This window comes from Cyprinus carpio, chromosome A10, assembly GCF_018340385.1.
Source record: "Cyprinus carpio isolate SPL01 chromosome A10, ASM1834038v1, whole genome shotgun sequence".
Taxonomy (NCBI): Eukaryota; Metazoa; Chordata; class Actinopteri; order Cypriniformes; family Cyprinidae; genus Cyprinus; species Cyprinus carpio.
The window spans coordinates 5,551,186-5,623,274 of record NC_056581.1 but is presented as its reverse complement, the minus strand read 5'-3'; the positions used below and the strand labels follow the sequence as shown (position 1 = coordinate 5,623,274).

Here is a 72,089-nt window from a genome sequence, read left to right as displayed (position 1 = left end):
GTCCCGAAACCCATTCCCTATAATTAACATGTGCTTTGTCTTGGTTAGCAACTGTGGTTCACAAAGAGTAGATTGTATTAAAGAAACCGGTTTAAGGTAACACATATCACATATAAACTGCACATAACTGCAAGGAGTGATGAAAGAATTATTCAGTAGGTGTGGTATCATACTGATAAAATCTGCCGAAAAACAGAAGCAATAATAAATGATTACACAGGGGATTACACATTGGAGGTCTTTATTCTCATTGGGTTAAAGCAGGGTGCCATAATGGATAATAGGTTAGAACAATTCCCAGGGCCATGATCAGAGAGTGGGACTTGTTGGGGCCCCCCGAAATATGATTTTGAAAGGGGGCTGAGGTAATAAAGAACCACAGCGGTTCAACTGGGCTAAAGGGATAGTTCACCCAAAAATAAAAATTCTGTCATCATTTACTTACCCTTGTGTCACCCTTTCATTCTTCTGCTTAACATAAGAGAAGATATTTTGACCAAAGTTTTTGAAGAACCATTTTTATCCATGCATTGAAAGTCAAGGGACTCCAATGTTGTTTTAAACCTTTTTCAAAAACCTGGGACACATCTGCTTTCATTGTATGAAAAAGAGCAGCATGAACATTTGGTGAAACCTCTTCAGTTGCACTCCACGGAAGAAAGTCAGTCATACTGTACAAGCATATGTACACAAAGATTTGTAGATTTTATTTGATGTTTACATTTCCCAAGAAAACCCTGGAGCCGAGTTCTTTCAGACATAAGAAGGAGGAGCTACAAATTTCAGTCTTTTTCTCAAAGGAAAATGGCTTGTGTGATTGGAAAGAAAACTCATCTCGGCTCACCAACAGCCCTATGGTGGAAGGTTAGGTCTCAGGCAAAGCAATCCCAAAGACTGCTTTTGGCTCATCATCCTCGAAACACAATCCTCAAATAAGCAAGGTTCCACCGCCATTGCAGTTCATCTCAGCAATGACTAAAGTCATCATGATGGGGGCAAGGGGGGAAGAAAAAAAAACCATTTTATGAATCCAGTTACTCAAAGAATACTTTCTTTCAAGAGGTGAAGGGTTGCAAAAGTGGCTTGTGGCAGAATCAAAGTGGACGATATTCATTCCAAGAGCAATTGCAATTTTCAAGTCAATAGATCCGCACCAAAGACTGCTGTTTGCTAGGGTGACAATCATTGGCATGCTTGTCCTGTGACTGATAGCTATAAATATCGTCTTCAGCCTTTGGATTGTCAGTGCATTTATCATACATAATGTCCACACCTAATTAGCCTGGGCTGCTATGCAGCAAAATAAGTCATAGCAAATTTATACAACACAAACCATTGAAAATATACAGTTTGGTTTAAAAACGTTACATAAAATTGCAAAACAGGGAAAAGTACATAATTGAAAAGGTTCACAAGGTACCTGGACTTTCTTTGTGTCTTGAATGGCTGATAGCTCACAAAAGAGCTCTCTTACAGGAATAACAGCAAGTAGAGCACTTTCTTTTCCTTCTCTTAATTCTATATACTTTGACTCGCCTTTGAAGTCGGAGTGTTTCGATGTTACTTTGACGCATGATCAGGTGTGCTGCCTGTAACCTCTGTGATTGCCTGGCTACAGTCGTGATTGGCATGTTAAGGACAACATGCCTCCTGTTGTTAGCTACATAGATCAGGTCTGGTTAACTTTGACAGGTTGCCAATTTTCAATATAAGTCTTAGGACTTATTTAAATTAGCTGCCAGACAAACCAGTTTCAGACTGAGCAGTAATCCATTTTTTTTCTTGGTTGTTAAAGTCTAAGGGGTTTTGTTGCTGTTGCTGCTGCTGTATGTATTATATGTGCAAGTTTACAAATAACCAAACTAAAACGATATGAAACAAAGGCATTTATGAATGGCACTCAGAACCCCTTAAAGAAGCTTTTTTAGGTTCATGTCACTCTAAATTTGTTCTAAAAATTATTGTGATTGGTTTCAAATGTTTGTGATCTGCCAGCAGGCCACACATTTTAAAGACATCGCATGCACTCCTGATATAAAATCTAAAATCTGGCATCTTGAGTGTTGCCGAATTTGAAGACAGTATCGCTTATGTCCAGCTCAGTGAAAAAAAAAAAATCCCAAGATTGCGGAAATGTTGTGATTATAAATACCTTTTGGCGTGACTTGACCAAACATGCATATTGTTCATACAATACTGAAAAGTATTGATAATTTATGGATATTTTACCCCAAATATGTATGTGCTATTTATATTTATACTAATAAAAGTTTAATTTTGCGTCACATTTAGAAGCTCCTGGCAACATGCAACAAGGGATAATATTAACTTCATGAGCAGTTGTCATATATTCATATCATACTCATATCATATGTCATATTTCTTTATTTACAAGCAAACCATTTTCTTTGAAAAACTTACAGGTCCTCTGGCATGGACTCTGTTTTGGTCTTTAGCAAGAGCCCCTTGTGAAGCTCCTTTAGGAGACTCTTAATAGAGCAACAGCTGTGCTGTAGCAGTTTCTCATTTAGATCACTTAGGGCCTGTTTCCTCTCTTGGCCCTTGAGTACCGCACAGCATAGCTGTTCTCTCACTGTCTCCTGCCCCCTGACCTGATTGCCAAAACTTTTTGTAAATAGTAGGAAGCAGATAAATATTCTTCTTCATTTGTCACATTCCTGCAGTAACGAGGACACCATCTAATACAATCCCAGATAAGGGCTGGTCAGGCCTATCTAATGTGAGTAATTCAGTTCTACTGTAGCTACTCTACTGGTTCATATGTTTTGTTTTGTGAAATGGTACACATCTAAAGGGCCAAGCCCATTTGTAGGCCCCAGAAAACATACAAGGGGCCACAAGATGACTTAAAAGAAGCAAAAAAAAAAATAAATAAATAAATAAATAAATAAATATAAAAATACTACCTTAATTCAACTGGGAATGGGGCTCTTCAGACCATTTAAATCATTTTCACAGCAACATAAAGGTCTGTGCAAAAGGTCACTGTGTTTTTTTGTTTGTTTGTTTGTTTGTTTGGCTGCTGTGAGCCTCATTCCACACCTGCCCATTCCTACAGAGTGGTACACACGGTCCCTGTCCACAAGGAACCTGCTTATTTTTGGTCCCTTTATTGCAATCCTGCATTTTCTTTATTTCTTTTTTTCTCTGTCTTTCTTTTTATTTTTTATTATTTATTTATGGATTAACCAAATAAAAAGTGTACACTAAGCCTTTTCTTCTTTTCAATATAAAGTCAATATAAAGCTGTCACTAGGGCAGTAGGCTACTATATTTATCCCTAAAGTGTGCACATTAGTATCTTAAATGTATGTATTAGTACTTCAGTGGTACATCTTAGTATCTAAATGTTGCAATGTAGTACCTTTTGAAAGGGTTACCACTTCAGTGACAGCTTTTATACCTTTTTTCTGAGAGTGTAGGTACTTACAGTAATCTGTATGGAAACTAACTACATAATTTATAGTAATGTATAGATTAAATTACTAAATGAAATCTAAAAACTGCATTACATGATAAAACATGAAATGTTTAAAATATTTCAAATAAATGGCAGAATTGCAGACATAAGATAACATGGGTCTAGTTATGTTTTTGTAGGGGGCTTGGGCCCCCAAAAAGAATTATTTATTTTTTTATTATCATTATTATTTTTTTTTTTTTTATCTTGGCAATGATGTATTTTTAAAATGATGTGTGACCGGCTACATGTCTGGTCCCTTTTAAAAAACATCAGGGGAAAAAAAAAAATTAAAAACACCACTTACCGCACAGTGCACAAAGGATGTCATTACAGAAGCCTCTTTCAAGTATTGTTGAAAGCCATTTTAAGGGATTGCGCACTCAGTGAAAATGAATTGTGTCCTAGAGCCAGTGGATAAACTTGTCTGAGCAGGCTCCCTGTGCTATACTGTGCCTCCACTCTCACTTCTGCAGCTGTCTGTTCTTCCCATGAGAAAAGTCTTCTCACCTGCTAGAAGGTCAGAAAGTGAAGGAGGAATGAATGTTAACGTGAATGTTAGCAGTTTAAGTATGAACCAACCAAGTGAGCAACGACTATATTGTTTTGTTAAAAATAATTAATCAATCAACACTTTATTATGATTTTATTTTTAAAATATCATTTATGTTAAAATTGGTTTATTGAAAAACTAGAGCGTAGCTAGTACAATAAACACGCTTACTCATTAATTTGTTTGTTTGTTGTTTGTTTGTTTTTTGTTTTGAATAGAATTTGGTGTGTTGGGTGTGGGGGGGGGTACACAGGTTTTTTTCTATAACTTGGTTGGAGACTTCTACCTCAGTTCTTTTTAAACCTGAATATTACACAAAACTCGTTGTGGGGACCTCATAAGTTGAGATCCCAATGGGTACAGAAGCTTATAAATCATACAGAATTAGTTTTTTTTTTTTTTTTTTTGTTGATGCATTGTAAAAATTTCAGAAAGTTTCTGTGAGGGGTAGGTTTAGGTGTAGCGTTGGTGTTAGGGGCGATAGAAAATTACAGTTTTGTTCTAAGTATAAAAACCATTAAGCCTTTATGGGGAGTACCCTACAAGGATAAATATACACTAAATGCTGTTTTATATTAACCTAACTTAATTTAAATGTGACCTCTGTATTTATCTCTTGACTTGAAATCAAGGCTGACTAAGTGTATTGTAATTTACTGCATGGGAGTAGCGTGATTGGAACATATCTGACTTGAGAGACTCTAACCCCATATTTTGTTCATACCCCATATACTGTTTAAGAAGTCTTGCTTTTTAGCAAATTGTTGCTAATGAGTCACTGAAATGGAGATGATAATCTAATGTGTTTAAGAGAACATGACAGCACAGATGAACAGAACAACCATTTAATGCCAACATGAAGGGAAATAAGACAAAAAGCGCTTAGCAATGATTGATGATCAAAATGAAGTCTTTTTACAGAAAGAATAAAAATCCAAGTCACAAATCCATTTTCTTCTGCACAATCCTCTGCACTCAAGCCTTTTCAGCCTCAATATGAGTGCGGGGAGATTCACGGGGACCCCCTACTGAGGGGTTCACCTGGACCTTTAGTCAGAAACTCTCAAGCCGCGCGGTTCATTCACAGCCCTTTGAACAACAACAACCATCAGTTAGCACTCAATGACAAGGTAACTCATTCAGACACAAGGGAAAGTAGTGCTATAGAAAGAGCTTTCACTCTTTCCTCAAGTAAATGGAAAGAGAACTTCGTGTTGCTTCTTGACTTTTCCTTCGCTTCCGTTTTAACCTCGAGTCCATTGAGTGTCTCAGAATCCATTGTTAAACACCAGACTCACAGCAGGAAGCTGCCCAATGTGCACAAATCCAAATATCATAACCATCTGCCAAAGTCCGATTAGCACATTGTCTCACTTTCATCAGCAGCCAATATGTTCTTATGTAATTATTACACTTTATGTATATTATCAGTCCAATAATGTTATAATGAAAATTTGCAAGTAGAGGCTTTGCACACGGGGAAGCAGCTCAACCCACACCAACCCCTGAATGGTTCCTATTGAATTTCAGTTCCCAATAAAAAACACCCCTCTCCTTTTTCAAGCAATTAAATGGCTCATCGTTTAAAAACCAACAGAATGCAATTTCACTGATGTATCATTTAAAAATCAAGATGAAATTTCTGCTTCCCTTCCTTCTTTTGAGATTCGTTTTGAGATAATTCTCATTAACTGTCATTTAAACCTTTGAAAAACTCTGTTTGAAAGCAAAAAAAAACTGAAAGATGTACCTCAGAGGATGAAGCAAAACCAGGCTCTGTTGAGTCTGGAAGATGCCAGGCAGTATAGCTGAAAACATACAGTGGTCTTCACATCCGAGCGCTATTTGCTGAGGCGACTTACAGTCGCACTTATATACAAGGATCATTCCCTTCAGAGCAGTCTTGAGGTTGGTCTAAGTGCCCTGCTCGAGGAGTTCAGTGATTCATAGATCTACACTTGCAGCATCTGAATCTGCAGCTCTTCTTTTAGATCATTAACCACTACGGAATTTGCTAATTTTCATTTGACTTGTCACTTGTTGGCTTTCCTGTGCTGCTAATATTGCACAAAAGGAGACCAGTCGCGGTGATGTAAGATTTCCCTTCAAACAGAAGTGCTCAATCAGCTGCCAACGTATTACATACAAAGAGATGTGCGCAAAAAATGAGCTGTGATTTCCCAGAGTGCTCCGCTAACATGGGTAATGAAGGGCAAATTCCATACGACATTTATTTTTTCATGCTTTGAAAGCACTGTGGTTTTCAAACTCAAGGGAGCAAACAATGGAAGCATTTATCAGAGGGCCCTTCGACACAGGCCATACAGACATAATTGTTTTAAAGACATTTTTAAAAGAAACCAGGAAGTTGGGGAGGTGTGACTTATTGAAGGCTGATTTTTTTTTTTTGTTTGTTTGTTTGTTTTTTAAATAGCCAGTAGATGGATCACAACAGTGAATCATATTTTTGCTACTTGCAGTTTATTAGTAAGAAAGCCTGGTATTAGTGGGGGGGGACATCATCATTGAAGTCATTTGATAGGACAAAAATGTGGACACGCCCACAAGTGCACGCATGACTATATCAATATTTTTTTTTTACTCTGTTTCCAGGAAGAGAAAGACATTTTTTTTTAAATGCATAAATCTTAAAAGTTAATTTGGTCAACATTTCAGTTTGCACTAGCACTAAAACACAAAGATTAATTTAGCATGCTGTTGGTAAATGTATTATTTCAGAATAAAAAAATGGCAGAAATATATAGACATATACAAATTGGAGTTGGGTGTATCAAATGTGGCATTGAGTAGGAAATAACTGCTTGAAAAAAAGCACACGTCTCATCTTAAGGAAACAATCAGTCTAGAAGTGACTACAGCCCACAGCTGTGACCAAGGGAGGCATGGGATTTTGTTTTTTAGCATTTCATCAGGTTCAAATGTACCATGGATGGCTCCAGAAATTTTAATGCCAAACTTAAGTTAGGTTAAAAAAAAAATCTGCTTTAAAACAGCATCTTTTTTAGACACTTTCAGTGTGTCAAGTTCATTATGGTATGTGAACTCACTTGGGAAAATGCCAGGCATCTGTTTGTAAATGGCTTCTTATTTTAATCCAATATATTATGAAAATCTGATTCCAAAGCATAATACTGTTCAGCTGAGGATAATAATCAGGGAATTAAATACAACATAAGCTAACCGCCATGAGGTGTTAAATAAGAAAACGGTGCTAGCTGTAGCTTCCAAGACAGTTAGCAATAATGTCACATTCTTCAGGTTCTATCACATAGCGCTTATAATATCACATCTGTGAAAACATCTAAATTCAGCTCATGATGTTTCTGCGAAAATACACATCTGTGCTTGAACCCACAAGATTTGATTTCCACTTTTCACACAGGGAGCTGCCCAATCATCCAAACTCATCCATCAGATCTTTCTCTAAAAAATAGATTGTTGTAAACAGTTTTTTTCTTCTTTGTGAGGCACTGTTTGAATGCCCAGTTTTTTACAAGCCAGAAAAGAAGCGTAAAGCAAGCATATTTAAGTGTTGATTAAGATTCATGTAGTTTAAACGCAGTTGATATTGTGCTTCATGTACTGCACTGCAGGTTGAAATAGGAGCCTGCACACTTAGACATTTATATGGTGCTGGTGCTTTGCTGCCATCATGTGGTTACACGTTTTATTGTGTTGGTTGTGAAAACATTTTTTTTTCGGTTCAACAGTGCATTGAAGGTGTTGATGTGCCCTTTTGTTTAGATTTCTTTCTCAAAGTATCTGAGGACCCGAAAACCCCCCATAAGAACAAAAGAGACAGTAAAACTTAATGAAACTATCCCAAATCTGACCCAAAAAATCGAGAAATTTGCAAGTGAACTGACATCCCACGTAACAAACTAGTTGTCGCTATGATGCAAACAATAATGTGTTTTTTTTTTTTTTTTTTTATTTAGCATTAATTGTTTTATCAATGTTTTATCTTTTGAAAATTAAACAATTTACCATGGTTTCAGCTTTGACAAACACAACAACTTGAAACGGATTCAACTTTGATATTAGCTGGTTCAGTTGTATTTGATCAGGGCTAGGAGTCTAACACTTTGAAGGGAGATACCTGTAGTTTTTTTCCATTTGTGATCCAAAATTAATAAATGTTCTTTCTCATGTAGCCATAAATCTGGTTTTTGGGCACATGTGGCATGTATAACCGAAAAAAGCTTGTTCTACGACTTCTGATTCATTGATTAGTTTAGCAAAATTAATCATTTTTTGGGCATAGCCCACATTAAACTAAGTGGCCTGTATTTATTTCTGACGATCAATTTTGCAGAAATCAATCTTTGAAAAAATCAAAGACATTTTTGAGGGCACACAACACATTTTGTTGTGTGGCCTAAACTTTACAGATCTTTAATTTTTGAGACTTTTTAAATTCCCCAACACCACCACACTAGATGGCAACTGCTGAAAAATCTAGAAACTGTGTACTTTTTCTCATCTTGTTATTTTTCTAGTGCACTCAGACCCCTGGTGAGTGATATTATGGGTGTTGCTAATAAAAAAGAAAGAAAGAAAAGAAAAAAAAAAAGTTACACATAATCTGACCTACACCGCCTTCCTAGACAACCTGTTCTACATAATCATCCACATTCCAGATTCAGGAGTGATAAACGAACAACTAGTTTTTCAGTTATATAAAATTAAGCTGTCATAAAAAGTCTTGTTATAGGAAATACTGACATACATCAAAAAAAGTTTATAAAAAAGTAGTTTCAGAAGATGAAAGTTTTTGCAGTGCAGGACATTATGACACAATACTAATGTGACACTAATATATCTGGTTATTTTCAGTGGCCCACATGAAACACAAGGGGAAAGCATTAACCTTCCCATGTTCTTTCTCCAGTCTAACTGGGAGACTGAAACCGATCAAAGTTGTGCACAAAGGTCCAAGCATCTGCACAGATCAATGCAGAGATTAGTAGCAGAATTGGAGAGCAGAGATGGTGACATTCTGCTTTGTTTTGCCTGTGCTGCCTTTCCAATAAATGAGAATTCCCAGATAACAGTTTGCCTGTTGAGGAGAATTCGTTAATCAGCGCGCATGCAGGGGTTTTACAGAATAATTGTTCAATAAGTGTGCATGCAGTGGTTTGGTTTACAGACTAAGGTGTGAGATAGTATTCAGTGAAGTCCACACAGCCATTTACACTTCGTTTGATGTGTGTGTGTGTGTGATGGTGGTGTGTGTGTGCCTCTCGTGTTTTTTTAACACCTGTGTGTGTGTGTGGTGTGTGTGTGTGTGTGTGTGTGTGTGTGTGTTCGTAGTGTGTGGGGGTGTGGTTTTGTGTGTGCTATATGCAGGAAAGCATACAGATGCCGACCTGATATGAAAATATTTTTTTGTGAAATGTAGGATTTACACTCACTTGCTCACCAGGCTCTATGATCCTCTGCAGTGAATGGGGTGCCGCTCAGAAAGTCCCAAACAGCTGATAAAAACGTCACAAACAAGACTCCAGTTCATCAGTAAAACATTCTAGGTGAAAAGTCAAGTGATTATAAAAAAAGAGTCCATAATCCATAATGATGTTTCTTCCAGTGAAAAGTGAAAAAGTCAACCCCGCTGTTTTTCCTCTCATATCAAATATCTACAGACATATTTGCTTATAAACTATTCAGACTGCTATTCACTTGTAAATGCTGCTTGATCTACAATGCAAAAGGGGGGGGGGGATAACTTTAGACGTTTTTGCTTCATTAGATATTAATTGATGTACTGGAGTGACTGTGGATTAATTTTGGATTATTGTGATGTTTTACTATCAGCTGTTTGGGCTTCTCATTCTGACGGCACCCATTCACTGCAGAGGATCCCATTTATGAGCAAGATCATGCAATGCTAAACTTCTTCAAATCTTTATAAGAGAAGTACATTTTTAGCAAATTTAAATTTTTGGGTTTACTATTCATTTAAACCACACTTAACAATGTATCAAGGTCATGGAGCACAAAATATTAAACCAAGTAGCATCCAGATCTTATGGCAACATAAATGTCAGGTTTGGAATTTGAAAGTAATCGTGCATTCCAAAAGGGTTACAAATTTTTTCATTTTTCCTGTGTGGTAAATTGAAATTCATAAGGTTCCAGTGACTGAAACTTGTTGGATTGAGACTTTGGAGCTCTTGGTTGCACAACCGTATACAAGATCCACATTAAACTAACTGCTTCACCTGTATTGTGATACTATGAAACAAGAATGTACACACCCCTACTAAACGTTGGCTGTTTGTTTTGTTGTGAAGGCTTGACCTCAAGACAAGTTAACCAGGCCCATATCAAAGTGTGTGTGCATGTGAAAAACTTTAAAATATTTTAATTTAAAATCAATGGTATGCAGTTGTGCAAAACGTTTCTTGAAACTACAGTTGTTCAGTTCTTTATTTTTACAGGACCAGTTTTCACATAAGAACCAACCCCTTTGGAACTTTTAATACTAAAAATAAACCAATTACAGCCACAAAAGGACTTTTACAGCATTAATGCAAAGAAAAATAATTATTAACCTTGTTTGGGGGGAAATTTGTAAGAATGAAGCATGAATTATTTGTAGAATTTAGTTTTATATGTGACAGTGCATCTTGTTTTGTCCTCAGTACAGTTAATGCACTGTTCAAAAGGTTTTAAATAAAATTCAGACAAGGATGCCATTGATCAGCAAGGGACAGAAAAAGTTGAAACTTTAATATTCATCGATGAATTCATTATGTGACCTATGCTATGCTGCCAGTAGTACAGTAAGAAAATAGTAGTAGTACAGAGTAGTAGTAAAAGTAAAAAAGGTAACTATATCGAAGATAGAGTAGTGAAAGTCTTTATATGTTAATCCACACACATGGGTAGTAAGATAACCAACCGAGGAAAGTGAAAGTCTTATTAAGCCAAACCACAGGACAACAAAGGAAGACGAAGACACACGTACTGACTGTGTAGACCCAACAAAAGTGAACTGAAAGGACTAGGGTTATATAGGCAAGGATAATAGGGAAACACAGGTGTATGGAAATGATCAAATTAACGGGAAAAGGAACACACCTGAATCAAATTAACAAACCACGGGTGACAGAAACTGGGTCATAGGGCAAAACATAGAGCAGAGACAGGTCCATAATACTGAACACATTGATATAAATGGCTGACATTTTATAATTGCTGTTAGCACCAAGGGCATCAGAAATTCATGAAGGTTGGCATGTTTACTTGTTGGATGAGTACACTTCGAAGGCAGAATTATGTAGGCTACAGCAAAAAATACTTTTTCATTTTAACTGATGGACAGCAATACAATAGTCCATGTCATGCAGCTTGACAAAATGTTTTTAGTATTAAAAGTTGGATAAATTTAAAATGAAAAATTAACATTTAATTATATTTTAAGTGTTTTGGAGATCAAATATTCTTTACAAAATGGTGTATTTAAAAGTTTATTCACCCATATCAAACTATAATGATTTTTATTTTTATTTTATTTATTTTTTTTGCATCTTGTTTATAAATCATTATTCTGAACCATTTACACTTATTTAAATTTATGAGCATTCTTGTGTCATTCACATTGATATTAACAGTTTGATCCCTGAGAAATTGCTGAAACCCTCAAAAAATCTGCATACATTGTCAGTTTTTCTGATACCTTCTGGGAGTATTGTCTATGTGAACCACAGGGCATTAATTGTTAAATTTAAATATAAAGTAAAGGAAGACAAAAAAATATTTACTAAGGGTATGAAGCACAGGTTTCTTTTTTCTTTTCTTTTTTTCTTTTGCTGTTTTGTTTGTTTGTTTGTTTTTTACCCTCTTTAAAAATTGGCAAAATTTACCTCTTTTAAAAGTTGGTAGCAAAACTTCTTTTTCGATTTAATCTTAAACCTCTTGAATGATCCTCACAAAATTTTGCATGTATCATCTATACACTAATGAAAACGTTAGGTAAAGAATTTTAATTAGTCAAACAGTTATGCACACTGAAGTTACAGTTCAAAAATTACAAAATAAATAAATGTAATTAAAAAAAAAATCTAAATCAGCTACATACAAAAACTTAATCTTTAATTTTCACTCAAAAACTAAAAAATGTTTTAAATGATTTTGTTCTTTGTTTAGATTATACATTTTAATAAGAAATCAAACCCCTCAGGCCCAGTTAAAGAAATTATGTATTATTCTCTATATATGTATATAGTATGAAAGAATTTCTTTAGCTACATTTAAAACAATGACTGCTCTTGACTTTTTCAGATACAAGATAGGCATGTAGTTTAACAATCTGACACATTTCTTCAGCTGAATTGGGTGTGCTTGATAGTGCATTAGAGAGACTGTATTAATATGTGTAGTGTTAGGGGTCCCAGGACAGCAACCAAGCATGGGCCAAGCATGTTTTTGTTGGCCCAGATCCAGCCCTCATTTGGTCCACATCTATTCCACACAGCCTGTTGCACACCACAATTCAGCTGAAGAAATTGTGTCAGATTTTCCTTTTCGATTTCACTGATAAAATGTCACAAGATGATTTCCACCCGAGTTCATGTATGCCGTAATAATATTTACAGTATGAAGATAGACACCTACATTAATCATGTTTTTGTGGAACTTTTCACAAACTCTTCTGTTCTTATGTTGCTGTCTGGGGTGGTGGTACAAAATGAAACATGGTTGGAAATCACTTGTTGTTGTAGAACCACTCTTTACACTGATCTGCAAACTGTTTTCACTGAAGGGTTCTTGAATCAACACATTCTCCATGCCACTGTCACTGGGGGCTGGGGCCACGAATACAGTTATAAAACTGAAAAGTGCTATAAAAATTTAAACTGAATTACAAATGTTTTTGTTGTTGTTGTTTAGATTTCTACACTTCCGTTCAAAAGTCTGGAGTAAGTCAGATTTTTCTTATGTTCACCAACCAAGGCTGCATTTATTTGATTAAAAAACAGGAATATTGTGAAATATTATTACGATTTAAATGTGATTACATTTTAAAATTGTTAGTTTTTTTTTCTTTGATGTCAAAGCTGAATTTTCAGCATTATTAACTCCAGTCTTCAGTGTCACATGATTCTTCAGAAATCATTCTATTAATGCTGATTTCATGCTCAAGAAAACATTTATTATAAGGGGTCAAAGCAGCGAAGGCAGAGCCCTACTGTATTTTGTACTGATTTTCTTATTATTATTATTCCTGCCCTAAAAGTGTCTGGCCAGCCAAAACCGTAAGTCCTAGAAACACCAAATTTGGCAAGATGGTCCCAAATCTCCCCCACTACTCATCTGCACACACATAGCCAGTTTGGACCATAGGGTGTTGCTATTATAAGCACTTTTACATTTTTGCTCTTACCACCACCATTTTTACTGCACCATTCTTACATTTTCAAACTCCCCCTAGACCATTTTGTCCAATTCTAGAAATCTAGAGACTCTGATGACAAAAGGTTATGAAAATAATTTGGATTCATCAAATGGTTTAGAAGATATAGTTTAATAAGTGCATGGAGCTCTCTCTCTGTTTGTTTGTTTGTTATTTGTGACTTTTTTGTCCTACACCTGAATCCACTTTTTGGTCTTTTGGATGTGCACACCATGCTTTTTGGAAACTTACATTTGCTAAAGCATTGCCAAGAATAGACAACAGAAAGAGCATTCTTGTATATATTATATTCTTATATTTCTTAATCGACATATGAGACTACAAGTGCGAAGAAAAAGAATAATGTATATAGCATACAGTATGTTAACAATACTGTTAATGTAAAATATTGTTATTATACAGTGCATTCAAAGAATACATATTATCATGGAGTTATTCTCAATTTTTGTTCCAATTGACTTGTTCCAAATGTTCACGATTTTCATAAAAACAAAGAAAATTCTCCTGTGATTCATGTTCACTGTTGGTCTTTTTAAGTAGTCGACTTAAACTAGAGTGTCATGGCTAATTGTTTTGTTCTGTTTTGTGTTGTTTCTTATTCCCTCTTGTTACTCACTCATTGAAAAACGATCAGTCAAAACTAAGGATGAATTCATGTGATCGTAAAATTTGCAGTACTTTCGTTGAGATCAATAATGGGCTGATCATTCATAAAGGACACGCTGTTCCTCGACACTTGTGACGTCTGGAATAAGCCACGCCCCTTCGAGAGCGCTTTAAATCCCTGAGAAACAGCGCTTCACTAAACAGCAACAGCACGCACTTGAGTGAAGGTCCGTCGACGGCAAACAGTGCTGGTTACTTCTCATAACTACTTTTGGCGTGCGTTATTTTCTTTGACATTGACTGCACTTCTGCATTTAAAGTTCAAGGAAAATCTATTTCAGCGCATCTTTTTTTACTGACAGAGGTGAGTGAAGTACTTTGAATTATTCTGCATGTTTTAACATGCTTTTTGTAAGGTTTACGCTTTTTGTACAGCATTTTGGTTAACTAAAGTTGTTTTAAATGTGCTTAATAAATAAATTGAATGTTAAATATTAAACATTAACAATATTACTGCTAAGCATCTGTCATTTGCAAAGAGTTTGCTGACCTAACGCTGTTAAAGTGAATAGTTTTCAGTAAATCTATTCAAGTCACATCTCTTAAGATGTTTTTGGGCATTTACTTAAACCTTTTTTTCTTTCATTTGCAGATATTTCTCCATCAACAATCATCTTCAGCTGACGTTCATCTCTATAATCAAAAATGCGCAGCACAAAGTGAGTTCACTAGCTTTCTGCACAAAATAATGCATGTGATATTACAGAAAGTTAACTTATTGGTTTTAATAAAGTTACAATACAAGTTAAAATGGTATTTGGGGATATTTGATTAGAAAACATTGTCACGTGGCTCCAGATTGTTTGAGACCACTAGTAAAAATGCTTTATTTAGCATTTTTATCATTGAAATTTAAAGTTACTTTTTTTTATTATTATAAATGTTATATTATTGCTTTGAGTGAAAAATTCAGAAATTAAATTTACTGGCATCCACTTGAAAATGTTTATTTTAAACAAAAAATTAGATTTTTGAGTATATTTTTGGTGTGATCTGTATTTTGGACCCCATTGCATGCCTCTATATTTTCCAAATTGTCTAATAGCTTTTCCTTTGTGTTTTCACAGTGCATTTGGATTCAGCCCAGTTACTCTTTACCTGATCGGGTGATGCCGGTGGATCTGGCCATGCATGCGCAGATTAGCCCACCGGTGTATCTGCTCCTTGGCATGTCTGCTCTCAGGTTGCTCTTCCCCAACATATCTTCACCAGAGCTTCAACGAGCCAGGCTTTCACCCCCTTCACCTACATTTTCACGATCTTCATCCAGCTCTGCCAGCTCCCTGTCCTCATACTCTCCTAGCACCAGAATTGCGACGCAAGGAAAAAAGCGAGTTGTGTTTGCTGATGCTAAAGGTCTCGCTCTCACATCCGTGCGCATCTTCACTGCTGACCCTTCGGAGTTAGAAACAGAAGATGCCCCGCAGCCCAAGGAGGCATGTAAAGCCTAGAACACACATGCAGAGCATGAGACAGCGACTTCAGCTTGGTTTCCACAGCCTGTTGCAGACCATGCAAGATTGAAGGAAACCTTGGTGCAGTTGGAGAGCTGTAGCCTGAGCAAAAGGGTTTTTGAGCGGGGACCGTACGGGTCGCAACATTAAATTCGACAAAACTGTCTTCATCCGCATAACTTTTTGACTCATGGCGAAGCTATAAAAGACATTCCATGCACTTAACGTGAGGGAAAACAAATGCAGCTTTAGAAACTGACATGTTTTCTTTTAATGTGTCGCTACCGTGTCCAATCTGGACCCGAAGGAGCTCCTGGAGTTTGTAGTGGTGTTCCGACCCGGCAGTAGCAACTTTTCCTCTCGTAGACAACAACACAGGTATAAATTTAAAAATTATTTATTATAATTTTCTTATAATAAAATAGGTAAAATAAACTACCAAACATTCTTGTAGAAAACGTTGGCTACCCCTGAAACCTCAGCTGGTGATGACGAGCAGGAGGGAACCTTCATTGTACCAAGCCCGCTCAGCATCTTTCTGTTTGGCCTGGGGTCAAAGGTCATGAAATGCATAGGAAGAGAGACACCTGGCATGCAAAGGCCCACCACTACACGGACCATTTGATAAACAGGTCCTGGGGAAGAATGGCAAATGTTACTCCATTGTGTTAAGATGGGACACTGGTGCATTATACTTGAATGGACACAGAGCTTGCTGGTTTGCACATGGCTGCTAAAAGCAAGTAAAATGTGAATGTTTTTACTATGATTTGTACATCTAAATATGTTTGAATTGGATTTTAATTTGCACAGTATGCATTACTTTATAACAGTGAAAATACGATATTATGGGAAAAATGGCTCACTTTCCCTATCATCTGCCTTTTTTGTCGTCTGAAAAGGTAAACACTGACATGTTAAAGTTGGTGTAAAATGAATCCCTCTGTATTTATGTATATATGAGGTATTTATTTTGAGCTATTTTATATTATAAAAAAAAAAAAAAAAAAACTGCTTTCCGTGAACTTTTTGCATTGATTTATGAATTGTACACTGCAGGAACTGTGTCATTCGTGTCAAGTGCTATTGAGCAACATTGTAGTATTAAAAAGCTTGGGTATAAAGTAGTAATGCCTGAGGGCTTTTTCATGCCTGAACTGGTCTCGTCATACTAACTTAATGTATCATATCAAGACACTCCTCAGGTCTTTTATCTAACTGAAGCCCACCTTAGCAACCAGCAAAAACAATAAGTGTGGAAGAATGTCAAGATGTTCTCATGGAAAAGAAACATTGTTCATGCCTACAGTTCTAAACCTTTTGAGAATGTCAGCACACACACAAGTCCACCACAACCATTGACTTTCTTTTCCCCAAACAATGACTGCTGAACGATCTAAGCTTCTGTAATAATAAATTAAATTATTATATAAAGTATATGTGGAAAAATAATTACAATTTTACAATAACAGTTTTCTACTAAATGTATTTTACAGTATGTTAGAAGCCATAACGATGTGGTAAGACTACTTGTAACACTGATTCCAGAGAGTGACTTGGGGTCTTTTGACAAATTTAATGTGTAGTTTAATTAGCCATAAACTATTATTTGCGGGACTAATTGGTTGTTTTCTGGAACAACATTTTTAATGCATTCATTGCCTTAGGGATGAGGTGAGAGTTTTAATAGTGGGTTTAAAGTTGAAAGAATGTTTTATGAGGGTCAGAAAAGACACGAAATAGTTATGTTATACATAGTAAACAAATGGCAGCTTGTCATTACGAAAATTAATTAATCTAAAAAGTCAGTATAATTAAAAACATATGGTGAAAAGGATGTGTAGTGCATGTATATTTTGCATTGTCTAATATCCACAATACATACTGGTCAGAAATTGTTGGTATACCTTGGTAAATATGATCACAAACGAAGGCTGTGACAATAATCTGGCATCTGCATGGTCCCCCTTTTGATCCTTTTGATCGGTTATTGTAAAAAATAAACAATAATCACAAATTTATCTAACCTTTTTGATTGGAGAATGAGAACTTAAAATGGCGGGGGGAATATTCATATGTCCACCAGCTCAATAATGTGAATATGAGTGGGAATATATTTCAGATACACTTTTACTCTCCCAGAATTTCTAGATGCTCTACCAGTAAATCTCCTATAATGACCCTCATCAGAAGCTGGAGAAAACCTCCTCTTACTGTTTTGGCAATGGAGGTTTTTAAAAAACGTATTGAATACAAAGGCGTACCGTTAATTCGGTGTCCAATGTTGTATTAGAGAAAAACATTTATTTCATAAATTATAGTTCCCCCCATTTTTAATTCTCAGTCTCCAATGAAAAGGTTAGAGTTGTTGTGATTTCTTTTTAAAAATTTAAAGAAAAAAAAATAATTGTTTCCCCCACAGGATTAACAATCTGAAAAACTGCCTTTTTAACTCACAATAACTAACACATAATAAAGTGGTGAAATGGTAAGGGGCCGGTTACCCTGGAACTTGTTAATATTCAAGATATGTATACAAGCATTAACCCACCAAAAACAAAAATGGGCTATAACTAACATACACACCCCAACAATGTCGATAAAAATTAACTACACACTAAAACAATTAAAAATAACTTTAAAGCACCATCCTAAGATTGAAAACTCATAACTCACAATTTAATTACAAAAATCATTATATCTAATTAATTATTAAAAATCAATTTAATTATAGTATGTGTCATGCAAGGATCACATTAACAAATTTTTCCACAGTGGACCCAGACTTTCTTACTTCCTTTACTTTACATATTATGTATTGTTGTGATGAATCAATACTATGGGGTCCATTCTAACATTATTATTCACTTTAAAAATGAGGACAATGTATCTGTTGCACTGTATATAAATTTCCTACAAATTTTGAATTGTTTTTAATTACAATTCTAATTTTTAACCCAAATCCATAACTATAAGTTTTAATAATAATTCATTTTTAATTTTAACCTAGTCTATATATCATATATTCATCTTTTATTTACTTTCACTAGTTTGAAACCCCCTTCTTAAACGTGTTCTCAGTTTGCACTTTTGACAGTGTCCTTGAGTGTTAATACGTATCTAAAAATTATGATATTACAAAAAGGTCACCTCGTGTAGAGGTCTACCCCCACAGTGACAGTTTTTTTTTTTTTTTTTTTTGCCATCTTAAGCAATGTGTTTTTCCCGTTAAAAAAATGACTTTTATTAAACTGTCAGTCCATCTGCACATCTCCTTGCATCTGTTTGCATATGGAGTCACTTCTGTAGTGGGAGGCTGAATGAGCCTGCATATGGTCCCCTTTAAGCAAATGGAAATGTCCGCCGAGAAATCCTTGGCCATGAGTCCTTCCCTCATTCCACATTCCTTCTTCTGCACTACATGTAGTGCTGTTGTTGAGGCAATACTGAGAAAACTAAATACACAGGCACTGGAATTAGAAGTTTCACTGCACTGGACTGACACGAGTATGAGGAGGTCGACACCACCTCTCTGTTTCTCCACACCTCAGCTCCAGGGAAACCTTGATTGCGTAGCCAGTTTTGAGTTTTTTTTGAGATTTGTCCAGCCCAGAGGAGTGAGACGAACACACTGGAAACTGCTACCGTGTGAGAGTCTGATCAACACAAACCCAACCTGTCCCTTTAAGCTCAGAGTGTCTCTTATGAAAACCGGTTCCCACTTTTGATGATGTAAGAAGCTAACCTGTTCTATCTGTGAACCAACCTCATTTCACCCTGAACACCATTAGCAGTCTTTTATACTGACCAGCATAGATTAATGGGAGAAGATGGGAATAGGACTCATGATCTCTTGAATGGAACAGTGTATGTTAAATGTTTAATGTAATGAAATCCCTTCAGAAATTAAAAATTTAATATAAATAATATCATTATAAATTATAACTGCATAAATTCACACTTCACTACACCAAAATTCTCTATATACATAAAAAATCTCACTTCAGTAATTCATAATAATCAATTATTTTATTTATTTTCTTTATAAACTTCATCATTTTCAAGTGTACCAGCCCCTCACATTACCATAACTAGGAATTAAGTAAATGACCTCCAGGAATTTGCCACTTTGTAAAAACTTTGTTAAAACAAATGCAAATATGAGCAAAGGGACTTTTTTAATAATGCTTTTATCCGTCACAGGTGCAATTGTTTATATATCCAAAATTTACATGGCTAAGAACTCCTAACTCCCGCAGGCCCAATAAGAAGCTTAAACTATAGAGAACTATTATTAAAAATTTCATTAACAAGAACTAAATGCATCTTATCTGATTCCAATCTAGTTAAACAGCTAGAAAAGAAACTAAAAAACTAATAAAATACATAAGTAATTCAGCACTATTTTACAAATGAGGAGCACTAGTAAGCTCACTATCAGTTTTAATTCATTAGGTTGATGTGACTCCATTCTTAGAGAAATTAATAGTTTTCACAGTGCACAGACAGGTTCAGATCAAATTATATGTTATAATATTAATTTGCATGATGTTATACTATTATTCGTAATCTTATTATTATTTATATTCTATTAGTATTTTTTTATACATTCATCATTTTCAAATGATGTACAGCTCCACAGTTACAATAAATTAGGACATTAAGTAAAATGACATCCAAGAGAATTGCCACTTTGTAAAATTTGTAAAAACACCAATTGCAATTGAGCACAAGGAACCTCTTTTTTAATAATGGCTTTTATACGTTCACAGGGCAATTTTTTTATTATCAACAAATTGACAGGGCTAAGAACTCCGAACTCCCGCTAGGCCCAATAACCGAGGCTTAACCTATAGAGAAACATTGTATTAAATTTAATATAAACAAGAAATAAATGCATCTTATCTGATTCCAAATCTAATTTAAAGCTAGAAAGAAACTAAAAAAATAAATAAAAATAAATAAGTAATTCAGCACTTTTTAAAAATGAGTAGCACATAGTAATCTCACTATCAGTTGTAATTCATTAATTGTGATGTGACTCAGTCATTAGAGAAATTATAGTTCTACTTCAGCTTACACGGACTTTCATGACTGGTTGAACAGACAGGACACCTCATGTGAGGTGTGAACACCAAACGGACTAGAAGTGTATTGCATAAAAGATACCGGCGAGCATATAGAGTGCCCAGGTTTCCCATATCTTGTATGGGGTTGGTAATCGAAGTTCCAGTGAGGATAAGGCAGGAAGCCCTGCTATCTTCTTCACCTCCACAACTCCAGCCGTTGATTAATGACGCAGTAATGTGAGTGTTCAGCCGTGGCATCGAGATGAACACAACGGAATGTCCCTTGTAAAAGACAGTTTGTCATTCATACCTCTCCTTGTCATCTGAATTGATGATGTACTTTAGGTGTCGCCGTAATAGTTACGTTTGTAATGATGTCAGTAAACAGCTCTGTTCTCTCCTCCCAAACCAACTGATATACAACTCCGCTATCAATTCTACCCCAAACTCAAGTCTTCAGTTATCGGACATACACAAATTTGTTGTTTTTTTACCTTATCCGCAAAGGATGCATTCGATTTAAATAAATGCTGTTCTATTCTATTCATACAAAGAATCCTGAAAAAAATGTGTCACGGTTTCACAACTGTTTCAACATTGTATATCGAAAATGTTTCTTGAGCGCAGGGGGATCGCATATTAGAAGATTCTGAAGGATCATTGGACCCTGAAGAGGAGTAATGATTGATGGAAAATTAAGGCTTTGCATCACCGTAAGACAGTAGATGGACAACCAAAATGGGTAATACCGCTGCGCCGCTGTTAACTGCAAGTCAGTCACATGTTAAAGTTATTCGCGAAACTACCGCCAGGTGGCGCAAAGGCATGGGTTGCAAACTGACTGTAATTGTAAAATTTTGGTTTGTAAACAGATGAAACAACGAAGTAAAACAAAAATAACATTATAATATAACATTGTATACTTAAAATTTGACAGTGAGTCATTTCAAAAACGCTGGGTAGTCTTAGGGCTACAGTTCTTCGCATCAAAAAAATTAAAGAAAGACCTTTACGCAAAGGCTCTTACTGCATGCTATTGTTATTAAATAGTCATTTACACACCACCACACAGAGTAAATTTCATTTCTGTTTTTCTTGGCAAAAAAAAAAAAAAAAAAAAAAAAAAAAAACCATCAGGCGACGGACATGAGAACGGTCCAGCATTTAGAAATAATTCTTATCTAACTATGTTATTATTCTTAACCGTTATTCAATTATGCCTTTAGTATGTGACCAAAAATTGAGTGTTTTTGTTCAGCTGTTTGAGTACGCGCTGGTGCCTACGTGCACCATATATATTGGAAACAGCAGTTGTTTCACAGTGCACCTTATTCCGGGATATCACCTAGCTAAGTTTCTTCCTTTCCTCAGAGCAGTAGCGAAACATCTCGGCATCTTTTCCATCTCAATACGAAAACACACGTAAACTAACAAAGACCTGTTCACCTAAGAATACAGTTTAGTATATGTCCAAAATGGGCAACACTCCCCGAATTAGGCATAATGTCTTTGTTTGGAATTTGTCCCTGACCGAATGATAGCACCAGGGTAAGCCAGCCTTTCCTATGTTTTGCTTTAAATTATTTATTATTATTCATTATTACGTATTATATTATTATATGTTATAGCTGAAAACGCCAGCGACAAATCATTAATTTATACTGCAATTATATACTTTATCCATTAGAATTATATCTTTTTAATTCTTGTTCGTTCTCATAGTTTAATTTTAATAAGGAATTTGGTGTAAAGTGAGGGGAACTAAAAAAAAATCTTAAATCAAGATCTACTTGTATTTTGTAACTAAAGGTGCTTGACTTGAAAAATACAAAAATAAATGAACTAACTTAAAAATACAAGTAGATTTGAAGTATATTCTCTGAAATTGAATGTTAATCTTGGTTCTCAAGTAATTTGATATAGTTTTAATAGGCTGATTAATCGGTTTAAAATTTGTTACTAGAGGGGCTAACACAAGTCAGAGTATTATGTGTTGTTGCAGTGGGGTGATTGGAAGGCCCTCTTGGTTAGTTAATACAACGTTTTTCTATTATGTGTCTTATACCAGTTATTTATCGAAATGCCGGCTCAAACAATACTCCTCTAAGCAATAATTAAAACTCACTACTCCCCCCCCAACCGCAACAACATTCGTTCAGTGCAATTCCACTGTCGTGCACTGTTGTAGCGAACCCTGCTAGGAGCGAAACCATCTGTGATGACTGCGGCTCAGAGATCTTCTGTGGGAGTACAGTGAGCATATCAGATAGGACTTTTACATCATTAGAGAGTTAATCAGGATGGGGTTATTTGTGGAGCACAAACTCTGATCTGCATTCAGTCCATCCCTTACAGTAAAGTACTGGTACAGTGAGCATATCAGATAGGACTTTTACACTGTAATATTCTACTCAATGATTAATATGTACCTTCAGGATATATACATATATATATATATATCATTATTTATGTGGTTGTGTGGGTGTGTGTGTGTGTGAGTGGTGTCATACATAATATATATATATCCTGTGTGGTGTGTTTGGTGGCATTTGGGTTGTCGTGGTTCGCAACAGCATCGTGATCTTGCGTTCTGTTCAGTCAGAGATCCGCTCTGCGGCCCCACCGACTAGCTGGACTATGCTGGTAACCAGGAAACTTGCCACCATCTGCTGCCTACACCGTGCTTCGGGTATTCCCCCAGAGGATCCTCGAGATCTTCAACACTTTAGGGTCCAACGGATACCTCATCACCTTCATGATTTTTGCAAAAAGAATGCTTCATTATCAATTGAGAATTTGTTATTATTATGGTCTGGTGCAAATAAATAATATGGGATGAGAGAAATATATGGTTTAAAAAGATTAGGGCTGCTGTGAGTGTTGGCCAGTCAGCATATTTCAACCCAGACCGTAGCATGACAAAAATACATGGCCCTTGAGGCCCAAAAAACAGACCGGCCCACTAATTACACAAGAACTGATGATACCCCACTTGTAGTGATGTTTCATATTTTTTATTACGTCAGCCAGTGTTCGTGGGTCTGGTAACCCGCTGCAGTTTTTGTTTTTAATCAACACAATCAAAATTATATGTTATATATCATTAGATGCTACTTTATCCCCAATTACAAGCAATACAAACATCATAAAGGCAAAAATTATGCCCAGTTACTTTTGTGTAGATAACATTTATGAAATTAAAGTGCCTCACAACCTTGTGTGGGAATTAGCAGGAGCAGAAACACAAAACTCACACTTACACTCACACTCTTACAGACTCTCTCTCTCTGTCACACACACAATAGCAGGCCCAGACAATAGGAGAACCGAGTGAAGGTACACATGATCTAAAATTTCCACTCTTTTACTAGCTCTGGGTCCAGTGGACCCGAACATTCTGTGTTGTAATATAAAGAATATGTAGGGGGGTGTACAGTAAGTGTTCAATGAAAAATTTGTTTCTGATATATGTTCTTGAGTCTGAGTTAGAAAAAATAATTTATAGTATAATTTTTTCCTTTGATTTTAAAAGTGAAAAACGGGTCCCAGACAGAACCCAAACACCATACAAGGGTTAATACAAAAGTGTTCTGCAGTTCGCTGGGTTTATGTTACAACCATTTTTTTATTTTTTTATTTTAGATAGAGCGTGTCTATTTTACACTGAGAACCCAGTAGCGACTGAATTCAGTCCAGCAGAAGGGGGTTGGGGTTTGGGGTAGTTCTGTATAGCTTGTGGGGGTTGAAAAAATAAAGGTGTGAATCTCTTGCTCTTTCCTATGGACAGTGTCTCATGAGGGTTTCAAACTTGCAGAAACAGGTTTAGGCAAAGTGTGTGGTTCCATGCCTCGTTGGGCTTGGCTTTTTGCAATTTTTGCAACTGCATAGGCCTAACGAGTATTACATACAATCTATTAATATGTTTCTGTTCTATCTCAGGAGGGATGAGGTGCTTCTGAGAGAGAGACAAAGAAACGTGGCGAAAGAGACGAGCATCTGCCAAAGAGAGACAAAAAATTCATTTTGTTCTTAATGTATAGCCTTTGCTGCTTTGTACTATATTCAGTTTTAATTGTATGCAGCAAAAACACTGCAGCAGTCGTTTTGGCAATTACAAATATTGTAAAAATAAATTGCGACAGTAAAAATATTATTAAGACAACTTGTAGACTTTCTGTGATTTACAATGCACAAACCAGAAGCAACGCAACCAATATCTGCAGAAGTGGAGAAGGGTTACCATTCTCAAAACGTAAAATATCTATTTTTTAATTTAAAAATTTTCGTTTTTGTTTCAGAGGAAAAATTCAAATGTTAAGGCATCTCTCCCATTACGGGACTGTTCTGAAAGCAGAATTTTATACAAACGTGTATAAAATGCTTAAAAAACTAAATTTAACAGAGATGTCTAGAGGGTATTTAATAGGTCTGCCCCCCACGGAAGATAAAAAATAAATCTTCACAAGTCTACAAACGAGACAGGTGCAGTTATAACCTGTAAATTAAAGGCTATTCGACGTTTTAAAATGATCTAATGGCTGATGCCGCTCCAATTCGTTGATTTTGATTGTTTTAATAAATCTCTTTTACATTAAATAATAAAGATACAAAAGCAGGTTAAGTTAAATATTACTGCACAAATAATTATAAAATGCTATCAGACTGCGAATAAGATTGCAGTTTTACATTTTGCATATGCATTACAAAGTTAATTTTTTTTTTACATGCAATGATACAAAATCAAACCAAAAAAAGATTTGTAATAAAGAAAAAATAGGTAGACAAATAAGAATAAAGTTGTGTGTCGCCCAAATCTTGCACTCTGATATTTTAAGGAATAGAATACACTCCTGCATTTAAATGCAACTGCAAAGGTTTAATTTATTTGGTTTCTTGTTTTAGTTTGGCCTAAAATAATGGGGAGTGAAATTATTCAGTGCCTCACGTTTTACTAAAATAATGGAAATAATTTATAAAACGGGCAACTGTTTTCTTAATCAGTGTACAGACAGATATCCTTTCCCCAAGTAGTATCTGTCAAAATAAATGACAGGTAACGAATAACAAAGTATGTGTATGTTTATTCTGTTTTATTTGTTCTAAGAAACGAACATAACTTATTAAGTAGTCTACTAAAGTTTCATCTGTGAATATTACATATTTTAACTACAGTGTTTTTCTTTCATTTTCTTCTGACTGCAGCCGTCAAATGTAACACACCAGCGAGGCAAAGCTGAAGTTATTTACGAAAATGAGCTTTGATGCATTTGTTTGATAACTTGTGGTTAAAGCGCCACTCAGCAGTCAAAGGCTGCAAATGCACTTTGCAGACGCAGCGGCGGCGGCGCTTGCGGCGGTAGAAAGCACACTCTGATTGGCCACCTACTTTAAATTACATTTTTAAAACATATTTAAGTAAAAAACAGTTATTTAAAATAGAGATAATATTTCACAAATTATATTATATTATAACATACAAAAACAAAAAACAATATAACAAAAAAAATAAAATAAAATATAAATAACTTTACAGACTAATAGTAAGACTGCTAATCACTGAACAGAGGAATATAGAGATTTGGTGGGATTTTGGCGGGAATATCAAACACTAATCTGTTATTTCTCTCTGTAACGTCATGCTCTTTTGCTAAGTCTCTGAGTATGATATGATTCACATAATGACGTGTGAGCAGCAGCTGGCCTCGTGACTGAGAACAGAGCACTTTCCTATACCTACAGACATCTCATCTGCTCTCATCGTGTGTAACTGAGATATTTGACAGACATCAGCCGTCATCAGGCCTCATGATGAAATATGAAGTATGTCATGTTTTTTCCCACACCAGGGACAGCTGTGCGGTGAAATGAAGCAAACTGATGAAGTATAAGAATGGGAAATATGTGTATACTATCTGTAAGACAGGATCACATACAATTTTTGCATACAAATTTCTCATTCAATGTCGATTTTTAAAACAATAATTTTCCTTTTTTTAGCCCCAAGGTACAACAGGCATGTCAGGGAAGGCCTCTCTCCGTTCTCTGCCTCCTTGAACTCTGATTTCACCAAGTTTTGTGAATTTATTCAGTCTAGTGAATGAAGTAAGCAGACTGGAATGTCCTTGTGTGAGAGTTGGTCATACATAGTTTTCCCTCTTCCTTCTCATCTGAAAGTGATTTATGTAATTCAGAGGTGTCTCCCTCTCCAAACCAGCTTGCATTTTTTAATGATCTGTCTCTTAGTGGACTGAATTAATGGCCTTATTGATTATTACATGACTCATAATCATATGACTGGTCTTCGCACCAGCTGCATTGTTCAGATTCTTACCTACATACATCTTGTCTCATATATTTATGTGTAATTCTGTTCTTAGACAGTGTTTTCATTCTGTCAGAATGATGTATTACATTATGTCTTCTAGAAAGTGGAAATATTGCTGATGACTCTCAGATCACGGGTACATGCTGGATGTCAATGTTCCCTAGGTTTAGCTGAATTCCCCAAAGGCTTCTGGCCCAGCGCCAGAGCTTTTGTCCGTGGCAAACGTGATTCCCTGAATGAGGCTTCTCTGTGCTGCAGGAATTTCTACGAAAAGAAGAGACACTCTCATGTTTTTGGTGCAATAACTTGTTGTTATGGATGCAAACAGGAAAGGAGAGAGAAAGGGAACAGTGAAAGCAAGCTGTTTTTGTTAGTTTGTCCTGTAGGCTACACATGTTCTTTAACGCAGGAGGTTATGTATTATATGACCCTATAACATAAAATATGTCATGTTGAAAGAGCTAGAAGTTGAGGAATTATTGAAAACGCCAATGATTGAACCAAGCAAAACATGCAGTTATCAATTGCATGTCAAAATTGTCAATGCGTTGGTTAAACACACCATGCAATCTAACACTAACTAACAAATATATATTTGAATTTTTGAATAATTTTTTAGTCTCCATATGAATAGCAATTTATCCAAGATTTTCAATTATTGATTTATAAATTAAAATGATTTTAAATAAAAATTACGAAAACATCTAAAAGTATATCTGAAAATATAATTTTAGCATTTCATATATATGTGTGCTAAAATTATACTTTCAGTATAATTATACTTTCATTATACTTATACATATATGCACACACACAATTACTATTTTAACTTTTTATTTTTACATTAACTTTTTCTATTTTTCTATTTTTATTATTTTTTATTATATATATATAATATATATAAAATTGTAAATTGTGTATATATATATATATATATAATACACACATAGAGAAAGAAAAACAGTGTAGTAATTATAATGTATTATATTTTTTAAATATTTAAGTACATGTACAGTGTGTATGTGTGTGTATACATACATAAATACAATAACTTTCATAAATTTATGTTACAAAATTTAGTTTATAATAACATTTTGCTTATTTAGAATACAATTTTAAATTATGAAATGAAAATTACAACAACTTTTTTTACGTGTATGTGTGTGTGTGTGTAGACTATATTACTATAGCTTTTTAGAAGAGGAAAGAGAGAGAGACAGAGAGAGAGCGAGAGAGAGAGATGGATAGATATGAATAAAAAAGCAATACAGTTATTATATATTGTAACTATCATTTTTTAGAACTTAAGATTTTTTTATGCATTTATGCAGTATATATGCAGTGTATATATATATACATCTATTTTATACAGAGAGATAAAGATTACTTTAAAAATAATTTATCATTTACAACTTTTATTTTTTTAAAGAATTATTTGAAATAAATTAACACATTTATTCTGCTAGGATGCATTCAATTGGTCGATACAAATCATATTATATATATACAAAGCAAGGACTTGCCCATGGCCAAACTGAAGGAGTCACATGAGTCAGAGACGGTTACTAAGGAACGCATTTTTTTTATTTGCCTCACCTTCTCCTTTTGATATGGGATGGTATCAGTTCTATTTTCTGTCTGTTCACCCTGCTTTGGAATGCCACTGATGCAGTTAGAAAGGTCATTCATAAATTCAAATTCTTTTTAAGGTCAGGATTAGTCACGATATTAGATTTTTCATATCACGGTTATTGTGACCATACGAATTCACGATATAGATATATCACGATATTTATAGAAACCTTGGGGGGGAAGATATCAGTCAAATTATTTTTTACTTTGTTTACTGAGCTGTTCTTTTTCACCCAATGGACATAAGGATACTGATAAACACAGGGCACAAGACTCTGGCTTTCTCCAACTTCTTTGAAGCGCCTATGAAATAACAAGAGAGAAAGTACTGTCAAGTTCAACAGTACGGTGAATAAATATTAATGGTAACACTACAATAAGATGTCATTTGTTAAATCACCCTTTACTAAATATATGTACACAGAAACTGCTGTTAACAGGTTAATATAACGTTTCCCATTCTATGAGCGCTGTGTCTTCTTCTTGTGTGACAAGTCATGTCAGTGTTAAGGCACAATACTGCTACCTAGCTCAACCAGGTACTGGTGTTGGAGTATTTACATGTGGTGTTATCATAAGAGAACTGTTCATTTTAAATATTGCGGTTATCGCTAATACCGGTATATCATCAAACACTTAATTAACACAATATTGATAATTGATGCTTTGAATATCACAGTTATCGTCAATACCGGTATATCGCTACACCCCTAGTCAGGATATTTACTTCTGGACAGTATGCTAATGCATGCTAAATGGCATAAAATCTGGGTTGACGTTACTATGCAAGCTTGCATATAATCAAACCAACTTTATAAAGTCAATAAAGTGGAACATACCAACAGAATGACTCAGAATAATCATTTTCAAACTGAGAGGTTAAAGTATGCATATTTAAAAAATAAATTAAATGATCCTAACCTAATATAAATGTTTTTGCACCATCTTGCAATATTAAAGAGGGTATCCATTTAGATAGGTTCTGAGAAAGTTGAATAGATTTTGGTATCGTAATCATTTAAATCAACTACTGATTATAACTAGCACTCATATATATTCAAAGAAAACAAAAACATACCACAGTCTGTCAGCTCATTTAGAGATTTATGAATTTCCCCCTCCGGACAGAAGAATTCATGTTGCTTTTCTAAACAGACGTCTTATGGGAGAATAACTCCAAAGAAAGGTTAAATGAGTTCATGACATGTTACTGTCAACATGAACTCAAGCATACTTCCCTCCAAATTCTCAAGAATCTTCACTCAATTACAAAATCAACCTCAGCTGTATTTTCAATAATAATCAGAAATCAGACTGGTTAACCACTGCTTTCTTCCACAGACTTTAAATATAAACATTAGAATTAGTTTAGAATTTTGTTTAGTTTAAAAGTATATACAGTATATTTGTCATTTTTGTTTTTGTAAGTATAAACAATTAAATCAGACCTTTAATGGAATCTTTTTGCATTATCATTACTTTGATTAAATGAAATGCCGTATATTATATTCTTCAGTATAGGCCTAAATATTGCATCAGATTGTAAACAGTGCTTTAAACGTGTGGATAAAGTTGATTGTAGCGTCTCTTAGTGGTGAACTTTTAAATTGGAATATTTATGAAGGAACCTGACAACTTGTTAACCTTGTTCACAAAAGAACTCAAAGTAGTACACTAAATATATCTGAAGACATTTCTTTAAAGATCGCTAAAAAGCAGCCAGGTTTATCCACTGACCTACTAACCTGATTTTAACTCTGAAAAAAAAAAATCCTCAAGTGTGACCTCAAAAAATACCAACTTTAAATGACTCACAAATGTCTGTAAGTAGGTGGATTATGTCCTTGGCCGACACTTTCACTTCTGCAAATTTGACCTGCAATACAGCATTTCAAGAACCATAATTTAAATCATCAGGAAACAAAAGGTTTGAATGTTGAGGAATCCAAACATTCCTGCTGATCTTTGATGTTTGCAGTTGTTGGTTTCTCTTGAGCCATTCAAGACAAAAACTGCATGCCTTTGTGGCCTTAGAATGTGTTACAATGTGTCCCAGATTAGCCATTAAACCTCAAGCAGTCTTAATTGAATAATTAGGGCTACAGTTTGTCCTTTGTCTTTGGTTCTTAAAAAAAAAAGAAGAGGGCAAGGACATATTCAGGTTAATCTGTGTGCTGTTCAAGCAGGTGACGGGAGGAAGTCTGGTACACTGGTCCCAAAAATGTTGTGTATAAATCCTATAGTGGTGAGGAACAGTATTTTTGAACAATATTTGAAATATCCCAAAAGTAAGATTCATCAGATAATAAAAGTGAAAGCATTTAACCAACAGATCGAGTGTGACATAGATTTTTTATTTATTCTTATTATTTTACCAGGAGCTCAAAGTATTGATTGTTTGTCAAAGAAACGTTTAAAAGCATATGAATCAAAAAATACATTATTTAATGACACACTACTACCAGTCCAAAGTTTGGATACATTTGACTTAATTTATAAGGTATTTCTCGTTATTTTAACAACCTTTTGATATAAAAGCTATGCTTATATGCTTGAAGCTAAATATATATTTTGGAGACAAATATCCTAGTATATATATTTTTTTTTTTTTTTTTAAATCTTAATGTATTTCTTTATTAATTTATTGTATTAAATGTTTAGTAACAAAAGGTAGATAAATCATTTAATGCATAGCATTAACTATGAGTAATACATTTGTTAACAGTAGCAGTTATTAGTAGAACATTAAAACAGTATCATCTAAAATTGCTCTTTAAAACATTAAAGTATTTAAAACACTAAATTAAAATTTAAAACCACTGAATTAAAAATGAAAATATATAATAGAAATCAGACTACACTTTAACTGATAAGAGGAACACACATGCACTTATTTGAGATAGCAGGGCTGTATTAGCAGCTTACATTTGATTTACAGTTACTGCTATGTTAAAAATTAACTTATATGTAGGATTAAAATTCTACATGCGTCACATTTAATGTCCAGCAACAGATATTTTGGCAGAATGCATTATTTTTTCAGAATCATCGCGCCTTTAATCTATTGTGCGCAGTCTATGTAGCGCGCATGCGCGCAGCAGCGCTCGTTCACTCGCGTACACTCCACACACTCTTGACAGCAAAATGGATATATTTGCATGACTTTCTAACATTTACAGATGAAAAAATATACATGTGACGTGTCAGTTATGCACAGCGGAAAACACAATGTCTCAAATGCATTAAACAGCACAAATATTCGCTGCTTGCCATGGTGGAACGATTCGATCAATGCTCGACCTTAATAAGCGTGCGCATCTAATTATCCTGACTCACTGAACCTGGATCGAATTAGTGAGAATCCAGCGTGAATTTAAATTGTTGTTTATGAAACCGCTTTAGTCCAGATTGATTTGTTAGGTTATTTCAAGTCAGATTTAGGACTTTAATCTTTTTATGAAACAGCCCCCTGATCTAACATGAACTAGCAATAAGCACTTGTACCTTTATTAACTTTCGTTGACAAAGATTAATAAATATTTACAAATATTAATAAATACAACTTTTGATTTTAATAATGCTGTAAATATTTAAATTAAATTAACATTAATAAATGCATCAAAGGTGTATTTCATTGTTGGTTTAACTAATGTTAACAAATAGAAACTTACCAAATTTTTCATTTTATGTATTTATTTATTGTATCATTTATTTGTTTTAATGTCTTGGATACAAGATATACATTGTTTTTTAGGATTATGAGTCTATTTATTGACAACATTTAATTATTATTATTATTGCTATTATTTTTTTTAAAGCCACTTACTCTTTACAGCCGTTAAGAGGTCAAACACAACATAGAATGAATAATCCAACATTCACATGGCCTGGCTGGATGTTTTGCATTGGCACCATTGATCATAAAATCATTAGCGTGCTCTTTAAACTGCAATTTTCATTTCTGAAATACACCTTTATTGTAGACAGACCTGTCTGTACTGCACAACTCGCGTCATCAGTGACCTAAAAATGAGTATTTTATATCCATCTCCTGTGCTAATACTCCAGAACACTTTATGGTTGTCATTTTCTTAAGCCTTCATATGACCTTGTAATTACATGAGTAACTACTGAGTAATAACATAAATTGTTCTAATTTTTTTCTGTAATCTAACAACGTGATACTGTAAGTAGGGCAAGACACGTAGCACCAACTGCACCTTCTTCCCTGGCTTGTACAGTATGTGTTGGAGATTTTGTATGGGTGGTCTTTGGGTGGACTAGCATTTATGCGTTTCATAACATTGTGATGAACTTGACAGCATCTGTGGATAAACATGATAACATGTTGGCTTGCTTATTAGCCAATTTGCATTAGCCAGTGGTTTTACACAATAACAGATTTAGTCTAATCCTGATCCTGTGAGGTATGACTATAATTCTCAAAATCCTGCTTTTACAAATGATTCAGATGAAACACAAAAGAGATCTTCTATCAGCTCATCTAGTCCATGCCATCCATTATATGCCAACACAACTATATAAATAATCAAGGGCGATATACCTGCACATAATATCCTGACGATTTCAAAATATCAAGATGTTTTTCCAATATGTTTTAAAAGTCCCGAAATTTTGAATATGCTGCTTACACAGAATGTCCAAGGAACAAAACTAACAACAAAATTAAATTGGGTGAATCGTTTATTCAAAGTGATATTTGATTTCAAAGAACATAACAGAGATTAAGAGTTACATCAAGTCAAGACTTCTGCAATATTTATTTTGTTCTGCTCTACTAAAAATGCAGAAGATTAAAAATAAATAAATAAAAACAATGGATTAAAAATATGAACTTTTTTCATGGAATTGAAAAAGTGGAATTAGTTTCTCGAGTGAAACAAAGTTTCTTAAACCCTGCAGTTTTTATATATTTGGCCCCAAATACAAACTGCTGATAACTGGCCTTTTTCTGAGCGATAAAATTGCATCATTATGCTACCCAATAATATATTAATATTTACCTACACACACATTTAATAATTTAAACACTAAATTAAACAAACGAGTCAAGCTCTATTTACACTCATTTTCACATTCAACAACACATCTCTTCCTACTATGTGTGTTTAAAAGTGTACCAAACTCCAAAAGAGCAGATATGTGCTTAACTATCCTGTAAATCTAAGCTATTTCTACGTTTCTGATTAGTTTATACCCAATAAGGTGGGATTTACCTCTAAAGTGCATCTCTGTACATCCCTATTTACAGTAATACATACTATATAAACCAGCCAAGCAAGACAGAGGTCATGTAAGTTGTGTGTTGAAATGCATTTTTCTCAGATTGGCTTGTACAGCAGGGTTGTGACATATTTCTTCTTATACCGATGTGTGGCACTCAGAACCATCACGCCGTCCTGTCAGAGAGCCGGAGGAGATCCAGTCATCAGAACAGACTTGAAATCAATAGCAGTTGATCTCACAGAGCTCTTTAAGTTGGTTTCTTACCTTAATGGACAGAGCGTACAGGTGATTAAGCAAGACGTGATTGGGCTCAGGGAGCAAAGCTGGATCACACTGTTAGGAAACAAGAACGTCTTTCCATTAGCCTGAACTCATTTCGATTGATGACAAGCTTACAATGCAATTATGCAAATTAAACTCTCTAAGTAATAAAGTGTAAAAATAAAATTAAAACAATTATTCTATTTAAATTACGACTCCCAATCTGGGTTTCTCTGTCATGCAGACAGATCTATTTTATAGATTTGAATTTATGCTCATTTAAAATGGTAGTTTATTGCGGAGGGAATACTGTGTTTCCACTTTGTCGCAAGCTAAATGTTGTGACTTTTTTAATATCAATTTTCAGTGACTTTTTAAATAACGCAAATTTAATTAAATCACTAATGAATCAGATGACTGTGATCATTTCAACCTATTCACTTCAAAACAAATTAAATAATGACTCAATTTTTTTTCTTTTTGTAAAGTCTTTACTCTATAAAAGAGCAACATTATTTAATCGAATACGATATATAATAATAGTAAATAATAGATTATATATGTTAGAGCAAAGCAGAACTATAGTAGTTGATGATATTATAGATTCTAAAGTTGTATTGATTCTTAAGTAAAGTACAATTGTGTTAAACATAATAATAAAAAACAAAAAACTGTGTTTTAAATTAGTTTTCTATCAATTTTCCAATAATTAACAATTATAAATATTTTCCCCTAAATTCCGTTTTATTGGATTTTCGTCATTTCTTTGTTGTCTGTTTTGATTTTTCTAGAGTCTGTAATATTAAATGCAAATTAATTAACCATTTTAAAACTGGGTTTAAAAGAATGAATGTGAGATATTTCACAAAAGTTGTATTATTATTATTATTATTACTATTATTATTTTAAGAAGTATGTTTTACTACACAATAGTAATACATTTCTCTTCATCATTTTTTTTTTTTTAAGTTAAACCAAACATTTATTTTGGTGGTTTGTAGTTGTAGAACTTAATCTGGAATGTCCTCATATAGTGAGATTTTTTTTTATTAATTGTACAGCCTTACTTTTGATATATAAATTCTGAGACATTGCAATTCCATCTGCATTTTCCCTGCTTTGGGAAATTAATATGGTACAGTATGGAATCCAATCACCAGATACTCATACTCACAGAGATGCCTGTGTCCTTATTGAGGATGACCTGTAGGAGATGAGGGGGCAGAATGGGTGGAGATTTGAACTTCTCCTCCTGTTTGGGAACATAAGCGTCCTGATGGTACGGTCCAGGAGGAGAGCTGGACAGGTCTATAATCAATAAAAACAATGCGTCACAACAACCCATGACTGATTGTTTTTAAAACCACTTCTGCGTAATCCTAAATTATGTAGCAGATCATTTCCAGCTTCTTATAATTGAATGGCTGTAAAAAAGATAAGAAGACGGCTGGTTGCATTAACCTGACATGTCAGAGCATTTCTGTGAATCCACCATGAGTGCATCGAACACCTCAAAGTCTGTCTTCTTCACCTGGATGACGTTGTTGACTATGCCGAGCTGGTTGGTCACCACCGGCTAAAGAGAAGAAAAGGTCAGTGTTGTGTTGGTTTTAAAGTACAAACGGAGGCCGATGATGATTGATGTCTCCATTACCTCTGCTGGGTCATGTGTCCACTGTCCATCCACAAAGAATTTATACTGGTGCTCACCCTCAGGCAAATCCATAATCGCCACAAAGTTGTTCTGACTGTTGAAGAAACGAGTCAAAATGTATGTTAAATGACCAGGATTTGAGGTTTATCTTAAAGATATCAGTAGAATAACTTTAGCAGAAGACTTATGTACCAGTGCTACGTTTATATACTATTATATTTTTATCAGTATTTTGAATGAACTTTTATTTTATATGATCAGTTTTCATTTTACTAACATTATTATTCATTTTATATTTTTTACTACTATTTAGTAAGGCTGTCAATTTAACATGTTAATTAGGTGTGATTAATTATGGAAATAATGATGCATTAAAATGATAGTACCCAATGCTTTTCTCATTTAACACAATAATGACTTCAAATTAAGAAAAATGTTTTAATAGTTTCTGTTAATGTTAACTCTTACATACCTCCTTATCAAAGGAATCTTATTGGTCCAATTATTAAAAGAGCCAGAAATATAGACTTCCCGTCCAGCTCCTGTCCACCGAAATACAGTGGGTTGATCTAGAATTAGAACCTTATCATTGGTCTCCAGGTCTGGTCTCCAGTCGATGAATTCCTCTTTTTCTAAAGGTGCCTAAAAGAAAAGACAGAACACGTTATCATCCTATTCTTCATAAATGAACAGATAATGCGAGCCAACACATACTTTGATGTCCTCCCCATGAAAAATATCAGCATCCTCTGGGCTGTCCATCAGGATTTTAGGACGGTCTCCTTCCTTGGTTCCTCGACTATCCCTTCTGTGGGCCTTTTCCTGGCCCATGCCGGCCCTTTCGCTGCTTGTGTTCCCCATAGTGCTTCTAACAAGCCTTTCCAGAGGTCACACAGGGTGGGCGGCCAGCTGGCTGGGCTTAAAATGATCTGTAACACAAAACAAAATGAGTGGATTATATGGATTTCCATGGTGTGTTCACCTAACTGACTCTACAGTTGTGAAAATTCAGCATGCATTTGAACTCACTCTTTATACAAGCTTTCTTTTGCAGTTAATTCAACTTAAAGTATGGTTTGACGAGATTAAATTTTCTTTCTGGGAGTAATGCCTTTTAAAACAGGACAATTTAGTTAATGCCACAGCAAAACCATGATTTGATACTTACTAACGTTAGTCAGTTGCAGATTGTAAATTTGGAACAGGAACATTCTCATTTGATTGGATAGGTTTATTTTACTGTTTTTTTTAAGACATTACACTTAATAAAAAAAGATAGATTTTAAAAAAATTAAAATCAAAGTTGATTTAAATTAATAGTCAGGTTACTGTAATATGCATACATAACAGTCTCTCTCAAACCTTGTAGTTCCTAGTCCAAACTGGTATTAAAGGGTTTTAGGTCATTTATATTCAAGTACTGGCATTTCTTTAAGTCTAATTTACGCTTAAGTTACTCAATATAACAAGATTTTGAAAGCGTTGACAGCTCCGTTAATTTAACTGCATGTTTCATTTCTAAAGCCTGAGACCTCATAACCTCAAGACATAGTTTCCACAGCTGTCTTTTTCCACATGGTTTTAGAAAACCTTACTTGCAAGGTCGCTTGATCTCAAAGGACGTCTGACATAAAAAGATAAGGACAGCCATAACAGCTCGAAGTATCGTTCTGATATTTAATGCGAACCGATCTATTTGTTTTTAGTAGCAGCAGACGTCATCTCAGTTTTAATAAACATCTTCACAGTAAAGTGAAAATGTTGCATCGCTTTAACTGTGCGCCGTTATTAATATTATAAACAACCTCATGCTATCGCACACTGTAGCAGTGTAGTTAGCCGCATCGGGCGGTCTTCTTATCGACTGCAAGCGTCACAATTTTTTTTTTTTTTTTTTTTTTTTTTTTTTTTTCATATTAGAAACAATATAATTTCGGTTGCACAGTCCTAATATGACAAGACTTACATGGCCTTCTGCGTAGTACGGTATGAATTCGCGACCGCTACTTGTCCTAGATCAGTTATTTCGTCATTGTTATTAGTTTTTAGGGAGTTTTTTTCATTCACATTGTTATCGTCACAAACACAACATCCTCGCATCCACTGCGGACTGCATCTCCACTGCGCATGCGCGCCTTCAACCACGCCCGCTAGTGAGAGACCAGCGGCGGTCTGTCTGCGCATTCGCGTGTCCCACAACAAACAAACGCTAGAGGGACACCGCTAACTATTTAAATTGGAAGCCAAATCATTATAAAATGATGTCAGGTAGTAATAGAACACCCAGTATGGTGGATTCATAAGTGTGCAGCAGGTAACACATTTTTTTTCTTCCAATATGGTCATTTTGTTTGTTTTCACAGCGTTTGACACAAAATGTGCCGATGGAAATATGTGCAGTGTCTATTACCTCCACTGGATGGAAACATTTAGCCGTCACTCCACCACTTTTCCAAACGAAAGCTCAGTTCACGGTGGTCTCGGGAATTAAATGAACTCCCATGCTCTATTGAGATGTATATGTCGTTTTATTTGAGATCCCTTGCTGTGTTTGTACATTTATTAACAATCATTTCAAGTGGAGCGTGCAGGTATTGTGCACGTACCTGAGTTTTTCGCTGTTAATGCTTTTCCTCAGTCACAGTGTGTCATCAGATTCATTGTGTCATGCAAAGTGCAATTACTCCCCCACTGATTTCCCCTCTGTTATGTTGCAGACCAATCACCTCAAACACACATACATTCCTTCTCCTCTTTCTCACCCGCCCGCTTAAATATTCAGCGATAGAAATGTGTTTTGAGTGCATTAAAGGAACACCGCAGAGCAAAAACAAGAGTGTATAAGATCGTTTGCTATGCAACGCTTTGGCTGTGCTCGTCTGAGTTGAGCAGCGCCTTAAAAAAAACAAGGCGACATTTGAATATCAGAATTTGCATTTGTGATCCCCTTCAAGTTCATCCTTTTAGACAGCACACAGTTTTGCTCATACCACACACACACATACACCGGAAAAATACTGGAGAAAAGAGGGGGAGACTGTTAAATATGTGTGATCAAACACTCAGGACTTAAAAGTCAGAAAATCTAGCATTTTTAGGGTAAAAATGTTGCAGTTCAACCAGAGTTTAATTTCATATTAATCTTCAATGACAATTCCCATAAGCTCAACTAATTTTGCCTAATAGCAAAAGTAGACTGTTGCGACTGAAATTGCAGACTCTCTATGTTTGTGTCTAACTTCTTTTTAGACATGGACTACTGAATCTAGCCTACTATTTATTTTGTTAACCTAGGTTTACCTCAGTGTATACCAATTATTTCTCTTTGTTTTGGCCATACAATAGCAAAACATATTTTTTTGTTTAATGCAACTCTTAAGGTAAAATGTGGAGGTAAAAAGAATATGAAAGAGGTGTCAAATACTTCTGTCTAAAGAAGGAAATTAAAGACAGAACCCTGTGGCGCTGAATTCAGGATTAGCATGTGAAGGTGAGGAGTATTTTTGGGGTTACTGCATTACTGTGTTTTGTCTACTGCATAGGCAAAAGGAGGTCACGGGAGTGCATTATAGCCCAAATGCTAATAGAATTGGTTGAATATTTTATGAAATGTGGGTTTAAAAATAGAGACAAAGATGTGAGGCTAGACAACAAAGACTCCATCAGCTGTATCTCCTGCTCCTCGTGAAAATAAAGTAGTGTTTATTTTCATATATATATATATATATATATATATATATATATATATATATATATATATATATATATATATATATATAGAACTGTGGGCCAGATAAGCTCTGACATGAAATAAAGCAAAATATCTTAATCTTTTGGTCTATAGTTTAAGTATTTTGTGTATTTCATATCAAGATACGAAATACTGTAAATATTTGTATTTTCATTTTTTATATATTTTGATTATTTTATTTTATGTTTACACCAAGGTATTTGTTTTAAACTTATGTTATTTAATATATATGTGTGTGTGTGTGTGTGTGTGTGTGTGTGTGTGTGTGTGTGTGTGTGTGTGTGTGTTAGGCTACTTTAAATGAACCCTTTTGGGTCTTTTGTAACTTAATTTATAAAGAAAATTCATTATTTATATATACACAAAAAACAATCCAACAAAAGTATGCATGACAAGTGTACAGCTGCTTTAATGTTTCTTCTCTTTTCTAGGATTTACACTAACAACAAATTGGCTTCCGCTCTTGAATCTAATTCACCCACCAACATTCCAAGCTGGCCTATGACAGCGTCAGATGAGTGCGACCTTACAGAGTGATGAGGTTAGGCATCCCGCCAGACTCTCCTCCTTCTCATCATCTGAGCAGCCGATGAGTGATGCCATCTACCATACTGATACATCTTGACCTCAATGGATCACCGCTCATGACACAGCCTCCCTCAGAATCACAGGAAGGTGCTTTTAGGTGCCAGATTCCATTCAACCTGACTTTGAGCTCTGGCTCATCTGAATTCTTATAATTTCCAGTTACGCACTAGTTTGACCATACAACCTTAATGGGATGGTTCACCCAAAAATGCCCTGTCATTTACTCACCCTCAAGTTTTCAACCCTGTATACATTTATTTCTTCTGCTGAACACAAAAGAAGATATTTTGAAAAAGAAAAAAATTTGGTGGTCTCCACCAACTACTTTTTTTTTTTTTTTTTTCATATTATGTAAGTCAATGGGGACTATCAACTGTTTGGTTACCCATATTCTTCAAAATATCTTCTTTTGTGTTCAACGGCAAAAAGAAACTCTTACAGACTTGGAATGCCCTGCGGGTGAGTAAATGAAATGAACTTTCATTTTTGGGTGAACTATCCATTTAAGGGTAATGTATAGAAAAAAAATTTAGGCACCATAAGCTCAAATTTTTCATTTGAAATTCTTCAACATACAGTACCATTCCAAATGGCAGCCTGATATTCCAAGAGAATGTCAGATGCGGGACAGGTCTCATGGGACCGTGCGGAGGCAGTGGCGCTGTGCATTCACAGATGTGTAAAAAGCTCCCTCCCAGGGACCATGTCTCTCACACCTGCTACTGCAACTTCTCTTTCTGCTCTGAGCTGAACTTTTATTAGGGCCATCACCATCTCCAGCTGTTCCATTCCAACAAATACTCTGCACATCATGAGGGACGGTATCACACATCACAGCTTTTAATGGCATTTCACATGATCCAAATTGGGAATGTGTTTTGAGTTCCCTGTAGTGAAAAGCATACAGATGGAAGTGAAATTAGTAATATAATAAGTAATTTGTGTCCCAGCCGTTCAGTTGAGGGTGTGAGACTGTTTAGGGTGCTATGAGTGGTTTCATAAGCATTCTGTGATAGATGGACTGCCAAAGAGACAGCTGGACAGATATACAGACAGATATACAGACAGATAGATAGACAGATAGATAGATAGATAGATAGATAGATAGATAGATAGATAGATAGATAGATAGATAGATAGATAGATAGATAGATAGATAGATAGATAGATAGATAGATAGATAGATAGATAGATAGATAGATCTCTATAAACTCATATGGGATTGTGTTCTCAGTAAATGACTCAGATCCCACACAACTCGAGTGTAATTTTTGAAGTTAATGTCATGCATTTATTTCCCAGCACTACCAGGAAAAACTCAGAGTATTGCACAGTCCCTTCAAATAACTGCTTTGAGCAATCCAACACAAACTTACTTCAGCCTAAGCAATTACAGTGGATATGACCACATAAACAAGAGCAGATATGTTTCATACCCCTCATACAGTTTGATAAATGAGTTTAAAACCAGGTGCCATTTTACAGGAGTGTGCATCATTTACGCCTACGAATAAAAAAAGTTTTAGATATTAGAAAGTGTTTTCATCTGCACCAGATCTAAGAACAAATTCAACATGAATAAACAAGAAAGGAAGGAAGATCTCTAAGAATTTTTTTTTTTTAGGCAGTAAATTCTCAACCTGATTATCAACATTTTGATGGCTCTTGCCTTTAAATTAGCATTTCAGTGAGTGTTTTGGAAGATTGCGTGTTTGCATCAGCTGTTTTAGCTAGACACTGAAAAATGACAGACCCTGTAAAATATAACTCTGAAACTAATGAGTTAAAAGAAACATCAAATCAAAAATAAAACAACAGGTCATGACACAGGGTGTGCAAGGAAGGATTATGTACCTCAGAGGCCCTGCTTTGTTATCTTTTACACAGGAGTTAAAATATGTATATAAATGAGATCTTACAGTATATATTGTATAATTGTGGCTTTACATTCCACAGTTGCTACTTAAAAGTGAGACTTAATATCAGCCTAGTGAGCTGTTTTGTTTTAAGCCAGAAGCCTGGTGTTGAAACCTTAAAAGTGACCAGTCTGAACTGATTTTCATAGAAACTATGATTATTGAATGAAGCACACAGGATATACATGACTCACAATTGATTTCAATAGAGTCTGGCATTAGCAGGATGCTAAGCTAACAAAAGGATACTCTTAACAGGTATAAAAAAAATTATAACAAATATTTGGGTAAAACAGATCAGAGATCTTTAATTATAATTCTTTTATTATTATTCAGATTATATCACCACTGAAATAATCATACTTATAAGTCAAATGAGGTATCTTGCAGAAACTTGACTCAAAACTGATTTAAACACAAAAAATATTGAGTAAACAATTTTAATTAGATATTAGATTCAATTTTTTAAAATTTGTATATTATTTTAGTATTATAAGTCAATAGTAATGGTAAAATAGTCAATGGAATATCTTAAAAAGTGTCATAATTATGACTTAACTCAATTAATTTCAGTTGTTTGGAATTGCCATGTTCCTAAGCTGAAAATGAAATACTCTAATAACCATATACACACAAACAAGTATTGGGTAAAATAATCCATTTTAACAAGTTTTGTGTTTTTAGTTCTGCATCATAACTATTAAAAAGTGACAATGTTCTTAGAAAATATCTTAATTATAATAAGACCTGACTCGATTAATTTAAATAGCGTTTTCAATTAAGATGTTGCTAAGCTAACAAAGCAATACTCTAAAATAAACATAAATATAAACAAATATTGGGTAAAATCATCCTTTTTTTAATTTAATTTAACAATTTTTTTATAAAATGCTCACTGTTGATTTGCTAATTTATGCTGCCTGTACATTTTAGAACAGATTTTGTGTCTGTAACATGCCTATGGTGCCATAAAATACTGCCTAAGTTGGCATCTCACAAGGTTTTAGAATTGAAGATCATATTTTACAATCCAATCATGTCCTCACTGATCAAATTAAATTCCACCCTACTTTTTTCTAAGTACATATCATGTTTCACTCAGAAATACAATATGAAAATAAAAAAAATCTTCTCATAATTCTGACTTGCAAATGCAATTTGTTAGGTGCCTGAAAATTCTATTTTATTCCCATCTTCTTACTTCAGAATCTTAATTACAGGTAGCATTTGTCTGTCAGTAACAATCTTACATTTCCTTTGTTTTCACATGTCATAGCTATATGCCCCTGGCAGTCTGGAAGCTCCTTGCCATAAACCATCCCTGAAGATGTGGGAATAAATACACATTCAATATTTCGCATAAAGTATTTATATATAGCATCTCACTTCGATTCCTGTGTAGCACTGTTGTTGCCCACTATATCATATTCATATTTTGTGGTGAATGAAATTAGATCAGCAATGATTTAACCGCTGCTCTCATATCGATCCATCGATCTCAACTCATCCGGCTAGAGCCGCAACTCAAAAATGATACGACACGTTAACATCAAAAACACTACACAAACACTGCGGTGCTTTAAATTTGCTAATGAGTGACAGTGTTTCTCGCAGCAGGTTCTCTAATCGAAACAGAGTAAATGTGGTATTGTTCAGTAGCGTTGAATTTGACAGTGTGTCGCTATTAGATTGTGGCGTTATAGGAAGAATCCTTCATTGGTTTGTAGAGACTTAGCGTGTGGTGGCGTACTCTTTTGCGTTTGTCGATGGCTTGTGCGGTCTTAGTGTGTGGAGGCGTGCTCTTTTGCGTTTAACACTCATGTGACTCTCGGTTTAGTTCACAGCACCGCTCTCTTGTGAATCCAGACCTGGAAAGCCCCTCTGGAAGTCTCAGGCTATGTGGCCATGGTTAGAGTGGCAAACGGACGTGCATGGCTGAGCTGTTGGGCCTTGCAGCCAGGATGTAGATAGCACTCTCCCTCAGGAAGTTGTCCCAGGTAACCGGTCTGGAAAACGTAATGGTAAAATAGAGTTAACTCAGACAGTTAAAACCACTATTAAACCACAAATTAAAATTAACAAATTAAAAGCCAAATCTTGACATCTGTTAGAAATATTTACCTTTAGCTGCATTCAAGCCATGTCATGATTACTGTAATTTCAAGATGATAACACGTGACGTTCTCGGAATTACACATTTCTATTGCAACATTATCAACGTCACATCATTGTAGAACTCGTAATTACAACTTGTAAACTGGGAATCTTCTGAGGGCTTTAATTTATACCAAAGTCCCTTTAAGGCAAGTCATTTAACTCGGCGACCATCTTCGAAACGCTCGGGCATGCAAGTACAGCTCCCATCTCTTTGAATGGGGAAACATCAAAATTCTTCAAAACTGTTCACCAAACTTACGATTAAATCTCATAAGTGAAATCACCAATTAAATCTGACTCATAAATGTTGTTTCTTTTGCTCAAATAGCGATAAAAAAGGCAGGGCTTCATCCAGAAGGGCAGCCATATTGAGCGTTGCATTTTTCCCCATTCAGAACTATATGAGTGACACGTCTTGGGTATTGTATAGTCTTTGCTTATACCACCTGACTGACGCAGATTCATTTAGGTACTGCTTAGGATGCTACAAAGAAAGTCATATGCTGTTATCTCGAAATTACAGTAATTATGGCATGGCGTAAATGCAGCCTATTTCAAATTTTCCATTTTTGTCAAAAAGTTTAGAAAACTTTGTCCACCCAAACTGGCCAGTTTGAGAGTTCCAGTCTCAGGCAGCACTAACAGAGGTACACAAGACAGTGATGGCTATGCTGTTACTAGGTGGTTTCTAAGCAGTGGTTGCTATGCTATTACTAGGTTGTTGCTAAGCAGCTGCTGGGATGTTTCGGATGGTTGCTAGGGTGTTTTTAGGTGGTGACTATGATGTTCTAGGTTGCTGTCAGGACATTGCTAGGCGATTACAGTTGCTGTTGATTCACAGGGGACTGTTAGGAGGTTGATTGGGTGGTCGAGGTGTTTCTATGCAGTTGCTAGGCATTTCTAGGTGGTGCCTAGGGTGTTGTAGTGGTGGCATTGCTAGGTGGTTGCTAGGGCATTCTGGGTGGTTTATATGCTGATGCTAGGCAGCTGTTAAGCAGTTTCTATGGTGTTTTTGATGGTTTCTAGGATGTATCTATGTGGTGCCTAATGTGTTCCAAGTCATTGCTAGGGTATTGGTGTTTTACCAGAGAGTTAACTGACAGAACCCTGCAGGGTGGTTGCTAGGGTGTTCTTGGTGATTGTTAGTTTGTTTGTTCTAAGCTATTGTTAGGTGGTTGCTTAGAAGTTATTAGGGTTTTTTAAGATGGTTGCTAGTGTGTTTCTAGGTAGTGCCTAGATCTTTGCTAGATAGTTACTACAGAGTTCTGGTTGATCTATGGTGTTTTCTATGGTGTTCTGGATGGTTTCTATGCTGTTGTTAGGTGGTAGCTAAGCAGTATATATGTTTCTGCATGGTTTCTAGGTGGTTCCTAAATTGGTGTTTGCTAGAGTTTTCTGGATGGTTTCAGTGCTGTTGAGAGGCAGTTGCTATGCTTTTGCTGAGCAGTTGCTAGGGTGTTCTGTGTTGTTTCTAGGGTGTTACTAGGCAGTGCCTATAATGTGCCTAAATAGCTCAGATCCCTCCTTGATATGTGATTGTGATGCCTATGTGATTTATTTCCACCATCTGAAAATCATAATAATTGGAGTTGATTGTAATGTAAGCATTTTAGTATGGCTGTGCGACACATTTGTAGTTTACAAGCAAACACACACACACACATACATACACCAACCTGTTGTCATTCTCCAAAGCTTTATCTCTGCTTCTCTCGCTGCTGGAACTGGCAGGACTGCTCTCAGATATTGGACCAACATGGCTGATACTGCAGATGAAGAAAGCAAGCTGAAACACACACTGTTTCATTCAGTCTCTCTCATGTAGACACACACACACACTACCGGACAGCTCACAGCAGGCGGCACTTCTACAGTCTCTGGGTTTTCAAACTCTAATTCGTTGTTCTCATGAAACCTCAGAGCCCCGAGAGAGGCGATACCCAACCACCGGCAAGACAAAACTAGTTCACTCATAAGCAAAAACATGCATTCAGGACTTGAACTGGAATTCAAAATGCATTCTCAATTCAATTCTGAATGGCCCACAGCCCATGTATATACATTCTCTATCTCACAAAGTCCAGACATCGCATGCCATTCAGTACACTGAAATTATCTAACAAACTTCATTGACTGAAATTGATTTGAAACAAGAAATTCCTGTAATTAGGTTCAATGACATGTGCAGCAAAACTGAATGCAACCATGACCAGAGGGTTGAACGGCGACTCAAACATCTCGTCCAGAACTGGGACCACTTAGAGTCGAGACTGTCTGCTTTGATCTCAAGCCATCGGTTGATTTTAATGAGCATAAATTAGGATGCAAGCTTACTCATGCCATAAATGTGCCAAACATACTGTACACACAAACACCCACAACCCCATGCACCCGTGCACTCAGGCACTCATTTAACCTGCTGTGCCCCTTAAAACTGATGAAAAATATCCTTAAGTGCTTCTCTGAGAGGAACAAAAGCCCCTCTTTTTGATCTTGACAATAGGCAAGATCTCATTTAATACAGCCACAGTGGCTGAGAGAACGACCATTACAGTCAAAAACTACCCAATTTAGCTTTGATATATTTAGCCACTGATTCCTTGGCCTCCATTATGGAATATTTAGCAATTGGGGTGATAATGATTATAATGAGTATAATGACAATGATGGCCGGGAACGGTGTAAGATGTTTCCAGGGAAGGCCCATGCAGAGATGGAATGACTTACCCCATACTGAACAAGGGGAACACAATCCCATGAGTCTGCAGGACAAATGGACATTTGAGCAGTGGTGAAAAGAATGGGATGATTGTTGAAAAAAATCAAATAAAAATAAAAACAATAGCATGGAGTATGATGTAAAAACAAAAAAGACTGCCAAAAAATGACAGTCTTTTTATAAAACATGCAAAATATGTTGTAGAAAAATATATACTGTATACTAGGGCCATGTAAGGGGGGTGGCCCTGTGGCTAGAGCCACTGCCCCTCTGTCCTCATTGGCTGAGGTGTCCCTCTTGATTTTAAAGCACTAATTATAAATGAAAGATTTCATTTAACTTCCCCATTTAACTTCATTGCTATCTAGGAGGAAGATTTGAGATATTAAAGAAGTCACATTTGTGATATTTCTTTCTGATGATACTTGAGGAATGAAGGATTCAGTAGGACAAATGATCCATTCGAAGTACCTGGCTCCATTTTACCCTACAAATCACTGTAAAAATGCATCATTCTGACTTTTGGGCTCTCAGAGCGAGGTCTGAATTATGATATGACCGGCAAAGAGTGTTCTGTCAAAGTCAGTCCTTGTCCCTGATTTTAGCCTTGTCATTGAGAAACTTTCCTCTTCCCTTCCACAGATGACTTACCCACCAGTTATATCATCTAATTTACGTTATGCATTAATACCAAAGTCAGAACTGTCAGCAAATGCACTGCTTAAATGATTCATACTCCCTCCGCATAGTTCCTGAATGCAAAGTTAGCCCATAATTCATGAGAAGAGATGGGGCATATATGCTAATAAAGTGATGGCAGCTTGACATGGCTATAAAAACTGCCAGGCTTGATCCGATTTGTTGCTCCCAGAGGCCAGGCAAATTGGACGAGTCCCTGAAAAGATTTTCAAGTGTTTGAAGTGTCTGAAGTTTATTGTTGATTATGCAAGTGGCTGTGATTGAGAATCGTTCAGAAATGTCCTGCTAACTATAAGTAGCCTTAATGATTCGCATATATTCAGCTCACCTGACACTGCAGGACTGTGATTCTTTGTTAATCTTGTGGAACCAGGAGGTTTGGGCTTTTCTGGCTTCTCCGGCAGTAATGATCCCATCTTCGTCCTGGTCTATACTCTGAAATACGGCCCGTGCTCGATCCCTCTCCTTCGCTGTGAGAATTCTCAGCAGCGAATTCTGAATTGAGGAAAAATAGAATAATTTCCACAATGCTTTTAGATGAATGGTTGATTGTTCATTATTATTTAGCATTTTGAAAAAAAAAATCTTTTTCACAATGCTTTAGTTTGAATGGTTGATTGTTCATTATAATTTAGCATTTGGAAGGGGGGAAAAATAATTTGCACAGTGCTTATGGTTGAAATGGCTAAATGTTCATTATAGTTTAGCATTTTGAAAAAATAAAATCCCCATATTTTTGGCTGAATGATTGATTGTTCATTATAATTTAGCATTTTGAAAAAAAAAAAATGGGGTGGGGGGGGGTTATAATAATTTTCACAATGCTTTTGGCTGAATTGTTGATTGTTTCTTATAATTTAACATTTTAAAGTGTTTCTGTATTTTTACCAAACATAAACAGCCAATTAGCCAGTTAGGATAATGAGCAGGATTATTCGGTGTAAGGATTGTGTACTCATACTATTCATAAATGTGAAGGTTATCAAAAATGGTTAAACAAAGAAATTACTTTTATTTCGCAAAAACACATAGAGTTGATCAAAAGTGACAGTACAGACATTTATAACGTTACAAAAGATTTCTATTTCAATCTCATCAGATGGGGATGAGAACGATCTTGTAATCATTGCACAATTAGTTGTGTAAAGTCTTTAAATGTGCACACGGCAACGAGTTTGAGTCTTATAGTGCATTCTTTTTCCTCAGTGACTGCCTTAAAACATAAACTGCCTTTATATCTGATCATTGCACCTTTTCCAATAATAAAAACATGCTAAATTTGTCCATGTCCCACATTACCTCGGTCCGGAATTTCTGTAGCACTGAAAGTGACTCATGGTAGAGGAAGTCAGACCACTCAATCTGACCCTTCTTGTCTGGATCCAGGGCTGCAAACTGTGCCAGAACCTCCTCTTCCTCCTCATCGGTCAAGTCTCTTTCAAAGAGCTGCTTGGTCACAAAGTGCCTGTACTGCAGGAGTTCATCTGACACCAGGCATGACTCTGAGCAAAAAGTAGGTGAGAGGGGAGTTACTGCATCATCAATCAATGGAAACAGGTCAGGCTTAATTTACAGTCCTGTTGTGATAAATTAGTAAACCTTTAATTAGCTTCCTTAATTTACTGCACAAAGGCACATATTTAAACCAGAATCTAGAAGAGGCTGTTAAAATGGGACTGAGAGAAACACCTGGGATGATCTTGCACTGTTTGAAGGTTTCCATGAGGCTGTACATCTCTTCTTCAGTAAGCAGCAGGTTCACATTATCCTGAGGGAGGAAGAGGAAGAGTCTTTCAGTTCCGGTAGAGCAGACACTTCACTTTAAAGAGAATATTCGATTACACTGCTTCCTTGCTTGTGGACTAAACGTTGAAACAAACTGTATCAACAGGAAATTCATTTTCAATACTAGTACTAATACAGTAAGATGCATTGTACATTTGTTACTCAAATGTAAGATATTTAGTAATGAGTTAAGCATGAACAGGATGATGATACATAATCCACTGTCTTATTAAGAGGAAAAAAGTAATCATTTTCTAATTTAATGATCACACAAAATTGAAAATCATGAAAAGGTAAGTTGACCTAGGGCAAGAAGCTGTCTGCCTATCCCAGCTCTATTTTTAGCAAATAGCAAATAAACTCTGAATTCGGAATGAATGATTATGCTCATTTGATCTACAGGTTATGATGAATAATGAAGATGATTGAAATGTACATCTAATCCATAGAATTATTAAAGGGGTCATATGACGTTGCTAAAAAGAACATTATGTAGTGTATTTGGTGTAATGAAATGTGTTTATGTGGTTTAAGGTTCAAAAAAAACTGATTTTTCTCCATATACTGTACATTATTGTTGTTTATACTCTATGACCCGCCATTCTGAAATTCGTCGCTTTTTACAAAGCTCATCATTCTGAAAAGCGATGTGTGCTCTGATTGCCCAGCTATCCAGTGCATTGTGATTGGCTGAATACCTCAAGCGTGTGACAGAAATGTTACACCACTTACTATACTGTGATGCCGTCTCCCGGTGCGACGAGACAAAACGAATAAAACCCATTACAAACGAGGCATTTGTTGCATAATCCATAAATACGGATTATAATGACTTACAGTATACTGTCTTTTTACACGTTGCGTTGTATCGCGCAGCGTAAACATAAAACCATGTCTGCATTTGTAATAGGAGAAATGACAAACAACAAGCGCTACTCTACACTGCTCAAAACTCGCGTTTGAATCGTCAGTGGCAAATTCTTTAAATATGAAAACGTACTTACAGGCTGTGAGTCAGAAGTGCCAGACTGTCCTTGCAAAGTTGGAATTGCCCCACTTTATAGAAACAACCTTTGTGTGTAGACGCATTGTAGGCTACTCTCCCATTTTCAGGAAACAGTCCTCCATAAATTGCACTGCACACATCTGAATATTTAGCTTGAACTGTTCTGGAAAAGTGTTGTAAATACAACTTAACTACTGATTTCTAGTTGTGTCCTCTTTTGGAAGGCCAAACAAAGTAGTTTTGTTTTCACACAAAAAAAAAAGCGTCTTCACGACATGACGTGGAGTACAAACTGTACTACAGCGAGAATCAAAGTTACGGATTCTTTCGTTGTGTGAACATTTGGGCGGCGTTATGAAAATCTTCCCACACAGTGATGTAGATATGTGAGGGCGTGTTTAAACGAGCCATTTTAGGAGGGCGTGGATGAGTCTTAATTTTTTATAAAGAATATCTCTTTTGGTTTGAGACTTCAGTCTTTGCAACTTTAGGGATCTTATCTATTCATGAACAGCTTGTAACACTCCAAAGTGAAAGGAAAGCTATGAACATATGAATAGAATAAATCTATTAAATATCATAATGACTCATTTTAAAAGTAACAACATGCCACTGGGTACCTTCTGCCCTAACTTGAGAGAGGGTCACCTTATCAAACAAGTCTAACTTGAAAGTTTTATTTCAAAATAGTAGTCATTTTTTTTTTTTTTTTTACAATAATCCCCCATTAACAAACAGAGATAAATATCCAACATAAAATAAAATGACAGATCACTATTATCCAGTGTCAAAACACATAATTTAAACTAAAAACTGTTCAGATGTAATAAATCACAGAAATGTTGATGTTTGATTAAAGTAGAGATGTCAACTGATTAAAGTTTTCAACCCTTTTTCAAACTCACAATATTTACTGATTAATAATCGATTAATAATCCCAATAATCCCGATTAATAATCCCAGTCACATACAGAGAAAAGCCCCCCATCATCATTAAAAAACATTATGTGGCAGATTAATAAATCATAGAATGGACATTACAAAAAGTAGTTTATTTGTTGATCATTATTCTAAATGAACAGATTAAGCTGACAAACCCTAGTAAAAATATGTAAGAAAAAAAAGGCTTAATGAGAAAAACATCCTGCATAAAGCCTCCGGGCCCTTCATATATATGAGCCTTAAAACACTGTTACATTAATTATCTTCAGCAGCAGGTGTTTAAATCGCTCTCTCCCCACTTTACCTTTCTAAAAAGGCTAACAATTTTTGAACCAAAGGAAATGAATGACCTGACTAACTCAGCTTTTAAGGAAACCTAATGAGTTTGAGGTGTAAGAGGTGCAGGAAGAAGCTCTCATGGATCAAATGACAGCTTGTCCTTTCATATCAAATTCAGAGCGAAATTTCTTTCCTGGCTCAAGCTCTGCCTTCAGAGCCCAGCACCGCTGGGAGTAGCTGTATTTTCAGTCAGCTTTCCTCAGCCTGATGAGAACTCATCTGAACAATGGCACTAGAGCAGATGGTAAGGGTACATCTCAGAGGTACCTCCATTTCCTGTCAGCGGTGACAATAGGATACACTCCCCTTTTGAGGATGATCATTGTAAAGAGATTGGATTTCATGTCCGTTGTGTTATCCACAACCGATTCTCTACAGACATCGGTCAGAGACCCCAAAATGAGGTACAAATGCTATAAACAATGCTTAGCAAGAGGTAGGATTCAATGTGGTCTCTGAGGCCACAAACATACTCTGTAGGTACACAGATGTGAATGTTTGGTAGTTTCTCTGATCCCCTAGAAAGATGTGATTTGAAGTGTGCTATCTTTGCTCACGGATGCACAGTTATGGGCATTCTTTTTTTGGAGCCAGTAAACACCATGTGACTATATAGCCGCAGGAAAATTACATCATGTCAACACAGATTGGCTGATGGCACCACATTATGTCCAGTCCCAAGTTATGAAATGAAAAGGAAACTGAAACATTTCAGATTCATATGTTGCTTGCAATGATTCCAGTGCACGTCTACTTTTGAATGAATAATCATAGATGTAGAAACTGTTTTTTACCCAAAAAATGGTGCAGTTATAGCATCTACCAGCAGTGGCAAACTGACAGTGCTAAATAGCAAAACCTTGACCTACTGGTTGAAATATTGACATAAATCAATATTTAATAAATTACATTATACAACAGTTTTCACACCTCAATACATTGGTCAGATGTTGTATTTCAAGACATGTGTCTTTTTTCTTTTCTTTTTTTTTCATAAAACACTAAAACACTAAATATAGTAACAAATTCTTAAGCATCTCATACCAAACCACCACAGCTAATAACAAACGTCATTGTAGTCCTAGTAACAGAGGCTTGAGCCGTTGATAGCAGACTAGTGCAGTTAATAATGAAGTTATTAGACAGAGAGAGAGAGAGAGAGAGAGAGAGAGAGAGAGAGAGAGAGATTAAGCATGTGTGATTTACCTGAGTAATTCACTGACCTACTGGTTGAAATATTAAAATTAAATCAGATGTTGACAGTTGGGATGTGTGTACTTTCATGGGCAAAAAAAAATGTCCATTGTCTATTACCACTAGTGTAGCAATAAGCAAACCAAGCAGTTTTCTGTGTCAACATTGTAAATTTGCATGAATAACCTTGAAATCTTTTACCTTCAAGCAAAAATCCCAATCACTTAAATTCCTATTGAAAGGCCGCAAAAATTTCACAAAAACAACTGTAAATGTGACCTTTATCCCACCATGAGAGTAAGACTACGTTCAGAATATATATATTTTATTTATTTACTGTGTTGTATATATATAAATGAATAGTGTGCAGTATCCAGTTTTAAGCTAGTTCCAAACTGACCTGAAAAAGCAACTGGCTATCCACATTTTTACATTTTTAAACCCTTGTGGTGGAAATCGAGTTTTTAAAAATTGTTTACATGTCTGTCTAGTGACTTTGTCTGTCAGTAGACGACTGTCTGTCTAGTCATACTTAAAGACAATCGATGTGCAAATTCACCATTGCTGCGCATTTTCTTCTTAAAAATAATGTGTACCAAAGACAGTCCCAAAAACGCCCTTTCTAAATTCAGAATTTAATTAAATTCACTCACATATTCACTCTCAATAACCATTCATCCAATAATGCCACTTGCCATTGGTATAGCATTTACTACTTTCATTAAATGAGTAAAAGTACAGCAGGTCTGAACTGGTGTGACTGATTGGAGGTCGAGACCAATTAGTATATTCATGAATCCACATGTGTAGAGCTACATCCAAGCATTTTAAAAAGGCGAAAATGTGATTGTTTAAATATGTCATTTGTGATTACCAAAGATTAGTTTTAAGGGTATAAAATCAGTGACAGCAGGGAAACTTTCAATGTAAAAGAAGGAGTGGTGGCCATTTGTAACTTAAAACTATATCACAATATGTTATGGTATTTATTGTGATAACGATATCAATGACGATAATTAATATGCATCCACTAAGAAACAAAAAACTACTTTTTCTTTAGAGAGAAGTATTATCTACCAATTTTTTTTCATTAAAAAATAAATGTAATGTTAATGTAATCTAAAAATAGGTTCAATCCAAAACTATTACACTATTAAACTATTACTATATACAAAACTATTACACTATTACTATATACACATGCAAAACCTGTATCGCACACGTGCTACTCTAGAACATTTATTCATTGCACAGACCGATTTTTTGTTGCACTGTACAGCCCTGACCAAATCAGTTCCAAATTGTAAAGGCAGTTTAACAAAGTCATACAGGTTTGGAATAGCACGAGGATGACTAAAATGATGACAGAATTTTTATTTTTGGGTTGACTATGCCTTTAAACCTTCATGTTTGCTGAAACTCCAGGAGATTTGAATTTCACAGGAAATCCAACAGATGAAACCAGTGTAAAGAACACAAGCAGACAAGACAGAGAAAACAACACCACAGATTCAGCACAATGCACCACTGCTGGGTGACATTTTCAAGCCACAAATCTTGAAAGATGTCAGAACAAGAGGGAAAAATCACCTACTTATGTTCACACAAATAGTACAGCTAGCTAGCAAAACAATTCACAGCGTTATCCCTATTGGCCTTGTCTATATTGCTTCAGCCCCACAGTTTTCATTGTTGACATTCCTCATCATCCCATGCCATCATCTTTATGAGCGTATCTCCACACCAGGTGCATGTCATATCAGTTTTGAGCTCTTTTATTGTTGTTTTTGGACGAGTAAGGGCTGTAATTATCTAATTGTCACATGGCTAATCACAGTGCTGATTCTATTGAATGGCGAAGCCCGCCTTTTTGACGGCAAGTGCCAAAATCAGTTGACAACCTGGCCTAGACTCTTAATTAATTTTCCACCATGGTCTTCTCGCGATCACTAACTGTTGCTGAATTTCATGCTTGGAGTTCTCCATGCCGCTATAATTTCCTATTAAGCCTCAGTTTGTCCCAGTGCACTGAAATACACTTGAAAATAATGACTGGTATTATATGAAACAAAACCTCAGTGTCCCCTTGAAAAGCAATATTCAACAGTGTAATCCCCAGTCTGAAACATCTCAAGTCCTCGACATACTCACGCTTACGCACACATGTGGATTAGGTTGTAGCGAGGGCAAAGTGAGAAAATCAGACACATAAACTGTGAATTAACCCTCTGAGGAAATACATGCAAGACATTTCCGCAACAACCGGCGCTGCACATATTGTTTCGAGGGATGTGTCCACAGCTGTTAATGTTTGCAATACAGCATGGGATGCAACCCATTTGAGGGTGCGAGTCTAGCTGGAAACCAGTGAGTCCGTCTGGAGTGCATGTAGCAGTAGCCTCGAAAATGTCTTACACTCTCAACAAATGAATTAAGCATCAGCGGCCTGCATGACTGAGATAAGCGCTCTACTTCACTTTGAAGGATGCTCGTACGCTTTGACAGCCAGCTCTGTAATTTTAGTGCCAGAGTTCTCTGACGCCGGGAGAAAGAAGAGAAAGAGCACTTTAAACAGATCCCAGACTCTCTAGCATAACACAATCATCTTGGCATGCTCATCTTCACGCTGACCTTTGGGAGGGTAAGGATCTGTGGATATATACTAGCTAAGAGGTGGTCTACATATCGGATCACTCTGTCAGCACTTTTTGCTGGATAAGGTTATTAAAAGAAGATTTTTTTTTTATTGGTCTTATGAAGTATTCTAATTTGCTGAGATAGTGAATTGGTGGGTTTTTGTTAAATGTGAGCCAAAATCATCACAATTAAAAGAACCAAAGACTTAAACTACTTCAGTCTGTGTGCACTGAATTTATTTAATACATAAGTTTCACAATTTGAGTTGAATTACTAAAATAAATGAACTTTTCCACACACATTCTAATTTATTGAGATGCACCTGTATTTACTTTACACGTTCCTGGTCTTATTTAGTCTCTGGAATAACTCTGCTCTTCTCCTGATGTATCTATTGGCAGAGTTAGATATACCATTGTTTGGTGAATTTCCATGTGCAAAAATCCATTCATTTTAACAGGAATCCACAGCCATTTCTCCACATTCAGGCCAAATGGTTCTAAGAACGTAAGGAACGGTTCCAGTTGTGTTTTCCACTTAAGTTTGGTTTGGCATGGCACAATTGTAACAGTTCTTGGCCCAAAGGAATCAGCCAACCATAATCTATCTAAAAGGGGCATGACATTTTCCCGACCAGGCGCTGAGTGCTGCCAATCACAACTGACACTCTGGCCCAGCTAACCAATCACAGCACCTTTCATATTTCGGAAGGCAGGCCTTAAGTTGATGCAGGAACTATTCGAGCCGGTTCATGCCAGTCTGGGAGAGAGGTGTTTTGTATGCTAATGTTTAAATTATGTGAAAAATAATTGTGTGTTTTTCGAACAACCTAGTATGAGAGCCTGTTCTAGTACACAAACAAAATCAGGACACACTTTGTAAAAGAGCGTAATAGGACCCCTTTAAGAAACGGAAACACTTTAGTCCAGTGGTTGGAAAAGCCGTTTGTGTGATGTGGAATTTCAAGCATAAACATTAGGTTTAACCTACATTCGTGATCATGAACTACCACTGATAAATACTGTACTTCAGCAGTAGTACGTTATTATTCATTATTATTATTATTATTATTATTATTATTTATTATTTATTATTATTATTATATTATTATTATTATTAATTATTATTTTTCAGGGTTTATAATCATTTAATCATTTAATCATTTTATTTATTACATTTCATAATATAATCAAGTATATATTAATTTAAGCCATTTATGGTACTCATTTATTGATTTATTCAAATGATTAGTCATTGTAAATCATATTATTATATTTTTTATTATTTTCTCCCTTTGTTGTTTAGTCTTATGATGTGTAGTTTCCAAGGAGTATTCGTTCACGAGAAATATATAGAGAAGGTCTCCATTCCAAGGGTTTTTCAATGTCACCAAGACATTGTTTGTGAAGCAGTAATTTTTCTTTTGCTATGGCTTAACACTTATTGGATTTGTGTTCATCAGACAACAAGTCTGTTCACTGCAACAATATGCAACTAAAATTTATTCAATAAACTCTGCTCATTTTTTTCATTTTCACTTTGTCTCTGCTTATGCTCTTCACTGGCTTTAAGCCTATGTCAACTTCTAGGCTGATAAAAGACTGTTAATATAATTTTGAGTATCAGACAAAACCTGGTGTTTGTTCTGGTTATGTGAACCAGACAAGACTTGCTGTTAAACAGGTTGATTAGACAATTTTTGCTGACTTATTGCTCTTAGTTACCAGAGTCAAAATGGACATTTTCTGACAGCACAACTCTCTTAAATACAATGACAGTTCATAGTGACTACACCATGGCCACAATCAGGTTATTGTAATTTCTTTAAGGCAGACACACAGAAAAATATAAATATGCTGCTCATTCCTGCCAGAACGGCATCCTTTGTTACAGACTCTGAAAGACATTTCTTCTGTGCAGTAATAACTATAGGAATCAACTACACACAGCCAGAGTGACTGGAAATGTGCTTGTAAATAGGTCGCTCTGCGTTTGATTGTGGTTGTGTGTATGTATTCATGAAAGAGCGCTTGAGGAGAAAACTCACGCAGTAATAGCATGCTCAAGCCCGACTGCGTGGTGTGGGAAACGTCTCTCCTCATCATTCCCTGCAGGGCTTCAGTGCTCAGGTAACCCACCTCCCGCAGACAGCCGTCGTGGAAGACCCCGGTGCACGTCCGGCAGGGGAACAGATCGTCTGCTGTCCAAACCTCACACAAATAGCATATCTCATCGTTGATGGGCTGAATGCAAAACAGATAAAATCATTCCTTACTTAGCAACTAAGACTCTTACTGATTCACTCAAAGAAAGATCATACAGCCCCCTGAAAAATGCCAAATTACACATGACAGGAAGCGTGGAGACTCGTCAATAAGCTAACACCTCTTCAATTTAATCTCTATCATCACCCCTCCACTAAATGCCTTTCACTAACAGGTCACTCAAATCTAGCAAATACTCTCACTAGACATTCCCTGCACATTTAAAGTCTCCTATTGGTTTTTTTCTCGCGCGGCAGGAATACTGCATGTCGCGGTCACTGCTTGCATGTCATACTGTAATATGTGGAAGTCATGCCTGATTTGATGAATGCCCCATAAGCAAGAAATTTTTACTGATCCCGGCGAGCGAAATTTATTTAAATTTTAATAAATGCTCAACTGAGTGCAACATAAAATAATGGTGTTATGGACAGTATACGACATCTTACTGTTCATATACAATCTAAAAATCTACTGCTAAACTATTGTGCAGAAATCATTACTTTGGAGAACTGCCGTTTGCCCAGCCTACTATTACGAGCACATGAGTGATTTCATTCGATGCATCGCATTCATTCATGCAGTCATTCATTCATTTCTTTAATTACTCTTTTGACACATTAGAAACAAGCCTACTTAAAAAAGGCTAGACTCCGTTTGAAGCAACTTAAGGGGAAAATGATATTTGAAAATATAGTACAGATGTAATGTTCCTATAAAAAGCATATGTGAGAGTTTAAAAAAAAAAGATGCGGCATTGTGATTGACAATAACATATGTTATTTAGTCAATTATGCGCAGCAAAATTACATTAGTTCTTACAATTAATTTACAAACAAAAATAATAGAACATAATACTCCCATGAATTTATATATCGGAAAACAAATATTAATGTCCAGCAGTAATGTTGAACAAACATACTCGCTTAACGATAAAATAGATGCCACAGAGACGGAAGGTTTAACTTGATCGCTTTGATTACAAAAAAGTGCATAATATTATTATTATTATTGATTAGTGATATAATTTTTAGTATCCTATGATATTATTATTATTCGTGATTTTATCTATGAAACCATTTCCGGTTTCATGAACCATGTTCTGAATATAATTATATTCATCTAAATCATATATAATAAATTAATAAATATATATTAATAAATAAGAAGTCTAACCAAAACATAAAAAATAATTTAATTTAAGCTTAAATCAAACAATAAGTACTGCCACAATTCCAAAATAAAAATAACGCAATTAAAAATGGGTTGTCGCCGCCCCAGCTACTGCAATAAAATAATGTTATGCTGATTTGAATATCTGAAGAACTACAATTACTAAAATCAAAGCACTGAAATAACTAAACATGTAAACACTCATCTAAATAGTAATACTATTTTAAAAACAAAAATATGATGAAATCAGTGTTAAAAGTTTACTCACAACGTAAATGAAAATTAAAAGATAAAAACTGAAAATATTAAAACTACAATCTAAATACAGTAAATAAAAATTCTAATGACTACATAGGAGCAATATATAAATTTATACCCTAAATATAAGACATGTTTTCTTAAAACTAATAATAACACATAGTTGACGACCTTACTTAAGAGTTAGTTCAGCCTTCCAACGGGTACTGATGGGTGCTTGGCGAACTACATCACTGAGTTAGAATCTACTACTCCATATGAACTGCATTTTAGCATCATCTTATTCATGCTTTCTATTCCTCCGCTGAAGCACCACCCTCTAGAGAGCATGACTGTGGATGATCTGGATCGGCATACTATTTGACAACCCTGGCACCTTAAAGGCAATCTCAGGAAGTCCGAATATTGTAGAAGCCTTGGAAACGATGCCCGGAGACAAAATGTCGAGTTCAAAGTTTTATTCATTTTCAAGGACGTTGCGTGTCAGACCAAGGCTCCACAGGAGTTTGGGATAGGTTGGAGAGCTGATGACTCACGGCCCATGGTCACAGACGCGGCCTGCGGCCTGACTAAGTTCTGCTGGATTCTGCTATGAGCAAAGCTACAATCAGAGCTAAAATTATTACAAGGGTGAAAAGAGACCGGCCAGGGGAAAGATGTGGACGCTGCGAAACCAAGCATAGAAATTAGACTTTACCTCCAGCCATGCCCCCTCACCTAATCAATTCAAGTCAATTAGTTAATTTGGTTATTAGCACACCTGTTTAAGCTATCTTGGTACTAGGAAACCAGGGATCTCATGACTTGTCACAATCATTTCCAAGATGAAAAATGTCACCCTACTGCTCGGCTATCTCGGCACCAAGACACACTCCAGCTCTCAGTTGCCATCTTCATGGACTGTGACATGTGTTCTCTGATGGTACGGTAGAGGCATTGTGATATGAGCGCGGGGGAGAGAAGTGCTGTATTTAGAAACTCGGTGGCATCGATCAGAAGAGGCCAAAGGACGTCACCTGCCACTGAGCCTCGTGAAGCTGATCTAAAATCAAGCTCTGCATCAGTACTCTCAGTCATGCATTTTGCACGTTAATTAATAAGAATAAATATATTTATTTATTTTTTTTTTTTTTTTTTCCCCAAAGAAACAAAAAAAATTACATTCATACAGGTTTTAAAATGATTTATATAACCAAAAAATCATACCCATATTTAATCGATTGTTCTTTCAAAAAATTTTTTTTATCGAAATCCTCAGTCCCAAGAATCAAATATCTCTAGATGTATAGATCTGTTAGCGATAGTTCTATATTCTAGACACTGATAGGACAAAGAAAGGCCCTCATTTTATTATCTTTATTTCATGGTTTATGCTCTTTGAGGGACAAAGTGTTATTCCTTTGGGCAAAGTAAAAGCAAAGGTTTGCATGCTCGCAAGGATATTCACCGCGTGTATTTTTCACGTTCACGTCACTACTGCAGTTGGTGATGTGTATTAATTGTCCTGAACCAATTTGCAACATCGGCAAAATGCATCTAGAACATAACTCACAAAGACGAGTCAAATTGGCATCTCATTTCTGGCCTGCTTTATGTCTTTTATTTCTGCTGACAGAGAGAGACCTGCAGTATAAACGAAAAGCGTTCTGGTGAGAGGAGTGGTGTGGAGATCGACCGCTTCTACGCTGTTTTGCAGGTCTGGCCCCACTCGACCGCCAAGCTTTAGTGATCCCAATTAATGTTCGGGACCGGATCCAAATGCCAGCGCAGCTCACCCCTGCCAGGGTGTTTTTTCCAGACAGCCTATACCTGCTGCACCAGCACTGTCAAACAAAACCTGAGCTGGCCATTTAGGCTGAGCGGGAAGCAGCTTCCCTTGCTCACAGGTCTGTAACATCTTCTACCATACAGGCGTTACAGAGGCAGGTTTCAGACTCCGAGAGAAAGGAGACTACCTGCCAAAACCAGCACCCAGTCTACCCTTTTAGCTGGAAGGAAAGCCAGACTAGTTTTGTATATAAATTTAGTTTTGTTTGTCATGCTCCAGTTGTAGGTAAATAACCAAGTATGAAGGTCTTTAAGGTTAAGAGAGGTTGTTCTAGAGGTGTGGAGTTCAGGACTGTTGCTATAAGTGTCTAATTTTGAGGCGTGGTGTCCAATACAGTCAGAAGCATAGTATGGAGTAATATATTAAGTATAAAAATAAAATAAGTACATGTATTACATAGGTATGAATAGTAGCACCCCCCCCCTAATCTAACCCTAATTTAATCATCATCAACAACAACAAAAAAAAAAAAAAAAAAAAAGAAACAAATAATGCTGGAGGTTGGCTTGTTTTATTGAATTAAATTATTGTTGTGACTTACGTTTTTGTATTTATTTATTGTATAAAATTTTTTTTAAAAAACGAATGGTATAAGATAAAAAGAATTAGAAATAAATTTACAATATAAAAAATTATGTATTTATAAATATATAATACAAGATTATGATAATTTGTATATATTTCCGCTGTTCACGTAGGTAACTATATAGCAACTAAACAAAAATTAAAAATGGTTAATGCTAAAAAAAAATTTAACAATTGTCTCATTTCAATAAAAAATAAACAAATAAATAAATGACAAAAATGAAATCTATAAATAGTGGTAATTTAGGCTGTCAGTTACCATTATAAAATTATAAAAATTCGAATCATTTTTAGACAATTATCCAAAGATTCTGGGGCGGATTATGGACCTGTTGTGTGTGTTGTGTCCCCATGTGACCCAGTTTTTAGTAGTCCCAGTGATTGTGGTTAATTGATCCGCAGTTGTTGTCTCATGCTTCCCCAGTCATCCCGCCTTTCTAAACAATGTCCTCATCAGTTCAATTTTGTTGGGCTCTACCAGTACGTATGCGTTCTTCCCCTGTTCTCCATGTTGGACACAGTTACCGCTGTGTTGGATGTAATAAAGACGGTCTTGTAGGTATCTACGGCTCCATGTTCCTTCCGGCAGGCGGAGGCGATGACAGAAGACCCGCCCCGGAAACCAGTGTAACTTGCGGTGTCACCTCGCTGTTTGGTTGGCCGTGTTGGGGTGGTCTCTCAGGTGGGTTTTCTGTAGGTTGTGTTGTATGGGATCCCCTCATTCGCCTCGGAATAAGCTCCTCCTCACGCTGGAGTAGGGGTAGAATTTGGCGCAGGGACACATCCGAAGACTGGGTGTCTGGATCATAGGTATGCCACCTCATACCAACTAGTACAGGTCGACAAAGAGAACATGGAGACGCTCTCGTGTGCATTTCTAAGGCGAATCAGGCCAGTGATACATGTGTCACAGGAGAGGCCCGTCGTAATCCCAGGGATGGCTAATTTCCGCCGCCTTGTGGAAAAGATTGGGAGGAATCGAAGTGGACATGGCAAGAATGGAATTCTTGTTGCACCGCCGTTGCGCAACGGAGGATGCAGTCGCCAGTTGCCGCTCCCGACCCAGAGCACCACGCCCACCACATCTCCCACCGAGGTCACTGGCGAGACAATCAGCCCCCCCCTCAGACCAGGTGTGAGAGCGAGGTACTACAGTGCAAACCAAAGCCATAGAGAGTCCCTTCTAGGGTGGACGGTGTGCAGCGACGGAAGTGGAGGCTCCGACCCCCTGCATCGTGGCTCGAGGGTGATGGTGGACGTATGGGAGTGCCAAAAGGGCCAAAAGACTGACGGAGGTGGAGCTTATAGGACTGGGAATCTGAACTGGAGATTGAACTGGCCCACTACTCCCTCTCCCAATCCGTCTCCGCTTGGTCCTAGTCCAGGCCTCCTTCATCCTTGGTTTCTTGTCGCAGCCCTGAGGGGGGTCCAATCGTCTCCAGTGCCTGGCTCCTAGAAAGGTCCGCCAGTGCCTCACGCACCTCGAACATGACCCTAACTCCCTACCCGCTCCTGCCTCCTTCCACCTGCTGTCATCTGGCAGCCACCTTCTGCTCCCCCTCAGCCCACCATCTATGCGTGGCGAGCCTCGCGGGACATGCCATCCTCCAGCATGCGCTGTGGGTCGAAGTCTGCACTACACTTTCGCCTCCAGGCGGACCTCATCCCGGACTCCCACCATTGGGCCCGTTAGTCCCTCACGCTCCACCTCGGATCCTAGCTCCCTCGCCTCACATTGTCGACACCATTGGAAACCAATCAGCTCTCACCGGGCTCCTTTGTCCCTGCGGCCTCCGGCTTGGCTCAGCGCATCAGACCCGCCAGCATGTCGGAGACTACTCTCCACAGGCTGAGCTAGTCCGCTCTTGTCCCACCAGCTCCATTGGGCTCCTTCCTCCCATACAGCTCCCCAGTGGTCCTTAATTCACTCTGGCTCCACTTGCGGATACTCTGGATCTCCGCCAGCTCCCTCGGTCGCCAGAACCCTCGGCTCCACCTCGGCCCCCTTCGTGATCCTCATCACCCCCGGCTCGTTGGATTTCCGGTCTCCCCGTGCCTCGGTGCTCCTCCTCCACCAGTTCCGCCACCGTTGGTCGGGCCCCCCTGGAATTGGTGGTCATTCCCTCCTCCGCCCTGGCTCCATGCCCTCCGTGTTCTCTGTCTGGCCGGCCCCACTCGCCGGGGGCCATCCTAAACCGGAATCGTCCGTACCAAGTTCCACCCAGGCCTCCCTTGACTACGGTGCAAGGCAGGCCTTTTGGGAGGGGACTTCATTGTCGGTATATGGGCAGGTCTGCTGTGTGTTTTGCTCCCTGGTAACCCAGTTTGTCTCGTGATTGTGTTAATTTGATACCTGGTGTGTCTCATTCTTAACAATATCCTGCCACAATTATGTCTTTCAAGTTCAGTCTTGTAGGGTCTACAGTTAAGTATGTGTGTATGAGCCACCTGTTTCCAGTTGGATTTACGCCTGTGGGGCTCTAATAAAGATCGTTTCGAATTATCTACGGCTCCGTTGTTTCTTCTGGGCAGATTAGTGTGACAAGAGCTTGTCTGATGTAGGGTTTTACGGCGGAATATAATTAACTAACAAACTTATTCAACGATTTCATTACAAAAAAATAAAATTGTAAAAACACTAGTTGTCTAATATACTGTATGAGTCCACCCAATAAAATATAAAAACTAAAGCAAAAAATGGTTTCTAACAAATGTTAAATGAATGTGAACACATTTTACAAATGTCCATTTAATAAAAATAAATCTATTGAATAAATTACTCCTGTCAATTAGCATTCTTAATACATTTAAGGACTATCATTTCATACTTGCCTTCTGACAAACCAATTCCCATGTCCACCTCTATTGATAGGCTGGTCTAGTATGGGGGGACATAAATAAAATTAAACATGAATTCTAAAACCATGTTTTTAAATGAGTAACAAGACTAATGAGATATGAAATTGATATTTGTATGAGATTATCCAAACATCAAATTAGGTAAACTAGTAGTTTTTAACTTTACACTGACCATTATGCAAAAAAAATGGAATAGTATAAAGAGAAATAACTTTCTGCAGTAAAAAACTCTGATGACAGATGAGCAGGAATATAGGAGAACCAAAAATAAAATGTTAATGTTTTATTTTAGTCATATTACCTGCTCTCTTTGCCCAAGTGGCACATCTACCGGTTGGTCGTCGTTGACCTCTCTCTTTGGCCGCACAAACGTAGGAGGAGTGAGCTGATGTGCCTTCTTTAGATCCTCAGGCTCCACCTTCCCATCCCGGAGCCGCCCCCAAGCCTCCTGATTGGCTTTATGCTCCTCTGTGGGCAGAGCTAAGGCCTGCTGATTTGGTACTGACCCTGGTTTGCTGTCCTTGTCTTTCTGTTCAGTGTGCTCTTTGTTAGCCTGGTGAGATCCATCAGCAGATCCTTCCCCGTTCTCGGCTATGACCTCTTCAGTCTGGGCCACAGCCGCTGGAGCTGCCCGGTCCTTCAGAGTGTCTTTAAATGCAGACACCACCGCGCTGCACTTCTGCACCTTCTCCACCTGCTGTTTCTTGGACATCAGCACACCCATGGCTGCAATATAGTAACACAGCAGAAGCTATTTTCAACATGAGACATTATTATATCATATCAGGCAATTCAATCACCTATGGTGTTTTTTTCAGCAGGTTAAGCTTTAAATCCTACATTATATTAATAAAGAGAGAACAGTTCTCATGCTTGCTGCGTATGTGTTAGCACCCTTTGGCATACAAATATAAAAGGTTGAAAAACAGACATTTTAAAGAATCGACTTTTTCTCTAATCCTTGCTCTGGCAAAATACCCCACTGCTGTATTAAGCATATTTGTGAACACAACAAATTTGCGGCACATCACCTCGACTAGAGCTTTCTTACCACAGATCTCTCATCTTATGTGATCAAGGAATGGATAGGTGGTGTCTCGTAGTGGTCTGTTGCCAGCACAGATCATCAATCTTAACCTTTTGAGTGGGTAGGGTCCTCATGTGTGATTTAGAATTTTTCAGTGATGTCCACAAAACTGGCAAATTCAACACCGCTTTCGACGCTTTGTGGCCAAAGACGATAGAATACCCAAGGAAGTGTTACTGTGTTATAGTTTGTTGGAATAGGGGAACAATTAAAACACTCAATATTGAGGCCTCTATTGAACGAAGCCCCCTCCTACTGAGGTAAAAGAGACAATCACTAATACGGTAAATAAAGTAAAATCTATCACTGAAGCTGCTGTTAGAAGTCCCGTTGCTAATAGAACAGTCAACGTTCTGATACGTTTTTTCCGGGCTCAGGACTATACATATCGACCTGGTTGGTCTAGCCTGGAAAAATAAGCCATTTTTATCACTATTTGAGCAAAAGAAACAACATTATGAGACAGTTTAATGTCAGGATTTCAAATGGTGATTCAAAGATGAAATTTAATTTTAAAACTTGGCGAGCATTTTTTGGGAGAATTTGATGTTTTCACCATTCACCCGAGATAGGGAGCTGCACTTGCATGCCTGAAAGGCATTACAAAGAGTGAAATGACGTGCATTAAAGAGACTTTGCTTTGGCTGGCACGGAGATGAACACTGGCACTTGTCGTTTATCACAGTGTTTTTTAACCACTTAGTTTGTTTTAGGTTTCAGTCATTTTAAATACACATAAGTAACTAGGAAAACAATAGATTAGAGAGTTTGTTACAATACACCATGGCTGTCTTAGAGAGCAGCAATAACAATTAATCACCAATATAATTTGACGAAACTGTTTCATTCATATCAAGATCACATAGTGTAAGTAACTAGAAAATAGCTAAACGAGCTAATGAGCTTCATTAATTTCATTCAATTTCGTTCAAAAAACGGCTGATTTATTCAGGAATAGTACATAGCTCTCCTTATGAATATGACATTTGAGCATCGGTTCACTCCCTGTGTTCCAGAAAGGTGGACTTATTCAGAAATCAAATCAACGCTGTGGTGCTCAGACACCATGGGCTGGATTGGGTAATCGGGCCATACCGGGCTTTCCCGGTGGGCTGATGCACCTAAAAGTGCAAACAGAATGTGTTTTTTTGTTTGGTTGTTGGGTTGTTTTTTTGCCAAGGACCATCACGCCAGGACAGCGAGCAGCCCGTGGACAATTGGTTTTGTCCTCCTGTATTGACAATGTAAACCATCCACTCAACAATGCGCTATAGAGCCGCTAAGAGCCGATTATTAAGTATTTTGGCTCCACCTATAGAAAGAATCGCTTCAACACAACTTCTTCCTCATCTGCTTTTCTTTCCCACAATTCATAGCAGCTTTATCAAGAACAGGCTTGCTGTCTGCGGTGGAGTGATGCGGGACAAAGAGCCAGGCAGAAGGAGACGAAGACGAGTAGTGAAGTCAAGTAAAGTGCTTGATGGTACGCGCAACGAAGGCAGGCATCTCAACCTGTCGTAGGAGAATGTAAATGCCACCTTCACGATTGATATTGGCCAAGTCAAGTCAAGTGTGGTTCAGAGAGGTTCCCAGGGGCAAATGCGAAATAAAGCTAGATATTAAAATTAAAAAAAGACATTTTGTCGGACCTGACTTTTTCTTCGTTATCCACAACAAGAATTGATATTGTGTGATGTACATATAGGCTTACACACAGGCTGCATCTCAATAAAATTAGAATGTCATGGACAAGTTCATTTTAGTTCAGTAATTGAACTCAAATTGTGAAACTCGTTCTAGTAAAATAATTCAGTGCACACAAACTGAAGGAGTTTTAAGTTTTATGACAGCCCAGGGTTCTTTGCGAGTGGGCCTTCAGCCTCATCTCGCATTTTTTTGGTCTCTTGTTTCTCATTTTTCTTCTTGACAGTACCCATAGATTCTGCTCATTTCACTCTGTGAACAGCCAGCTTCTTTGGGCAATGAATGTCCCTGTGGCTTACCCTCCTTGTGAAAGGGTGTTCAATGATTGTCCTTCCTGCAACTGTCAGATCAGCAGGCTTCCACCCATGATTGTGTAGCCTAGTGAACCAAACTGAGAGACCATTTTTAAGGCTCAGGAAAACTTTGAAAGGTGTTTTGAGTTGATTAGCTGATTGGCATGTCACCACATATTTTAATTTGTTGAGATAATTGAATTGGTGGGTTTTTTGTTAAATGTGAGCCAAAATTCATCACAGTTAAAAGAAACCAAATACTTTATTTTAATACACAAGTTTTACAATTTGATGTTGAATTACTGAAAGTAAATAAACCTTTTCCACAACATGCCTAATTTATTGAGATGCCACCTGTAACTTACACTACCACATGAGAGGAGACAATGCCTCCATCGACGATTTGACTGGTTATGCTAGGCTTAGATTGGTTCAATGCGATAAAATCCCCCCCGCCTCTTAATGCGTTCAATTGCTGTGTTCAATGCATGTTCCGCATTCGCGAAATCAGTCTGAATTAACAATATAATGGCATTAATGGAAAGGACTCATTTTAAAAAGTATTCCACACACGTTAGATATAACTATGGGTGGGGATGCTCAAACTAATATGAATACAAAAACACAGATGTGAAACTAAGAACATCGACATACAAGAGAACTGGGCAGCTACAGCCTGTCCACATACAAAACCTCTCTCCTGCTTGTCAATGCGAGTCCTTTTTAACAGAATTAACGCAGTGCTGCTGTCATTCTTAACACTTTCTAAACACACACTGCAAATTATAGGCTAACTGGAATAGGTGAACACGCAAATTTACAGGGCCATGTCATGCCCAAGATCATTTAGGATTATGCAAAAACACCACATTTAATTATTTAGGTTTTTAAGATAGTAATCATTGTGAAATTGTGGTTAAAATAGATTAAACAAACAATTTTTAACAAAAAGGCCTATTTTATATAATATATATATATATATACTATATATATATTTATCTATATATTATTATATATATATATATATATATATCTATATATTAATGTACATACTTTACTATACTGTAAATTCCTTTTTCAGTTTCCATTTCAATTTAAATTCACACTCATTAAATGCAAGGGAGCCAATGCTTCCTCAAATTATGATCTTTTTCCAACCCTGTTCAAAACACAGGAATGATGCACTTAAAAACGACTTTGAAAAGCATTAGCTTGGTTCTTCCATTCCTTGTGTTGGACATGACACTTTGATTTAGGCTTGTCCAAAGCAGACAATCAGATAATCTTGAAATGCTTGCTTCCATCCATTCAGCCTTTATCAGGGTTTAAAAAATATGGTGTGAAACTAGCTTTCAGTTGGCATTCTCATCGGCCTTCTAAACACAAAGTACATGCTCCTGCATTTCATGGGATATTTTTTTTTTGTTTTGTTTTTCCTTCCCCTCATTTATTCTTAATTCCTTGGACCCATCCGTTCTTTTCTGCTGTACCCACCTAATACAAGCCACTCTGTAATCTTTTGCATTTGTCCCTACATGCAGCATTTTGAAAACTTTCATTTGAGGGAAAATCACAGGAGGCGCTTTACTGGTTGCTGAGTACTCTTCTCCATCAAAGGTTCTGGGAGTGACAGAGGTTTTGGGCAGTAATTTACCCCGGCTTGTATGATGTATTTTACTCTGATTACAGCTCAGCGTTGTTCTTGAATAGATTGCCACATTAATGCCTTGCACAGCAAAACTAATTAACTGTGTATCTTTTAGGCACAATCTCAAAGCTGGCAGCAAACTAACTGCAATATATTATTGTTGAGAAGAATTAACATTACTTCTCGCTCTAAGTCAATAAAAATAAAATTGGGGACAGCTTCTGTTAAAACGGTTCGCTTGTCAAAACAAACAATAATTGTTAAGTTTCCTGAATTACAGCCAGGCAACCGTTCAAGAAAACAATCAGGATTGCCACATAGGGTGACAGAATGAAATCAACAACAACATTTTAAACATTGTTTATACATAATTTATTTACAATCAGATACCACCAATATAGCTTATCAGTAAGTAATTTAGCTGGAATTTGACTAATTCTAATAGTGTTTTGTACATTATTGTATGTATTAAATATCTTATTATTTTTGTATACTGCTACAACAAAGAAAAATGTGCTGGATTAGTGCCAAAAAGAATCCTGTGATTTTGTTTAAAACCTATGATTAATCATAATTCATTTTATATATGGGTTGTTTTATTTATATTTGATTGGATTTTCTTTGACTTATATAAATACTATTTTTCCTCTTTAATACATGTTGGGGTCATATTGTGCACATTTGCACTTCAGTCTTCCCCCGAATCATTCATCATAATTTAATAACTTGCTCCATCTCTGACATGGCTATCCTAAGAACATTACCAATGTATGGAAGCCTTTTCCTGCTACAGAAAAGTAAAAAGAAATAATAAAGTCATTTCAACTCCGTTTTCTTCTTGCCCCCTTGTGATTGCATGTGATCTTATCTAATTCAGACATTTCCTTCCTCAGAATTTTATGTTTATATCTTGAGAACTTGTGAGGTATCCTATCCTCACAACTTTTTTCTCTCAGAATTGCAAAATCTGAGTTATATCTCGCAATTAATCACTCAGAAGAGCAAGATAAAACTCAGAATAGCACGAAAAGAGAGTCAGAACTGTGAGATAAAGATATATATATTTTTTTTTTCCCCCCATGGCAGAAAGAAATTGTCAGACTCTGTTCCAGTTTTTTGTTGTGTTTTGTTCCCCGTGTGCTCCGTGACCCTCCATTTTTTTGTTTTGTTTTTTACTTATAATTCTATTACGTTTAATTTATTATTAATTTATATAATTTATTTCACTAGGTTGAATCTGTGAACTCATGCGTTCCCCTTTGTAAGCACTCATTGCATCAGTCTGAGGAAAGTGTAAATGCAATTTTGTTGTCCCGCAGTCCTGCACGACCTGATGAGCGGGAAATTGCATAGAACGCCTAGACAATCAGTGTCTTAGAGCTGGTGATTTCCAGCAGGATCATATTGTATCAGAAGCCACATATGCATGCGTGAACACTCTGATGCTAGAACTAGATAACTGGTGACACACGACGTTCAAACTGTGGACTATGGCATTGATGGAATGAAGAGTCCTCGAGACAGAAGACAGAGGTTCATCGCAGGTCTCCCTCGAGGAGAATAAAAGATGAGAATCGTCTCGGGCGACAGAGCATCCTCGTAAATAAACGTCTGAGCCAGTCCCTTTTTGAAACCCTTATGAAAATGACTCTCGGCTAGAAATGCCCACTGCATTCCCAACTCTCAGCATAGATTATAACATGTTCATTTTCCAGTGACGGCCCGATGGCTTTCAGACGCAGGGAGAAAGCAATTACTGCCAAACAGAGAAATAAGCAATGGAAATAACTGAACTAGGATGAGTATTAGGACGTTTTATCATTTATTTATTTTTTGGTCTTTTTCATTTATTAGTCATTTGTATGTTCAAATGAATTTAAAATGGATTTTAGTAAATTTTTTTTTAGATGCCAATGTAAAGCACTTTCCATTTATTATTGTGTATGCTATAAAAATACAATTGCCATGCATACGCGAATAAACTAAAAAGTTCCTGAACATTTAAATTGATGTATTATGACTGACAAAATACTCATCAGATTACAAAAATAAAATTGTTTTGGGATGCAAAAATGTTTCAATAACAAATCAGAATTCTGACTATTCTTACACTAAAGTGCCACTATTATGCAATTTTGGAATATTGCCTTTCATGCAGTGTTATGTGCTGTACATGTGAATGTAAACGAACTGCAAAGCTGTAAAAGTCAGAAGTGCACAATAACGTAGTTATTGGTCTCACAAAAGATAAGAATCAGCTATTAACAGCCTAAATAATGACATCAGTACAATCAATCCCCACACCGGGTAATACATTGCATAATGCCCGCCTAGGTTCTACAACTTGACCCGCCCTCAGACACTGTAGTTGTCATCATCATGTCGGAGAAGGTAGTACATGGTAATGATGCAACCGGGAGCCGGTTTTGAAAACGATAAAAAATGTTGACGATTCCCAAGTCAGTTGAGATGTTAAACGAAATAATGATACATTTGGGTTGGGGGTTTATATGAATGTATCTCTGAGGAGCATTGTCTTTAGAAAAGTCTAGATGGTATTTTCTTTTCATCTTGCCTCCGTTAACTGCATAATATTTTTAAAGCGGCAGAACTTCTTTGTTTATAGCTTGCCAACCCAGGAAACGCTGTATCTGCTGTTCCATTAAAGCGCACCTGCTGTCAGATAGTGAATCTGCGTATCATTCAGCCCATCTGTGATTTGTTTCATTCAGATATGTTTATCGCATATGTATAATTTCACAAAATTAAAGTCAGACCATTATGGTTTTTGTGTCAAATGTTTGAATTTATTAAATACAATGTCTAAAACTGCTTTTGGTTTGTGATTAAAATGCAGTGGTTGCCTCTAATTTTTA

At 36.4% G+C, this 72,089-nt stretch overlaps 2 protein-coding genes and 1 long non-coding RNA gene across 6 annotated transcripts; 1 reads left to right on the top strand and 2 right to left on the bottom strand.

The window, feature by feature from the left end:
* The first annotated feature begins 11,267 nt into the window (after nucleotides 1-11,267).
* On the top strand, nucleotides 11,268-15,445 carry LOC122146514. The gene is made up of 5 exons (XR_006161037.1): nucleotides 11,268-11,289; nucleotides 12,951-12,979; nucleotides 14,149-14,443; nucleotides 14,732-14,798; nucleotides 15,207-15,445. It is a non-coding gene; the product is annotated as an uncharacterized LOC122146514 (long non-coding RNA).
* A 17,865-nt stretch (nucleotides 15,446-33,310) lies between these two features.
* On the bottom strand, nucleotides 33,311-37,990 carry LOC109097852 (5'-AMP-activated protein kinase subunit beta-1-like). 4 transcript variants are annotated; one of them, XM_042764862.1, is made up of 8 exons: nucleotides 37,849-37,990; nucleotides 36,496-36,710; nucleotides 36,254-36,423; nucleotides 35,782-35,875; nucleotides 35,589-35,703; nucleotides 35,302-35,435; nucleotides 34,131-34,199; nucleotides 33,311-34,039 (listed from the first exon to the last, which is right to left on the bottom strand). In XM_042764862.1, the coding sequence occupies exons 2-8, from the start codon at nucleotides 36,640-36,642 to the stop codon at nucleotides 33,962-33,964; spliced, it is 807 nt and encodes a 268-aa protein (XP_042620796.1). In that variant the 5' UTR covers nucleotides 36,643-36,710; nucleotides 37,849-37,990; the 3' UTR covers nucleotides 33,311-33,961. The 4 variants fall into 4 exon arrangements, with proteins under 4 accessions (XP_042620796.1, XP_042620797.1, XP_042620795.1 ...); XM_042764863.1 differs by having other exon boundaries at nucleotides 36,496-36,718; nucleotides 37,849-37,985; XM_042764861.1 differs by having other exon boundaries at nucleotides 36,496-36,718; nucleotides 37,748-37,908.
* Nucleotides 37,991-43,798: 5,808 nt separating this feature from the next.
* LOC122146410 (PHD finger protein 24-like) lies at nucleotides 43,799-65,228 on the bottom strand. Its single transcript, XM_042764858.1, is given in 8 exon segments — nucleotides 43,799-44,042; nucleotides 45,870-45,959; nucleotides 47,940-48,106; nucleotides 48,911-49,113; nucleotides 49,301-49,379; nucleotides 57,562-57,573; nucleotides 57,575-57,757; nucleotides 64,783-65,228. Coding segments are annotated over 8 exon segments (1,254 nt in total). The 5' UTR covers nucleotides 65,206-65,228; the 3' UTR covers nucleotides 43,799-43,945.
* Nucleotides 65,229-72,089: the final 6,861 nt, after the last annotated feature.

Coding starts and splice junctions, on each gene's coding strand:
- LOC109097852 (XM_042764862.1), bottom strand. CDS start 36,642: ATGGGGAACACAAGCAGCGAAAGGGCCGGCATGGGCCAGGAAAAGGCC. Junction 35,704..35,781: donor GGACACATGACCCAGCAGAG/GTAATGGAGACA, acceptor TCTTCTCTTTAG/CCGGTGGTGACCAACCAGCT. Junction 34,040..34,130: donor TGTACGCTCTGTCCATTAAG/GTAAGAAACCAA, acceptor GCTCTCTGACAG/GACGGCGTGATGGTTCTGAG.